Here is a 66,513-nt window from a genome sequence, read left to right as displayed (position 1 = left end):
GAGTCTGTCAATCGCATACATTAAGCAATACATATTGCATGAATAGTCATTATCATTTACAACACTCCCCCTTGGATATTCCATGTCAATAATGTTGCCTCTGCTATGCGCTTCTAAGTTGCCTCGTCAAAAACCTTACCAAGTAATAAAAACCCTATGGGAAAAAACAACCTTGGTAGAAGGGGAAAAAGAGCACAACGCGCGTGAATGTGGGGTAGTCGACATCCTTCAACACTCCCATTGTGCCGCTCAAACTTGGTGATGACGCTTTGATTGTCGCCTCGTTAAAAACTTTGCCATGTAACAAAAACTCAGTGGGACAAAAATAACCCTAGTCGAAGGACAAAAAGAGCACAACACTTCCTTCACTCTTCGAGATCGAACATGTAGACATCATGCCTCCCCCTGATGTCGACATCTCCCCCTGATTGCTACAATCATGGGAGTTCGGATAACTTTCTCAATCCAAGGCTCTTCACATGTTTCTCGAAGGTGGATTTTGGTAACGACTTAGTAAATAAGTCCGCTACATTATCCTGAGATTGAATTTGATTCACTTCAATCTTTAGATGTGATCAATGTTGTTGGTAATTGTAAAAGAACTTAGGCGATATATGTTTGGTGTTGTTGCCCTTGATGAAACCTAATTTCATTTGCTCAGTACAAGCTGCATTATCTTCATAAATGCAAGTAGGTTCATTTATGGTAGACTTCAAACCACAAGTTCCTCGAATATGTCTAATCACAGACCTTAGCCATATGCATTCTCGCACGGCTTCATGTAGAGCAATAATCTCTGCGTGATTTGAGGAAGTAGCAACAATGGTTTGTTTTGTAGACCTCCAAGATATTGCAGTGCTTCCCATGGTAAAGACATAACCTGTTTGGAAGCGACCTTTGTGAGGGTCAGAGAGATACCCTGTATCAGAAAAAGCTATCAAGACATCGTTGTCATTTTGATGGAGGGGAGGAGGAGTACGACGCCGGCCACCATGGATAGTGGCGTCGACGGCTACATTACGGAAATTGGCGTTTTTCCTTATGAGGTCCGATCCCAAATTCCCGTCATTTCTTTTCTCTTTGTAGGGTTAGAACAAGCCCATATCTATTGTACATTTTAAGTAACGAAAGATTGCTTTTATACTAGTCCAATGGCATTGCGCTGGCACGGGGCTATATCTAGCCAACAAGTTCATAACAATTGAGATGTCTAGTCTTTTATTGTGCTAAGTACAATAATGTGCCTATTGTACATAAGTAAGCACTTCTACTATTAACACGTCTTCATCATCATCCCTGGGACGAAACGGATCTCTTTTAGGGCCAAGACTACGGACGACCATGGGAGTGCATTTTTGACTTTATCAAAATGCCAAGCATTTATTGACACGATATACAAGTTCTTAATCTAGACAAAATCATGTTCTCCCAAGGTCCTTCATCTCAAACTCGGATTTCAGGTGTTCAACGGTTTCCCTTAACTCTTAAGGTTTCCAATTATGTTTATCAACATAAACCGCGACAATTGCAAATCCGGAACTTGTCATGGAAACGTGTGGGCATAGTTTATCATATCCCTTCCCAATCAAGTAGTCACTTTAGTAAGCGTTTCAACCTCGTTGCAAACGCGCTCCGTGATCTAAAGCCACTTGACTTGGGTAAATGAAGTTCACAAGAACCTTCATTATATTCTGTATCTAGATTCCCATAAAGATACGTAGTGACCACATTCGTAAGCTGCATGTTCAGTTATTTGGAAACTACCAAACTGACAAGGTAGTGGAGTGCAATGACATCCATTACGAGAGAATATGTCTTCTCGTAGTAGATTCCAGGGCCTTTTGTGAGAAGCCTTGCTCCATAAGGCGAGATTATCATCTCTTTTTCGCATCACGCTATCTAACGAAGACCTATTAATGTCAACAGGTTTTATGTTAGAAGGTGTTGGCATCTCAGGCCCGAAATCCTTCCTCTTCGTTAGTGAATCCAATTCAACCTGGATCACATCTTTCCATTTAGGCCAATTTTCTCTACGTTGGCATTCTTCAACGGAGTAAGGTTCAATTTCATTGGTCTCAAAAATTCCACGTCCTCATGTACACTAGTGTAATTCGTAGAGATCTCTATATTCTTAGGAATTGGTTCTAACATTGAGGCGTCCCCCAACGATGTCTCTTGGACATAACCACAATCCAAAATATTCTCATGAGACGGATTTTGAGTATCAATGATCAATGGATCAAGTTGTGCCAAACTCGCTCTCTTCTTTGGGCGAGAATCCATCGAACCTATGGGTCTCCTACACTCTCTAGCGGAACCCATGGCCTATGATGCCATTATGCCATCTTGTGGCATCACCATACCACCATCCATTGTGGTGGTGCCGTACCCATCTTCTCTGGGTGGCACCATGTCCTCTTGTGGGGACATCAATCCTTGCAGGCATGTTTGCAGCAGGTATATGTGATCTCATCACTTTTAGGGGATCAAGATGAGACATAGCAGGGACAGACCACGACAATTCCTGTCGTTTCTGTTGAACGTTGACGTTCTAATCTCCCCCCAACGATGGGAAGACTGTCTCATCAAAGTGATAATCCGCAAATCCAGCGAAAAAAAAAAAAAAGATCGCCTGTCAAGGGTTCTATAAAGCCGACTTATAGTTGGAGACTCATGTCCAACACAAATATATATATATATATATGCATTTGTTGCAATGACTCATGTTGATGCGATGTGGCGGCGCAATTGGCACATAAACCGCACACTTAAATATGCATAAGTACGAGATATTAGACTCGAACCCAGTCACTAGCTGTAACGCAAATAAAAGTTGAGTGGCTACTATGAGTCGTAGACAAATTAGCATAGTTGCATGCGATATTGCATAACCCAAGCGGAAATATTGGTGCGCATTACCAAAGTCCGAGCTACCATCGTAGTCTTTTAATGGTGGCTTTTCCACTAGACCAATTGGGTGTGTACATGGGAATATGATACTTGATAAATGATATGCAATAGTCATCAAAAATTTTCGATGTAAACTCTCTAGCATTATCAAGTCAAATTGACTGAAGGGGATGATCTGGGTAGTGAGCCCGTAGCCATATGTTATGTGCTAGGAGTGTAGTATAAGCAGCATTACGAGTGGATAATGGCACAACACGTGACCAGCGTATTTGCGTATCAACCAACACCATAAAACTTCTATACGGTCCGCAAGTTGGTTGATCCAATCCACAGAATTCCCTTAGATTCTTTGTAAGAATGAAATTATTTCCTTAGTGTCCTTTGCATAGGATGGTCTCGATCCTAATTTTGCTAAAGAGAAGGCTTTGCAAAACGAAAGATGGGTTTTAGAAGCAACCAAATAAGAATTTGGTTGAGCCACGAAGTCACAATTGACTTTATAAGTAGAAAAATGAGTCAAAGAGGAGTCCATGGCGCCAAAGCCATGTTGTTGCCTTAGGGGGTAGACGACACCTGCCCTAAGTGGTCAGTCATGCACAGTCTTGGCGCAGTGAGGTATATGTGCTTCTCCTCGAACAGATTTTTGGTTCTTACTTCTCTTCGTTTTGAAGAATGGATGTCCCTGTGAAGTCTTTAATAGACGGATCATCATATCACGACTTGGGTGTCCCAAATGGTCATGTCAAAGCCTATATGTGTCAGAATCCCATAAATCATTTCTCACGACATGGTTGGATTTAATGACTCGAATAGTGGTTGCATACAACCCACTAGAGCGACACATAAGTTTCTAATACTCGTTTATGCCCGTAGTCATTAGAGGTGATGCAAATGAACTCTTGTCCATTCTCACAATGTGTTTCCATATGAAAACCATTGGCTCTTATATCTTTGAAATAAAGTTCGAATTAAGGTATGTCCAAGTCATTAAGTAAAAAATTCGACACTTTATTAATAGCCAATGATTACATCAAAGTTTCTTAACCAAAGTCTAATCCAAAAATAAAAGTCAAACTTAGACAGATTGTAGTCACTCAATCCGTTTGGTAACTCCAATCAAATATGACTAGGGAAGTAGAGAGAGATGTCGGTGGAGCGAGGCTCTCTTAAGTACCACTAATCTCAATTACTTTCCTAGACATCATACTTCATTGGATGCGCCACTTGAGAAAGAGTTAATACAAAATTATCATTTATTAATTAAGGCATAATTGCCATTACATAATTCTTGAAAAAAATAAAAGACTATTTAATCAAAATCTACAGCATCAACAAGGTTGTTTTCCTCGCCACATTTGAAGTCTGTAATGATGAGATTGACGTCATTGTCATTTCCATCATCTCCTTCAGCTGCGAGATGAGCCTCATGCTCTCTCATATCTTTATACACTTGTATTATGCAGCTTTGTTTTTCCACTCGCATTCTAGTGCTTAAACCAATGCTTTAAAGATCCACATCTATAGCATTACCTCACCCATTAATTGAGATGTACCTTGTGCATTTGGACATCCTCCATGGACATTGGTGGCGACACCACCACTACCGGTGGCACCTATTTTGCCTCTCCCACGTTGACCAATGTTGCCACGTGTCCGCTTATCAATCTCGTGGTTTTCCTCCCTTTGTAGGGCGGTTGTATGAACCCACACGTCCATTTCATTGGCCCCTAACTTTTTAGGGTTCCGCTCCTTGCGCCCTTCTTTAGGTGCGCTATTATAATTCTCCTCGTGAACGCTCTTAGTTCCAACAAGCATTTGAATTATAGCTTTTCACGAGTATCTTGTTAGCTTTCTCAGTAACTGACATAAGTTGATGAAACCTCGTAATCCATCTAGCATTGCACACAAGCCTATTGCTTGACAATTATTAACGCTGAGACGGGGAAGGTTGAGAGCATTTTTCTCAATTAATCTTTAGTCTGTGAGATCTTCTCAACAGAATCTCATTAGTAGTGAGGTGATTCTTGATGTCATTCACCCATCGGTGATAACAAATGTCATTTGAATCTGGTTTAGTGAAGTCGAGTTTTTGCACGTTTGCATTCGACATTCAAAGACAAAGGAGAATAGATTAGTTTCAGAGTAAAAATTTCCACGACAACTAATATAAGATTTCCGAGCCTTAATGCTACCAAGAAATCGATTTCCAAGAATATTTGGATTAGACCGAACAATGATGTTTAATATGGTCACAATTTGATGCTTGCAGACGCTCTTAGTTCATATGAATACTCTTAGTTCGTTAAGCGTGAATTCTCATAATTCCGCTTTATTAAATACTCAAAATCCTGTTCATATATTCCAAAATTGTGCAAAAAATAAAAGGAATTTAAAATACAACAAAGTAGCAACCTTAATTACAAAACTTACGTGTTGAAATTCGGAGCAGATTTTCTTTTGAATAGCTTTCACTTTGATTGTTGTGCCGGTCTCAAAATAACTCTGATAAGGCTGAAATTCGGAGGTTAGATGGAAGAGACAGAGATGAATAACTCTGATGAAGAAATAATTTTGATCTGAGGTTCCGAACTAGATGTTTCGTAGCCTGCAAGCAGATGGACGTGCACAGGAAAGGAGAAGGATGCAGTCGATGTGCGTTGGTGCTGCAGGGGCAGCAGGGATGCGTGTGCAGGGGCACGTAGGTACTGCAGGGGCAGGTGCGCAGGTGAGGCTAGCGTGGGCTAGGAGCTGCGGCAGGTTTTGAAGAATTTTCTGGTTTGTTTTTTTCTCTTGTGGTTAGGGCTCGTGCTGATAACGTGTTGTAGAGAATTGGAAAAATTGTATTGTATTGTATTCATCTCACCATGAGGTTTATATAGGGTTACATCATGTATACAAAAGGCAATACATAATAGATATACTAATTAATCGCACATTACAAGTATGTCAATCGCATACATTACGAGTCTGTCAATCGCACATTACAAGTATGTCAATCGCACACATTACGAGTCTGTCAATCGCACATTACAAGTATGTCAATCGCACACATTACGAGTCTGTCAATCGCATACATTAAGCAATATCTCTTGTATGAATAGTCATTATCATTTACAACATGATCAACATTTTCTAAATTGGCATCACAAATAGGGCAGTTTCTATTACTAAAGTTGCTTGTGAAGATATTATCCCTAGTAGATAAACTATTTTTGATTAGCTGGAACAACAAGAATAGCATTGACTACTTCAGCAGGGAGAACTAATGAGAGCTTGGGGACATTCTAGTGTCCATTAGAAAAATAGTCAGCTACTAACTCCTGAGCAGTGACAAGATGCCTCTGGTTCTCAAGAAGAAAATTAATTAGAGGGAAAGGATAGACCCAATTAAAGAGCCATAAATTAATCAATTTTCCATCCCCAACAATCTAACGTAAACTAGAAGCAAGTAGGTCTCCAACATCTAGGATACCTTTCCAGGCCCATGAAGAAGAAGATTTCTTAGGGACAGTCCACAAAGAGTAATGTTTTAGATACTTGGCTTTGACCAGCTGAACCCACCAGTTATTTATTTAGATCAGTAAGAAGCCTCCAGCCTAACTTAGCTAGTGCAGCTTGATTGAAATGGTAAACCTAAGCCACCCTTTTCTTTTAGGGTACAAACAGCTGACCCATGCAACAGGGGAGTTAGTGCAGCTACCCTAGAAAAACTTTCGGCATTCAGCATCAAGTTCTCAAATAATTTTATGAGGACGCTTGAAACAGAAAAGGATATGATTTGGGAGGCTAGAGATATTAACCTTGAGTAAAGTAAGGTTACATCCTCTTGGGAGTATGTTACCTTCCCACCCAGCAAGCTTTTTCTACATATCCTACTTTATTTCATTTTTCATTTTCGCTATAACACTTTGACCTCAAGTAATTGCTGAAAACTCCTAAAGATCATAATTGTGAACTTATTCTAGAGTTTGCAAAATGAGCCTAGGTGCTTAATAAAGTATCGGTTTAAAAAGTAAAAACAGCTCTGATTTTGAGAAATAGATAACCAATGTTAATGGTGCGGTTTTCGGTCAATACCAAAAACACGAATCCATGAACCACCCAGTCCACCTCAAGTAAAAGTTTTCTGTTCAAAAGCCCAATAGCAAAGCCCACCCCACTAACCCATAAATGTTCATAACCCATTGCTGCTGCCCTTCTTCTTCGAACCCGCGAAACCCACCGTCTCACTCTCAAAGTTTCCCGTTAACACTTGCCGGCGGAGACCGTCACAGTCGGTTGCCCTGACCACGTTGTCCTCGCCGACCTTCCGGTGGCCAAGGGCATTGGGTCAGCCACCGCAGCATCGCTTGTCAAGACAATCGGTCGCCGATCCCGTCCTCAGCTCGGTGAACGTGTTCGCTGTGATTTCCTGATTGCTATCTAAGGAAGACTCGTATGTGAAATTGAGCTTTATTTCTTTGGTCTAAAATTGAATGTGTTTGGTCTAAAATTACACTCTTAATTTTGGGCTTCCAACTGTGGCTAAGAAATTTGTAGTGCTCAATTTGATGATACTTATGTGAGAATTAATAGGAAAGAACAAAGTTTTGAGTTTGTGAAACAGTTGATAATACTTTGCTTTTTTGTATAGGTTCGGGATTGTCTCACGACCAAATTAAGCTCTTACATTCCTTAAACTCCATGTAGTATGGTTCTATGTTATGACGAGATGGGGAATAAGAAAGATGACTTAGGGGTGGGCGATTGTTAGCGTGAGTCGTGACCGTAGTTAGTGAGCTGCTGCAAATCAGGACTACTGTGACAAAAACAGACAAGATCTTCAGTGTTCATACATGTATCTGCATTGTTTGACTTGGTGTATTTAGTTTTCATACTTAGCTTTTGGTGTTATATATATTAATATATATTCTCCGGTTTGGAGAAGAAGATGGATAGATGAAAATTCCCAAAACCTTCTCCTTCTTTCTGACTGCGATATCGATTTGCAAAGAGGAAAGCAGTTCAATGTTTGCAAATCCAATTGAAATTGTAATGCGACAATCACAATCACGATGAAACTTGCTAGGCATATCCATCTTTTATTACTGATTTAGAGACCAATGTCTATCTGATTTAGATATCAATTTGCTGTCTTTATATTTGGATCAAGTGAAGCTTGCAAAAATCCAAAAGGCAAATTACTTTGTTTGCTTGGGACAGCAATAGGGAATGAATCATAGTAGTTATAATATTTTTTTTTTCAATATAATTAGGATAGACATGGTAGGGCATTTATACTGAGTATTGCGTCTTGCTTTTCTGGTTTTTCACTTTTTTTTCTCAACTGCCATGTAGCTTTTGGTTTCTGGCTTCTCTTCTTTTTACTGAGACCTATCTTCACTTTTTTTCAGCTACTTCGTATATGTAATTTTGCTAACGGAGTCTTCGGTAACTCATTTCATATAAAAATATTTTGTAGACAATGTCTATTGGAAGCATGTTGTGCACCACATCGAAGCATGTAAGGTTGTACTGCATGGACAAGTTAATGTTATCTTAAATGTAAGTTTAAACAAATACTGTACGTGGATATGCAAATAGGAAAACACAAATTCTTCAAATTTTTCAAGAGGAAAACACAAATTCTTCTTCTATTTTTATTTTTATCTTATAAACTGAGATTAAGTTTATAAAAATTAGGAAATAAATGCTTTACTACATATTTAGCTTTACCAATGTGTACTTTCAAGAGGAAACTTAAGCTAAATGCTTTTCAGATTCATTTTCAGCTTCTCCTGTAATTCTCCTGTAATTCTGATTCTCTGTCTCTCTCTCTTTTTTTTTCTCTTTTTTTTTTTCATGTTAGTAGGTTATTGTTTGGAACATGGAAACACTACAGACCGAAAGCACACTGGAAGATCACATGATGATTGTTACTGATGTTTGATTTAGAACAAATCTCCTGAACAGAATATGGACAAGTATGATGGTAGAGTTTCTATGAGTGCAGAGTCGATGAGTAGAATAGAGGCATTGTTTGAAGCTGAACTTGAGAGGTTGGGGCTAAACAGGAGTACTTCTACGTTGGAGAGAAGATTAACTGATCTTGATGAGGTACAAAGTCTATGCTTATCTTTGCAATTTTAAGTTTAAGCCGCACAAGTTTATCTTTTGTGTACTGAAATTTTTTGAGTGAATCCAATTATTGGAAAAGATACGAAATTTCATTTGTGGTTTGATCCCACCAAAATTTATGTGATGCTTCATTTCACTATAACCACTTGTTTATAATGCATGCAATTGTACACATATATAACTTCAATTGATGGTGTCTTATTGTCCTCACTATCTCAGATTCCTAGTCTAAACCAATTCTTGCGGGCTATTTGTCATGCACACCTTCGGTCAGAAACCATGTTGCTTCTTCACCATCAAAGTTTTGATTTCTCTCAGTTTTGACAGCCATAACATCAGCAACTAGAACTTACCCGCCAAATGGTCACAAAACATTACTAGACACTTCTGTTATTTGTATATAGAGAACAGCTTTGGTTGGAGTATCATACATGAAGATGTGTACATACATGAAACAGCTTCAATTATATATTTTGTCCAGTAACGTTTGTTGGAACTCGGAAAAAAGCAAAAAAACAACCTGCAGCATCCGGCGGGCTTCTGCCTAGTGTTTAATAAATTAGTAAAATGTAGATCGATGCACGGTTATCTTCAGTGTAGATGTGACCAGGAGACTAGACCATTTCTAAGTTCTCTCGTGGTGAGGAGATACAAACAAAATACGAAGCTAGTGGGTGATCTTCCCAAGAAAATTCATATAACAGCCAAAAAAAAAAGGCATGATTAAGACAAATAACAGCTAAATTCAAGCAAAAGCATGATTGCATTAGATTAAGACTTTTAAGAGCATCGTAGATATAAAATACATATAACAGCTGAAGCATCTATGTATCCACAATTCCACAACAACTCTGAGAGATGCCTTTGCCTCTGATTCGAACCATCTCTTAATCAACGACAAACAAAGAAAAATAAAATAGCTGTCGAGAGCGGTAGTTGAAGTCTATTCTCAATATATATTTCATAAACGATCGTCCAACGACCTGGTAAATTCCCATCTCTCTTTTGATTCATCCCTCTCCTAGTTTCTTCAACTAGCATTTGTCTCAACTTTTTGACTCTCTTGAGTAGAGATCGATGGCTGAATTTCTCACTTTCGGTGCTCAAGAATTGCTGAAGAAAGTGGCTTCAATGGCCGCTCAAGAGTTCGATCTTGTATGGGGATTCAATGGAGAAATAACAAAGCTGCGTGAGTCTGTGCTTATGCTTGAGGCTGTACTACAAGATGCCGAACATCCGCAACAAGATCAGGGAGAGGCTGTGAAGCTTTGGATGAAGAAGCTTGAAGACATAGCTCAACATGCAGACGATGTGTTGGATGATTATGGATATGAGCTTCTCCGGCGTAAGGTGCAATTGCGAAACCAGATGAAGAAAAAGGTGCAAGATTTTTTTTCCCTCTCCAATCCCATTATATTTCGTGTTAAAATGGCACATAAAATTAAGAAAATCAACACATCTTTGGATGAGTTGAATAAGAAGGCAAGTGCTATTGGCTTAGTTGCTAGACGATCGTTAGATGCAACAACTTCTCATGGTATAAGCATTGATAGGGAAACCTACTCTCTCTTAAAAGAAGATGAAAACAATATCATTGGAAGGGACAATGTTGTGGCGGATATAGTTCAAGCCCTGACCAAATCAAACCACAATCTGGAAAGTGATCTCCCAGTTTTGGCCATTGTGGGTATGGGAGGGCTTGGAAAGACGACTTTGGCTAAATCAATATATCATGAATCTGAGATAAGTAAGCACTTTGAGAAAAAGATGTGGATATGTGTATCTACCCATTTTGAAGTCAATTCAATTCTGAGAGGGATCCTGGAATATCTTAAACCAGAAAATGCTGCAGTGAAAGCTATAGATGCAATATGTAATATTCTCCAAGAAGAGTTGAAAGGAAAGAGATACCTTCTTATACTTGATGATGTATGGAATGAAGATGCTGAAAAATGGAATGATTTGAAGAATTGTTTGCTAAGAATTACCGATGCCCAAGGAAGTAGCATTGTTGTCACTACTCGCAGTGACAAAGTTGCAAAAACGGTGGAGACCCTTCCTAGGTGTGATTTGAGAAAACTATCAGATGATGATTGTTGGCTTATATTGAAGAATAAAGCAGTTCCATTCGGAAGTGTTCCTATACTTGAAGATCAAGAGACAATTGGAAGGGAGATTGCCAAAAAGTGTGGAGGTGTACCATTAGTGGCAAAGGTATGTTATATTATACATTTGAAGTTTTACCGTGCTCTCTTTTTACTTTGATTAAATAACAAAACTTTCTATTCCAAATATTGTTGATGTAGGGAAAATTAAACAAATAATAGTGAGCAGTTAATATTCAATTGAAGATGCTATAGTATTATTATGTTGAAATCTAATTCCATTGCCAATTTAATTGTAGGTATTGGGAAACATTATGTGCTCTAAATCGAGCAATGAATGGATTTCAATTATGGAAAATAAAATATGGGATTTACCGGAAGATGAAGAAGACAGAATCATGTCGATTTTAAAGTTGAGTTTTGATGAATTGAAACCTTCAACATTGAAACAATGTTTTGCATACTGTTCAATGTTTGTCAAAGACTCTAGAATGAAAAAGGATGACTTGGTCCAACTTTGGATGGCTCAAGGATGGCTTCACCCCACCAAAAGTAATATGGAGATGGAGGATAGAGGGAACAAATATTTCAACATTTTATCAGAAAAATCCCTTTTTGAAGACGTTAGAACGTATCGTGATGGTAGTGTAAGATGCAAGATGCACGATCTTGTGCATGACCTTGCAGGACAAGTGTCAAACATGGCAAACTGCCGCTCACTATTTTCCAAGGGCGAAGCACTTGGGAAGACCTTGCCTAACTTTAGATCTTTACGTGTGTTAAGTTTATACAACGCAGACATTGACAAGTTGCCGAGTTCAATTGGAAAGTTGACACACTTGAGGTATCTGAATGTTATGAAAACAAGAGTGAAGGCATTTCCAAAATCTATTGGTCAACTTTATTACCTTCAAACGTTTAAAATGCCTTATCATGTTGAAGAGTTCCCAAAGATGATTGCTGATATGATCAACTTGAGACATGTTTATTTTGGTAAACATGCAAAAGTTCCTGTTGGGATATTGGGAAGATTGACAAATCTCAGATCATTACCTTTTCTGAAGGTGGGTAAGGAAACTGGGCCTAGGATTGAGGAACTGGGTGGGTTAAACCATTTGAGAGACACCTTATCCATCTATAATCTGGAGCATGTAAGAGATGAAGAAGAAGCAGTGAATGCAAAGTTAGTTGATAAGAAACGTATACGCAAGTTAACTCTCGACTGGAAGCTTAGTAGACCAAGCAACAATGTTGACGATGAGGATGTTGTACTTGAAGGCCTGCGACCACATTGTAATTTGGAAATTTTGAAGATTCAGGGGTTCATGGGTGTTAAGTTTCCATCATGGTTTTTGGATGCCAACAACTTGAAAGAACTTGAATTAGTAGGCTGCAACAAATGCGAAGGAGTTCCAATACTGGGCCATCTCCCAAATCTCATACATGTTAAGATGAGGAACATGCAGAACTTAAGGTGCTTGGGGTCTGAGTTTTATGGTTACGATCAGATTTCAAGTGCAACAACAAGTGACTGGAGGAAGACTTTGTTTCCTGCTTTGAGATCATTACATATTGAGAATGTCGAGAATCTAATAGATTGGATGGAAGCAGGGGAAGTGATGCTGACAGCAGAAAAATTAAGGGTGTTTCCTTACCTTGAGAAGTTGACCCTGAAGCAGTGTAGGCAATTGAGAAGTGCTCCCAGTCATTTTCCATCTCTCAAGAAGTTGGTGATACGAGGAATGGAAAGTGGCATGCCTATGGCAAGTATTTTAAGCAATAAACTGACTACTCTAACTTATCTCAGAGTATATGATGTCGAGGGACTTACTGGTCTTCCAGAAGGGACTTTAAGAAACAACAAGAATCTTGAATATTTGTATATACACGACTGTCCGGAGTTAAGTTGCATTGCTCCCCATGGATTTGACTGCTGCACATCTCTTCAGGAACTTGAAATTTGGAAGTGTCCTAAGTTAAGGTATTTATCTGATGGGCTACTCCCACTCTCTCTCAAGGAGTTGGACATACAAGATTGCTCAAGTCTAGAGTCCATTCCAATCATCCCTGAGCAAGGCAGTCTCCCATCTCTGCGCAAATTGTCTATATCCAAGTGTTCTCAATTATCCAGTTTACCTGATGGGCTACAATACTGCACATCTCTTCAACAACTGGACATAAAGAGCTGCCCAAAGGTAACGTCCATTCCAGCCCAATATTGCACATCTCTTCAAGAACTGAAAATATCGGGTTGCCCAGAGATAACGTCCATTCCAATTCCATCTGAGGGCCTCCCGTCCCTTGGTCGACTGGCGCTTTCTCGATGTCCTGAATTATCAAGCCTACCGAGTGGACTAGGCTGCTGCACCTCTCTTGTTGATTTGTTGATAACAAAGTGCCCTAAGGTAACATCCATTCCAATTGGCACTCTCAGTACAACCCTCCGAGACTTGTGTGTAGATAATCCAGAGTCTCTTCCAATTTTACACGGCGGCTTCACATCCCTCCTTGAATTGGAAATTGTGGGATGTCAAAGTACACAAATTGATCTGCAATTTTGTGCCTTTCTTCAAAACCTCGTCTCTCTTGAGGTGTTGAGAATAACAGAGTGTCCTAATCTAGAGAGTGTTCTGAGTTTAGACAAGCTCACATTCCTCCGCAGATTGGAGATTGTTCGATGTTCCAAATTAACATGTCTACCCAGTGGGTTAGCAATGACATCCCCACACGTATTTACCCATCTCAAGTCCATGGCTATTGGTCAGTTTTGGAACGAGCTGGATTCATTCCCGGCTCTTCAGGTTCTACCACAACTTGAAAGATTGACGATCTGCGGGTGGCCGAAGCTCAAGTCTCTGCCTAAACAAATTCAACACTTGACGTCTTTGACCCGTTTGTGGATACGTTGCTTTGAGGGAGTGGAGGCTATTCCAGAATGGTTGGGAAACCTTGCATCACTTCACACCTTACAAATTTGGAGTTGCAAGAATCTGATGTATCTACCTTCTGTCCAAGCTATGCAATGCCTCACCAAATTAGATTCACTGCATATCTCCAATTGTCCCCTTTTGAGCGAAAGATGCATCGCGGAGAGAGGCCCAGAGTGGCCTAAGATTTCTCATATTCCAGCAATCAATGGTAACTCTTTCCTCTACCTCTTTTCTGAATCGGTCGATATTCATATCACTTTAATTATATTAGTTGTTTGAAAACAATTACAGTTATTGTTTTGTATGCCTCATTTTGCTGATATAAACCCGTGACAAGAAACTATTGCAAGTGGCCTAGTGGTTCTTACCTAGTTGGGTGTGCTCCCCAACCTAGGTTCGAACCCCGAAGCTGTCAAAGTGGTCAGGCACTGTGCTGCAATATATGCACAATTGGAGCATTTCACATGCGCCGAAGGGGTTTATCTTGAGCCTATGAAGCTTTGGGTTCCCCTTGACAAAGTCAAAAAAAAAAAAAAAAACCTGTGACGAAAACTTTTTGGCTCTTCCTTCTCACTCTCGAGCCCGATGGAGAAAGAACAATACTTTTTTTAAAAAACAAGTTTTGTTCCATCTGCTTGAGCTTGAAGAACTCTGCTCATTTTACAATATTTGCAGGAAGGAAAAAAGCTGAAGTACGAACTTTGCCATAGCAAATAGCTAACGTTAATGCTTGAATATTGGGTTTTTAAGTTTGTTGAAGCTACATTGTTAAAGAACTCTTACTGCAAATCATACGAGTCTAGTCAGACACTGCTAAAGCTACTGCTTTTCTTTTCTAAGCATTGCAGTAAGCACTTAGATTTGTTTCTATCATTGGCCAAACTTCTTTTTATTGAATTTTGATGCTATGTGACACACCAGCTGCAAGATAAATATGTACCTATGGATATGAGTCCAGTTGCAGAAGATTACTTATGTTCTAGCTCTAAGGATTCGGGGCAAGCATTCCTCGTTTCCTGAACTTTTGCGTTGAAACAAGGCAAGCTTTCACATTTTCTTTTCTTATGTTCTTTCCCTAGTCTCTGCTCTATATTTTCCTCATTTTGTTCGTCGCTTATTTGTTTGTGCAGGGGCATCTTTCACTGCAATATCATACTATTTTCCTGTGGTCTGTAGGAAAATCCAGGACTGGATTCTATCATGGTGTCAAGCCAACAGGTTCCCTTTCAGAAAACGAAGCTTTTAGTTTGTGAGTTTGAAGTGGCCTTCAAAGTGCTACATGAAAAGGATAACCTTGTGAGTCATCATTACGTTTTTGTTATCCTTGTCCGGATAGGAATTATGTACTACATATGTAATCCAACTCTTCCTTATCCTTTTGCAGCAAATTAAGAGAAAATGTGTACTACAAAGCAGTATTGTGGATTTTAGTCATGTGCTCTTGTTGTACTCCAAAGCAACTCATAGCCATCAAATCCGACTTCTTCGGATAGTAATACTGGGTGATGTCTGATGGATGATATAGCATAGCTGAAACAAGCTCAAATTCGTGAGGTTAAGGCCAATCTTGAATTGATTTTTGAAGGCAGTTCAAGCTCATGTTCAAGCATGAAGATCTTTGCCTTCATGTTGATTCTGTCTGAATGAAGTAGTCATTTTACAAACTTTTGCATGTCAGGTAGAGCATATGTAGAGGTGCTCTGAAATCCTCTTGTTCTAGGTTGGTGAAACTGATCAACAGATGGTTCTTGAAAGAATAGATGGCTAGGCTAGATCTGTGTTGTGCCAAACTATTGTACAATGTAAATTCTTGATATTGAAATCAATTGTAGATTGCTATAAGACGATGTCCTGAACTCTAAATGAGCTGGCTGAACACGTATATCTAGTGAACTATTGGATGAGATTAATTATAATGAGTTGGCATTAACTTATTGGTATCTAATACTAGTGTATGAATCGTATGCTTGACAGAATAAGACCTTATATGTGGGCAATGACTTTATTGGAGATGTTATGTTAACAAAGAAAAATCTTGCTGCATTAACTACAGGTGAGTAGGCTAAGCATGGTTGTGGATGCTAATGGATTTACAGTTTATTTCTGCTAGTTTTGGGAAAGAAGAAAGTTGTCCTGTGAACTATACTAGTGGTGGCTTATCATTGATTTGGCTGCAAGTTGAATTTTTTCCCCTTTATTTCCAAGATGGAAAGATAGGTACGTGGTAATATTTGCACTTATACTATGTTCTTTGTTGTTTGACTTTATGTAAGTGTGTACTTTTCTTATGAACAGGTGCTCTAGCGATCTGAGTGGTAAATCCAACTGATCTTGTAAAGTTGACTTCAAGCTGAGGGAAAACTACCACTAGGAGCACCAAGGCCCTGTTCTGGCGCACTAAATGCGTATTCCACCATTTTGAGGCAAGTTGTGCATTGATACTGGATTTTTTTTTCCCCTTAAAAAAAATTTCAGCGAGCACCATTGAATTGTTCTTTTTCTAACTTTTTAACACGGGTACTTTGCAAAAAAAATCAGGACGTAGTTGGGATCTCTGGACTGGAATTGGACCTAACATTGCATGTAATGCAATCATTAATGCTGCTGAACTAGCCAGTTATGATCAAGTGAAGCTGGTAAACTAGTCACGAATGGTCATCATTCCCTTTTCAAGTGAAACTCTTATTACTTATTTTTAATGTGTAAAATTTCTATGCAGACACTCTTGAAAATTCCCGGGTTTAAGGACATTGTTGTCACTCATCTTTTTGCTAGTCTAGGGCAGGTTGGTTTGCCGTCCGCAGTGGTTCACCAGTTGATGTGGTAATCTATCTATAATATCTATTCATATGTGAAATTTTTCAGACTAGTCTTTAGTTAAGTAGTCCTGGTTTCTAGTGCATAGCTGTCATTGCTCTTAATAACTTGGGATAACGGCACAGGTCTGTTAGCAGAAAACATCCCTCATATTTGTAATGCTGATGAAGGTTGCACTTGGTTAATAATTTTACCAATTCTTTTGATGATCTCAACTTTTACTTTTATGTGACTTCATGTCACACTCTTGTTCAAGCTCTGATTATTAAAAGTAGTTAACTAGTCTCTGATCTGTAAGGTAAAATTGGATGACCAATATATCTTGACTCGGTAAGTATGGAGTAAATCATATGGTTGCCTGATTTCCTGTACTGGTTAATTTGAACCTATTTTAGATGCATACAACCTCAGTTAACTTTTTTTTCGTGCTCTTCGTCATTTCTAAGGTTAAGTAAAAAATGATGGGAGATTCTTCTGCTTACAAATGCACGATCGATTGCTTCATTAAAACTTAGAAGAATGATGTATGAATGATTCCTTCCCGTACCTTTCAGCATATTCTTCATTTCCTAATATATTTATAAAGTTCAGGAGTTGTCAAAATCAAATATTTATGTGTCCTTATGAGTGAGATGTTGAATTGAAAGCTTTTACATTATAATTGTTATCCAAATAGAATATGCAGGTGATTTAGTTTCCATGTCATTAGTATATATGCCATTGTATGTATGTTATGAGAGAAAAAGAAAGAAAAAAAAAATCATGTTTCTGCCTCTCAAAAGAGAGCTTTCTCCTCCACTTCCTTTCTACGCTGGTGGAGGCTGTGTACTTTCGATCTGGAAGGATGGCTTTGCCTCCTTCTATGGTCCAAACTGTGGTGGTGGAGACGGGCTCCTCCGTTGAAATCTGCCTAAATCTCTCTCTCAAGCTTCTGATGGCGGAAGTGAGGGTGATCTGGTGTTTGATCGGATCTACAGTGGTGTGCTCGTGGGTGAAACGAACGGTGGCGCTTGGAGAGCTGATGGATCTGATCGGATCTGGAATTTGGCTTACAAGAGGCTGAGTTTTCCGACTGATGGTAGCGCTTTCTGGCATGGCTGGGATCGATAGTTTTTGTTGGAGGACAATGGGATCAGTTGTGCTCTCGATTCTTCTTTGCCGGCAAAGGTGGATGACGGGCTGGCATTGGGCGTCGAGTATGGTGGTGGGATTCGTCATCTTCTGCTCAAATGGGATCCGTTTCTGTCCAAGTTTCTTGCTAGTATGGGTGGTGGTCTTTAGGAGGAGGCTATCAGTGATGGTGGTAGTGCAGGGGTCAAACTCCGGTGAGTGGTGTATGACGGCGGCGGCTTGACTGCAGTCTCATCTAGGGTTTGCCCTAGGTGTTTTATTTGGGCCTGGTGTTGGACCGCTAAGGTTCTGTTTTGGGCCAGAGCAGTTGTTTTGTCTTTAAATTTTAATTTAGTTTTGGGCGCCCTTCATTTGTTTGTGAATGATGGGCCTATTTTTTTCTTGCATTGAGCGGGAGAGATCGCAAAGAAAAGAGAGACCTCGTCGTCCCCATTGGGGTTTTTTAATCTTCTTCAGGGCTCTTCTTTTCTTTGTTTTGGGCTTAATCCTAAAAGGTGGGTGTGCTATGAGATTATTAGTTTGTTTGCTCTTTTAGTTAGGGGTGGCTTTGTAGTAGTTTCTACAGAACGGTTCTTTCTGTCGACCTCATAGGGGTGGATCGTTTTTGTACTGTTTGCTGAAATACATAATGGGATGACCTCCTTTACTAAAAAAATGTATATTATGAGAGAGTAGGTTTCTACCTTCCAATAATAAGAATATTGTTATTTACAATTTGTTGTTTCGCAGGGACCTTTGGCCTTTTATAAGGGCTTCATCCCAAATTTTGGACGGCTAGGATCTTGGAATGTGATCATGTTTCTAACCCTTGAGCAGGTACAAGTTTCGACGCTGGAAAATGATTTGTGGCCGAGAAATTTTAAATACACACCCCTAATCACTCAATACACATCCCTATTATTTTATATTTCAAATTAAATTTTGTAGGTAGGTTAAATGACAAAAACAAACATCTATGCATTTTAGAAGAAAAAAATAGTCATATTTTCCTTATATTATTCTATTTAAATATTTATGTATAAATAGTTAGATAAACACAAAAAATTTCTATACATGGCCTCCCAATTTAATACAAGAATAAAGTTAGAAACTATCTAATTTAATTTTTCCTTAAATAAATTGTAATTAAATGAGGTTAGAAACCATAATATTTAGAATTTCAAAATCAATGGCAATAAATATTTTTAAAACATATCACTTTACTCCCATTTTTTAGTTAATTTTCTTTTTTGTTCTAAGAGTTATGATTAATCAATTTATTTTCTAATATATAACATCACATGTGAAAAAACTTTATAACTGTTAATTTGTTTGATCTCTCTAATGACAACTTTTTAGTTCCACTACTGTGGAGAAAGTGAGAAACTACTGATATAGTTTTGGTTGAATGTTCAACTCATAATTTTATACTTGATTAACATGGTGTTTGGTGGATGTGAGCTCAAATAACACAAAACCTATTTATATGCATCTATTTAAAGGGAACAATAATAAATCTTTATGGATTTCTCAATAACAAACACAAGTAATCAATATTGTCATTTACAAAACGTCAATATAATAGAATATACTAATCGTATTAAATAGTAATCCTAATATAGTAAAAAAGTAGGATATTTCATGATTTTTTAGATTAAGGATATTTTAGGTACTTTGGGTTGTGTATTTAGTAAAATATTGGAATGAGAAATTAAATGGGTGGTGTATTAAGTATGGAATGTGTATTGAGTAATTAGGGGTGTGTATTTAAAACTTCTCTTTGTGGCCTCAATGAGGCCTAAGATTTGTGGCATCAATTCTAGGTGTCATGCCATGTCACTTACAGACATCACCTATTTGCCAAATCATGCCATGTAATTCTTAAGTAAAAAGACTATCTTATCCTTCCAAAATCTAATGGCTCTAAATTATTTTGGTTTTCATCTAAAAATAAAATATATTATTTTGGTTTTTTTCTCTTTTTCTTTTTTTGTTATATATATAATTATATATATATATATATATAATTCGTCAAAAAAAATTTATATACAGATATGTGTTTGTGTGTATAAATATATATATATATATATATATATATATTAATGTCATAATTCTAACCCACAAAATTTAAAAAAAAACGTCAAATTTAAAATTGATTCCACAAAAATGGAAAAAAAACATATTAATATCTTAATTATAACCCATCAAATTTGGTAAATTGAAGTAATATTCAACTCTTTTAATAAATGAATTTAATAAAATTAATGGAAGATTAGTTTATCTTACACTAACAAGTTAATTAGAAAAGTGAAAAATTAAATTGGATCCACAAAAATGGAAAGAAAATGTATTGAAATCGTAATTAAAACCTATGAAATCTGGTAATTGAAGAGGTAAGAAAATATCATTAATAAATTGAATTGATAAAATTCTAGATTCCATCATTTCAAAATTTCTCGATAATTTAATATTGTCTCATCCAAAAGCAACATTAGAAAGTGTTCCTTAAAGGTCAAGTGAGACTTCATTAATACAACTGTTCGTTTATTTTTACATGAAAAAATAATTATAATGTTATTAATATTATGTAGAAATTCAATGAACAATAGATGTATAACACAACAATAATCAAAGAAAAAGTGCAATTAAGGAAGGTGTAAAATAGAAGGCATCGTCCACATTAACATTAAAGTCAGCTAACATGTCTTACACAAACAAATAAGTAATAAGTAGCTAATAATGAGCCAGTAAAGTTTACTGGGGACTTTTCCCTAATGACATATTTACACTGAAATAAAAATCATCATCCACACTGAAATTTAAAGTCAGCTAACATGTCTTACAGTAACAAATAAGTACTTAGTAGTCAATGATGAGCTAGTAGAGTTCACTGGAGACCTTTACCTAATGACAAGTTCACACTTAAATAGAAGTCATCATCTACTGAAACTGAAAGAGCTAACATGTCTTGCACGAACAAGTAAGTATTAAGTAACCAATGATGAGCTAGTAAAGTTTACTGAGGATCTTTTCCTAATAGCATAATTACTCTAAAATAGAAGTCATCATCCACATTGTCTTACAGTAGTAAGAAATAAGTACTAAGTAGCCAATAATGAGCTAGTAAAGTTCACTGGGGACCTTTTCCTAATTACATAATTACACTAAAATAGAAGTCATCATCCACACTGAAATTTAAAGTTGGCTAGCATGTCTTACAAGAACAATAAGTACTAAGTAGCTAATAATGAGCCAGTAAAGTTTACTAGAGACCCTTCCCGAATGGCATATTCATACTAAAATAGAAGCCATCATCCATTGAAACTTAAAATAAGCTAGTGTGTCTTGCACGAACAAGTAAGTACTAAGTAGCCACTAGTAAAGTTCAACGGGGAATATTTCCCTAATAACATATTCACACTAAAATTCAAGCCATGTATCATTCACATTGAAATTGAAAGTCAGCTAAGTACTAACATGTCTTATACGAACAAAAAAGTACTAAGTAGCTAATAATGAACAAGTAGAGTTCACTGGGAACTTTTTTCTAAGGACATATTTACACTAAAATAGAAGCTATCATTCACATTTAAAAATCATTATTGTCTATTGAAAAATTTGGGATCAACAAAACAAATATACTTTCAAAAATTAATTTCCTCATGTGCAATATATTGTATTCCATATTAAGCAATTTCTTTTCAGATATCAACTTCCCAATCAATTTAGATATCTAGGTTTTTAATCACCAGATTTTTTGAGTTAAAATTACGATTTAAATACATTTTATTTCCATTTTTGTGAATCCAATTTAATTTTTGACTTTTCAAATTAACTTATTAATGTAAGGTAACTAATCTTCCATTAATTTTATTAAATTTATTTATTAAAAGATTTAAATATTACTTTAATTTACCAGATTTCATGGATTATAATTACGATATTAATATATATATATATATATATTGTTTATACCTACACTAGCAAGCTAGTTCTCTACATCACCAAGCATAATTAACACCCTCTTTGGGACACCCACAAGCCATGGGGAGGCCCAACCGCTACTTGCATCTTGTAGCCCTATGTTCAAGCTACGCTACGGTATCCGGAAGTCGCAAATCCGTCACCGGGAAGCCACCTTTCCGGCCTTGCCAACATACCCTCACAAATAGGCTTTCTAGACTAGAATAGTAGTTTTGCATCCCACATCTAAGAAAATGTAAAGGAGATGGCTTCCTTCACCTATAAAAGGAATGCCTCCTCCCACATAAGCACAATTCCAATCCAACTCCATTACACACTTTGTAATCCCCTTGGAGGGCCGCAAGGCTCAACACACTAGTACAACATTCAAGTGGACGTAGTCTCCCGCTAAGGCGGAGGCGAACCACTATACATCTCGTGTCACTCTCTCTCTCTCTAAAGCTAACTAGAGATCCCACGGATCACGAACGTTAACATTGGCGCCGTCTGTGGGAAGCCAACACAAAGGCTTCGTCACCTACCACGAACTTTGACCCGAAAATGTCGATTCGACACTCATTCAACATCAAATTGTGGTCGGTCAACGCCCGGCGGAGTTGGTCAACGCCCAACGTAGCTTGGTCAACGCCCGGCGGGGTCGGTCAACGCCCATCAAGGCTTAGTCAACGCTGACCATATTGGTCAACGCTGAACCTCCAAAACAAAAAAAAATTGGTGTGCCTATTTACTGTGGACACCCAGAAATTCACTACGGGCACCCAACTCTTCGTCACCATCAGCTCTCTGTCAGCAACCTTCATCACCGCCGAGCTCCACAATATCAGAAGGTCTTGCACTGCCAACCTTCATCATCGGCACTTCGTCAAGGACTCAAGAGACCATCTTCTGCTAGCAGAGTACCGCCAGCAACAGCGGCTTCACCGGAGAAATTTTCGCTGGGCAAACTCCGCCGAGCTTATCCTCTGAGTTTCACCGCTTGGGGTAGACACCGCCAGGCCTGGAAACTCCGCCAAGTCCGGCAACAGCTTCCGCCAGGAAATCCTCCTCTAAGCATAGCTAGCGGCATATTCTTCCGCTACTCTCCGACTGCAGCAGCTTTCTCCCGCTAAGCTCCATTAGCGGCAACAAATCGCTGGAACCAGCAGCAGCCTCCCTAGCACTCCCACTAGCAACCTCCGCCGGAAAATCTTCCGCCACATTGCACAACCCAGCGGTGACCCACCGCCAGACTGCTCCGCCGGACTTCTTAGCTGGACGGGTTCTCCTCAGCTGGACGAGCTTCTTCCAGCGAACTTCGACCTCCGCTGAGCCCAGCGGCCAATCCCCGCCAGCCCAGCGCAGGCCATGTCTTCTGCTAGCTTCCATCGGCGGAAACTCCAGCTGCCATCAGCGGCAAAATTCCTCCGCTAAACTCCTTCAGCGGCACCACACCGCCGACCATCCATCAGCGCCCCACCAGCCAAGAGCACCGCTCCACCGCACTTCTCCGCTGGCCAAGGCTCCGCCGAGCTTCACCACCGGCCATGCTCTGGTATCCATCGCTGAGATTCTCGCATGGACTTTCCCGTGGAAATTCAACAATGGGCTCCACCGCTAGGCAGTTTCCACCAAGATTTACTGCTGAGAATCATCGCTGGCCATCTCCCGCTAGCAAGTCCCAGAGGCAAAACTTTGGAGGCAAACTTCAGCATCAACAACTTTCTTCGCCAACCACCTCCGCTTGCCAAATACTCCGCTCCGCCAGTCCGCCGGTATGATGCTCCGCTCCGCCGGTGGGGTGCTCCGTTCTGCATGTGGGACGCTCCGCTCCGCCGGTAGGATGCTCCGCGCCGCTAACCGGCGAAGACCTCAGATGAGCTTTCACCGCTGAGTTTCTCCTCAGCTGGGCATCAGCACAGACCTCCACTTCGCCGAACTTCTCTTCCGCTGAGATACTCCACCGCTGGCTGAGGCCCGCTCCGCCGAACTTCTCATCTCCGCTGGCCGAGCTCCACTCCACTGCGCGAACTTCTGCTACCCATCCCAAGTGCAAACAGATGTGGACAAAGGTCCCAGCAGCCAACCAAGATGATGCTTGACAAGTAAAACTCGAAACTTGACTCAACCTCCATCAACGCATCAGAGTTGGCCGCTTGACTCCTGTCAGCCCATTAGCTCTCAGCTGATTAAACTCTATGACAACGCTCCAGCCACCCAGATGAGTTTTTTTTTCTTTAAATCATTCTCTGGTTGACTATAATATACACACGCTGCGTTATATCCTATAGCTTGTCCTTACTTGCCTATAATTACACGGCAGTTACAAGCCCACGATAGCATGCAATTATAGAGACGTGTGCGTGTTTCCATTGTGATCAATTAAAGCATGGTCGTGCGTGCAGATTGCCATGCTTTCACCTTATGCTTGTGTCGGCCACATGCACAGCTTGTTAATTGGATATTCATAATTATGCTACATGTGTCCATGTAATATGATGGCATGCTGGTGCTTTGACTAAATTCCTTATCTCCAAGATTATATGCATGGTTGACTTCAACTATATGCCCCCGGATCTGGCTATACATCTTGGTACATGGCATCTTCAATAGAAATATTAGTTTGGCTACCTTCATGTCCAATTAAAAATTATATAGAGTTTGCATGCTCCCTGAAAATTTGACATTCAAAATGGATATATATACATGTTATTTGTCATCAACCACCACACTTGCTTATATACTTTGCTTACAATTTTGTCAAAGTCCATATGCAAATCATCGTTGTTGATTTCACAAATCTACATACTAATCACCTATTTTGTTTCAAGGAGATATAATCACCGATCACATTTCCAATTAGCGAAATCATCACCTTTCGACTAAGGTACTTTGTCGGAACAATGGAGCGTCATTCTTGGATAACTCCGCTAGCCTCCAAATCAGCATAAGATAAGTAACTATGTCTTATCTTTTCCGCTCTTGCGATTAGAGCTATTGCCATGTCTATACATGTCTCCATGACCATTAAGCATGCCTACAAAATATTATTAGCAACTTTACTACAAGTACATGCTACACACATACATGCTTAAATTCACTTTCATGTGACATTCATCTAGAACCTTGTGACACTTATAGCTCAATTAAACATGCTCGGATAAACGCTTGCGAAACGGTTACGACTCGCTTGGGTATCAAAGCATGGCCGCGACTCGCTTGGGCTACGCCCCGCACGCTCATACAGCGCCTACACCCAACTTGCTCGAACACCTAACTCGCTCCGCTTATCCAACATGCTTTAGTTACGCTCTCGGTTCACAATGCTTCATACATGTGGTCTAGCCTCCGGGCACCACACTTTTTCATGTTTTCTTACATATGGTCTAGCCTCCGGGCTCCAGGAGTCTATGGTCTACGACCTACCGCCATGCGGTAGAGCGACGCCCCATTATCTCATGCACTTCATACATTAGTGCACCTCCGATGTAACTACATATACGAATTTTTTGTGATACAGGATAGCGAGTCCCTTCTTGCTTGCGGAGCTCGGGGACTTGTAGGGGCCGTACGCCTCTCGGATATTACTTATGCTTGATGACTTCATGGTTTGAACTCCCCAACCAAGAAGCTACTCTTACTCGGGGACTTCGGGGACTTGTTTATACCTACACTAGCAAGCTAGTTCTCTACATCACCAAGCATAATTAACACCCTCTTTGGGACACCCACAAGCCATGGGGAGGCCCAACCGCTACTTGCATCTTGTAGCCCTATGTTCAAGCTACGCTACGGTATCCGGAAGTCGCAAATCCGTCACCGGGAAGCCACCTTTCCGGCCTTGCCAACATACCCTCACAAATAGGCTTTCTAGACTAGAATAGTAGTTTTGCATCCCACATCTAAGAAAATGTAAAGGAGATGGCTTCCTTCACCTATAAAAGGAATGCCTCCTCCCACATAAGCACAATTCCAATCCAACTCCATTACACACTTTGTAATCCCCTTGGAGGGCCGCAAGGCTCAACACACTAGTACAACATTCAAGTGGACGTAGTCTCCCGCTAAGGCGGAGGCGAACCACTATACATCTCGTGTCACTCTCTCTCTCTCTAAAGCTAACTAGAGATCCCACGGATCACGAACGTTAACATATATATATATTTCATTCTCCATCGAAAATATTGAATTTTTTTGGACGAATTATATATATATATAACTTTGTTTTTAACAAATTATATATACATACATATATATATACACACACACACACCCATACTTTTTTTGAATATGTATAATGAAAAAAAATCCAAAATAATGAAAAAGAAAGAAAGGAAAAAAAACCAAACAATATTTTTTTTAGAAGAAAGTCAAAATAATTTAGAGCCGTTATATATTCAACAACATATATATATATATATTATTTTATTTTTTTGACGAATTATAGATAAATATATATATATATTCACAAAAATATATAAATATAATTTTTTTAGAAGAATTATATATATATATATATATTTATATATATAATAAAGGGTGGTTCTAGTTGGACCTCCAAATTTGATATTTGGACCTCCAATTTTTTTCAATTATTAATAGATTTTGTCAAGTCATATGAAAAGACAAATAAGGACAAAGAGAGAAAAATGGAAAAAAAAAATTAATTGAATGTTATTTAGGGACCTCCCTAAATAACATTCAATTAAATTTTTTTTCTTCAGAATTTCCTTATATTGTCATATTGTTTTATAATTTACCTAAAATAATTATGTAAAAATAATAATTTCTATACATGACCCATCATTCAATACAAAAATAAATTCAAAACAATCTGATTTGGAATTTCCATAAACTAAATTAATTGAATATTATGATATAGTTATTACTCGATCTTCGAACCCAAAACCCTTGAATTTTTTTTTTTTATAGCAAATTCAAAGGGATTCCAGCAACATATCAAGATCGATAACCAACCCTTTGATTAATTTTGGTAGAGAATAGACTTACTCATAAGAGAGCAATATCATGTGATTTTGATTCATTCTTCTTCTCGTGGTTGAAGATAGAGATAATATGTAGAGTAACTGATTATTGTATCTCATGTTCAAGGGTGTTTTGGTAAAAATAAGGAGGTCTACTTAGCTTATCAAGTATTCTAAAAAGTAAACTAGAGGTGTACTAAATATGGGAGGTCCAAATAGCAAATTTACAGGTCCAACTAGAACCACCCTATAATAAAAAAAGAAAAAGAAAAAGAAATAAAATAATGTATCTTTTCTAAAAGAAAGCTAAAATAATTTAGAGCCATTAGATTTTAAAAGGATAAGATAGTCTTTTTATTCAAGAATGACATGACATGATTTGACAAATTAGTGAGCTGTATAAGTGACATGGCTTGACACCTAGGATTGAGGCCACAAATCTTAGGCCACATTGAGGCCCTATATCATTGCCCTTTCGACGCCTTCCTTGTTTATATTCTTAAGCCTTTTGAGCGTCTGGTTTGTGCGCTGGTTTTCAATTTACACGTCAGTAGCAGTCCGAACTACAGCCTAGAAATATGTGATGGGAATCAGAACATCTATATAAATAATTAGCCACTTCTGATGAAATCATTATTGAAACTTATATGTGAAACTGTTTTTTTCTTCTTTCTAGAAACCTGGACAATTTTCCTTCTGTAGATTGCTTTCTTGTCTCTCAAATTAAGCTGAATTGCTTTTCTCATCTCTTATTCTTCTGGCAGGCTAAGAAGTTTGTGAAAAGTATAGAGTCAAGATGAGAAGTGAAGCCAAGATAGTGGATCTAGATTGCAGGGGTAGCATCTAGAGCACGCAGTAGTTGTTTTAGAGAATAATAAGGCCCTCATCAAACCTTCTTCTCCCATACTTTTGCTAGCTGAGGAGAAGAATCATCTAAAGGAAAACTGCTTATTGGAAACTCAGAAGTTTAGAAATAATTAGCATTTGTTTTCTGGATTACACATATCTTTCCTTTGTCATCATATTGATGAATTGTACGTGATTATAAAATTTGTCTATCAAGGCTCTAATTGCTTTGTTTGCAAAGCCAAATGCTATCTCTTTGTAGTCACCAATGAACTTATTGAGGATGGCATGCGGACATATCCTTGTTGGGTTTTCTTTTCCAGTATAGGATTCGTTAGTTTATGAAAACGACGGTAAAACATGAATGATGATGCATATTCATAGAACAATGTGTCACGCCCCTGATTTTACACACATGAAAATCGATATATATAACCCCATAATTATATATGCGTGAACGTCCTGTCATCAATACAAAGTACCTGAAATCTTTTTCCCTTAAACTTACACACATATTGATGCCCTGAACCCTCAAAGTTAATATACACTCGCTCCAAAGAGTTATATATTACACAAGCTTACGAATTAAACTGTCAACAACAAGATAAACGTAAATGCTCCTCAGAGCTCACTACAACGGAAGTCTCTATGACGGTAAGGTCACAAAATTGACTTACTACCGTTAAGCTGCAAGCACGCTACCTCAGCATCAGCCACGATCAACCTGACCTGCAGAAATAACCCTTACACCGTTGGAATGGTGTACCGGGTTGCCACACAACAAACCCGGTAAGCTTTTGCAAGCCCGTATGAGTAACTCAAAACAACTCACACAATATCACGGGATAAAAGCCCGCACAACTAACGCCAAACACGAGGAAAACCCATCAACTCGTAAAAAGGGACACACACCATGTTTTCCCAAAATAGCACGTTCTTTTCCCAAAAGAAACAATAAAGGTCACACAGTGACCAAATCATATAAATTGAAACTCTGACAATTAAATATGATAAACAAGTCCTCCCAGGACATTTAAAAGAAAGAATCCCCGAAACTCCCTTTTAAAACACGTACTCATGAGCATCAGATAGCTCCTCGCTACCCCCCATGATGTACTAACAAAAAATCAGTCTAACCTAGACACACATCACATCAACACATATTCACAACGAAGCCACTAATACATGAATACATATGTATATATATATATATATCCCATAATATATATATGTACACACATAATCATTCAATCAGAAATGCCACCAATATATGAATACGTATGTGTATATATATATATCCCATAATATATATATTTACACACATAATCATTCACTCAGAATGTCACTAACACCATCTATAGTCACAGTAAATTCCATAACTCAAAGACAATATGGTAATTAGGCTCATAACACAGATAAATCTTTGGTCACCATCTGCAACCTATCACCGTCTGTGACTCTTGGTTTTCATACCCCGTCTGGTCTTAGAACCAACCGTTGGTCACCATCTGCGACCCATGCTTTTCAGACCCCATCTGGTCTCAAGTCAACGTTAAGTAAGTCACACCTGACCTAAAACGTTACAACTATCTAATTTTGGCTTTCCTTATCCCTGCTCACCATCTATGACCCTTGATACAAAGACCAATACATCTAAAATGAGTCACGCTTGACTCAAAAATGTAATATCAAGCTCAATACCTTTCAAACAATAGAAAACTTCTTTTTCTACAATATTGTTTCCTGAAAAGTCACATTCAACAATAATATGAACACCATCATGCATATTATTATTTATCACAATCATCCACAAGGATATACATATATTTCATCTAAATATATATATAGTCATTCGTTCAGGAATGCCTACCAATACCAACTATAGTTTGCAGTTAAATAATTAACACCAAAACAATAACGGTACTTCTGTTCATAAAGATCCTTGTGAGATTTACTCACCTCGAAACTCCTGCTGCGTCTTCAATACAGAACAAAGCAGCCAGTCCACAAAACAACCGTCCAAGGATACCTCGTCAAGCACCTAATCACGTACGGTTCAACTTAGCAACAATCCACAAATGATTTAAGTCCGAAACCCCTGTTCTGAACTAAATCCCCAAAGTGGCGCCAATCGAGGCAAAACCACATCCGAGACCTCCCAAAGTCTCCGGAATACGTTCACGATCGATGTGACCAAACCACAAGTCGATCGGACGCTCGAATCCTCACGGATCAAATAAATCGATCGGTATGAAACTGCAAAAATCATAACAAATCCATTCGAACTCCAAAATTTGTATATTATATATCGAAACGCTCATATCGACGAGTAGAAGACATATAATACCAGAAACAGTCCCATACGTGGCCGGAACACCGCCGGAACGCCACCACAGGTGGTGGCGCACCGCCGCCGGCCAAAACTCAATATTTCACAAAACTCCCAACATCAAAAAGCTTCATCTAAGCATGCTTGTGAATTTTCATAACTGGCTCGAAGTCAGAAAACAAGCTTAAGGGATCGAAAACTACCTCACAAGCCGTGAACAGTAATCCCAACTGAGTTGAACCGATTTCCACGTAAACCGATCAAAACAAACACCATAGATCCATCAGCAAGCCTATTCTGAACTCAACCAAGGAAACACGAAGCCACGAAGTCGCCGGAGTTGTGTTTTCCGGCTGGGTCCGAAAACACCAACCTGCACCGCCTTCTACCACTGCCACCACCGAGAATCGGCACTAGAGGACACCACAGGGAGGAGCGCACGGAGGAGTAGAGCTGATCTGGAAAGTCTCGTCGCCGGAGATGGCCGGAGCTCGCCAGAAAAGCCGGGTCGGATCACCGGGTTCGGGTCGGGTCGAGCACGGGTGATGAGAGAGAACGGAGCGTTTCTGGTTTCCGGAAAAGGAAATGCAAAAATGGAAAATAGTAAGTTTCCGAAAATGGAAACTCCTATTTATAGAACTTTCCCAAAACATCAAACGCTCATAACTTTCTCATACGAACTCCGATTTCCGTATTCCACATGTCCACGAACTCGTATCGACGCGCTCTACAACTTTCGTGAAGGAAGTTTTTGGAGAATCCTAACGTATCAAAAGTCAACCTTGAACCCACCCTAAAGTCACACTTTCCGAATAGAAATTCGTCCGAAACACTTCCGCTCCATCCACGAGCCACGAAACCGTCCAATATACATAAAATTAATTCTGAAAAATCCTCGGAAAATAAATACGAATTTCTGGGGCATCACACAATGAGATAATGGTTCTTCAATATGTAAATAACTTTCCTGGGTGGATCTTGAATCTAACATATAGAAAGAAGAAATTTGGTTCATTCAAGTGTATGAATGTTCCATGTGCTTCTGGTTCCTTAAGGTGCTTAGATAGTTGCCACCAGAAATTTTAAGTCTATTAAGTTTCTTCGTGAAAAAAGACTAGTCTGTTTATTCATCTTCTACCATTTCATTGCCTCACTTGCTATCTCTCTGTTTTCTAGATCAAAAGGTTTAAAATCTCCGACTCTATTCTGCAGTACATAACAAGGACCTTTACTACTAAATCATCTACCAGACACCTCTAATAACTTTGTTACGTGACCTAGTCCCACTTCTTCCAAACATAGACTTCCAAGTTCTGCCAAGTGCCAAGCAAAGTCAACCTTGGTGTACAAGCCCTTAGCAACTGGAGCATCTATTGGCCAAAAAACAGCTAGAGATGTCCACAACCACTGTTAGACATATATCAAGAGTGCATCTCTTATCCAAAAGCAGCTAGGGAATCTATCCACAACCAAAACCAATCTAGAGATGGAGGATAGAGGTAATGAATATTTTGACATCTTATTAGAAAAGTCATTTTTTTCAAGATGTTAGAAAGACTTCTACAGTAATATTACCACATGCAAGATGCACGAGCATGATCTTGCGGAGCGAGTATCAAACATGACAAACTTGCGCTTACTATTTTCTAAGAGAGAAGCACTTGAGAGCATTTTGCCTAGCTTTAGATCTTTACGTGTGTTAGATATATTTATACAAGCCAAACATTGACAAGTTGCCGAGTTCAATTGAAAAGTTGACACACATGGGTATATGAATGTTATGTGAAGAAATGTCAAAGAATTTCCAAATTCTATTAGTCAGCTTTATTGCCTTGAGACATTTAAAATGCCTTATCATGTTGAAGAGTTCCCAAAGATGATTGCTGATATGATCAACTTGAGACATGTTTATTTTGGTAAATTGCGAAAGTTCCGGTTGGGATATTTGGAAGATTGACGTACTAATGTCATATCATTACCTTTTCTGAAGGTGAGTAAGGAGACTGGACCTAGAATTGCGGAACTGGGTGGGTTAAACCATTTGAGAGACGCCTTATCTATCTATAATTTGAAGCATGTAAGAGATGTAGAAGAAGCAAGGACCCTTACATATGTCAATGAAAATCAAACCCATGACCTTTACAATGTTGGAATTATAAAGGTCACAACTTACTGACAATGACGACAATGAGGATGATGTACTTGAAGGCTTATGACCACATCGTAATTTGAAAATTTTGAAGATTCAGGGGCTCATGGAAACCCATCAAGGTCATTGCTTGCCAGCAACTTGAAAGAAATTGAATAATTAGCAGGGTGCAATAGATGCGAATAAGTCCTAATACTTGGCCATCTGCTTAATCTTATACATGTTAAGATGGAAGTCCCAATACTTGGCCATCTGCTTAATCTCTTATGCGCTATGAGCTCCCCAAGATTGAGTTTCATGGCCATGATCAAATTTCCGGTGTAACAACAAGTGACAGAGAAAGACTTAAATGACCCGCTATTTCATATGGATTTCAAGTCTTATCCAAATTTACAGCCCTCACCGGGTAGAGCAAGTTCACTAGTTGGGTCACTAGGTCACCAGGGCAGGAAACTATTCACTGCCACTGGATCTTTGCTTCCACCCGTTGGGTCAGAGTCACCAGTCAGTTACTGTTCATCAAATATATATATATATATATATATATTTTTTTTTTGGAAAAGTGAGAAATGTATGATGTAAATAAATAGTATTGATGAAAAATTTGGAAATGGAACCAAATAAAATTTTATGGGTAGACAAATTATATGTCCACCGACACTTTTTTTTTTTTTAACTCCACCAACACTTTTATTACATGCACACGACCGACTAAGTTTTTGAAAAGTGTGAAAAAATTTAAAACTCCACCGACAGTTTTATCATATGCACACCATCGACACGATTTTTGAAAAGAGTGAAAATATGAAAACTCCACCGACAGTTTTATCACATGTACACCACCGACAATTTTTTTGAAAAGAGTGAAAATCTGAAAACTCCACCGACAGTTTTATCACATGTACACCACCGACAATTTTTTTGAAATGAGTGAGTGATAACCCACCGACACTTTTATCTGTATAAAAAATTTCAATAAATAGACATGATGTTTTCACTACACACACACACCATCCGAGCTTAACAAACCTTCACCCTTTTCATATCTCTAGCATTACATATTACCTCAATTTCCCTTGTTTCAATGAATAGCTTGTGGGATCAAATTCGACGGTCTCAGGATGAAGATGATGAAGAGATGATGGCCATTAACGCCATTGTCATCGCTGCAGTCGCAGAAGAATCTGGAAACCAACACCGAGGGCGCGGTTCTCATCCGGGTCGTGCACCAAATGAGGAAAGACTTAGAGAAGAAAGGGGAAAAAACATGATGGCCGATTACTTTGTCGACCGGCCAGTGTTCAAAGATTGGGAGTTCCAAACACGTTACAGGATGAGTCTCAATCTCTTCAAGCGTATATCTACTGACCTTTGCCAGTATGATCGTTACTTTGTTAAAAAGTCAGATGCTACTGGTAAAGTCGGACTGCTTCCGGAGCAGAAGATGACAGCTGCCTTGCGAATGCTTGCTTACGGTGCGGGGGCAGATCAATGTGCTGAGTATTGTCGGATGGCGAAATCCACCGCCGTCGCAGCCCTTCAGCGATTTACACGAGAAATTGTTGATCTTTACTCAGCAGAATACCTCCGCGCTCCTACTGCTGTCGACCTTTGACGACTTCTTGCCAAAGCTGAGAGGAGAGGTTTTCCAGGAATGATTGGGAGCATCGACTGTATGCATTGGCAATGGAAGAATTGCCCGACGGGTTGGGCAGGAGAATATAGTGGCAGAAAACAGATCCCCACTATCATCCTGGAAGTAATCGCATCTTATGACACCTGGATTTGGCACGCATTCTTTGGAATGCCCGAGGCATGCAACGATCTCAACGTCTTGACAAAGTCTCCGTTGTTTGATGAGCTTACCGTCGATAGAGCACCTCAGATCCAATTCCAAGTTAATAACAAATTTCACAGTTTATGGTACTATCTCGCTGACGGTATTTATCCTCAATAGGCGACTTTCTAGAAAACAGTTCGAAATCCTACAAGCCCAAGGAAATCGAGTTTGCAAAGGCTCAAGAGGGGTATAGGAAGAATGTAGAAATATGTTTTGGTATATTACAGTCACGCTTGGGTATTGTTAGAGGAGCTGCTCATGGGTGGCATAAAAAGGACATCCAATACATCATGTTAACTTGTATTATATTACATAACATGATTGTCGAGGATGAACGACCTGAAGATAGCGATGATGAGTTGGAGTCGGATGATGAAGAAGATAACAATATGAGGCCCAGGATTGCTGAGGTATGGGAGGGACCAACTGGTAGAGACTTTGATCATGTTGGTAGAGATAGTCATAATATCAACGGATTCATGGACCGCTACCAAGAAATTAGATCTGAGCACAATCACTCCAACCTTCAAGAAGACCTCATTCAACACTTTTGGGAATTTCAAGGCAACAGATGTATCTAGATCTGCTATTTGTGTGTGTTTTCATTTAGTTTTTCTGTTTTTAATTATGTTTGTGTGGTTTTCATTTAGCTTTTATGTTTTTAATTATGTTTGTGTGCTTTTCATTCGTAAGGGTATTATTCAAATAAATTTTCATTTCATCAATCTAATATTACATAAGTGAAAAACCAAGTATTGGAATCATAACAATACAATTATTTAAAATATATAACTTGACAATTTTCCTAATCCTCATCTCCATTAGGAATCCAATTTGTGTTTGAGGGGTCATCCATATGGTTGGGGTTAGTGGATTCACTCGAAGAGAAAGGTGGGGAAGAGACTCCACCTGTGAATGGTGGTTGTGGATAGCCACAGGTGAATGGTGGTTGTGGGAAGCCACCGGTGAATGTTGGTTATGGAAAACCACCGGGGAAACGAGATTGTGGATAATACCCATTGGGGAATGGTGGTTGTGGATAGCCACCGGAGAAAGGAGGTGGTGGATAATATTTGTCGGTGAATGGTGGTTGTGGGAAGTTAGATTCACGGGTTGCATCTTCATCTTTTAGTTAGCGTCATCTTACTTGTGTCCATCTCCATAATACGCTCTTCACTCTCTTGATTTTTGAATTCCCTCTATTGAATATCCAATTGCAAGCGTATATAATCTCGTTGTTGTTGGTCATGGAGATGTCGAGCATATTCCTCATCACGTTTCTCCTTGGCAGACAACGTTGTTGTTTGGTTGGGTGCTATAGTCTCCACAGCGGCTGTCAGAGGACTAGAATCATTAAATGCTTTCTTTCCTTTCTAAATAGCTTCTTTGGTAGCCTTCTTTCCTTGAGGCCTCACCGAAGGATTGAGAGTTGCATCGGCATTTACCTCATCTGCATCTATGTCCAACTGGACATGAGAATCAGGAACGGATTGTTGTGTGTGCATCCGTTCAGTTGCTCCCCTGGAGGTTCCTCCAGCCGAAGAGGAATGGTTTGGAACGTCACCAAATTATTGAAACCACTTAACAATCTCGTAACATTCTAAACTAATGAAATCACATTTTTTTGGTTTTCCTTTCGATTTTGTTATCGCAGCTCTCCACAAATCTTGTGCTTGACGTCGCTATGTTAATTTAAACAAAAAAATATAAATCTATTAGTACAAATATAAACGAGGTACAATGTATCAACTAATTAAATCCACCTACATCACCTACTAACTTTAAGTATAAGGTGAGTATAATGTATAATTAAAATAAATTTAAGTCTAAAGTATGATTATGAAGTACTAATTTGAAGTATAATAATAAACTAAATTTTAATATATCAACTAATAATTTAAAGTATAATTATCAACAAAATATTTCAACTAATAATTTAAAGTAAGATGTATCAACTAATTAAATTTTAATATACATTAAAAGAATCATAAAAATTAATATTCGTGTTACACTACAAAGTCATACCTCATCAATCATATTCGCACCACTCTTGTACCAACTTTTCGCTTGCCTTAACGCACAATGCCAAGCATAAAGTTTGACTTTCAAGGTTTTCCACCTCCCTTGAAAAGCTTGCAATGATCGGACATATCCATCCCAATGTTCGGCATAGTGTTGGCGTACCTCTATCCATAGATGATTTTTTCTTCGTCCCGTACCCTTTGCCGGATCTTAACTAATTGCCCTCCAAGACTTGCACAATTGAATGTCTTCATTAGTCTGCCAACGTGTCCTGTCAATACTTGGATCTGCTACGGGTTGGACAATCGTATTGCCTCATACGCTCATATTGGAATAAAAAAATTTCGGAAGACGAAAGCTATGAGGAGAAGGAGCAAAAAATTTTGAGGAACAAAGATGATTTTTTTGGTGTGAGAAGTAAAATAGGAGGTGAGGTATTTATTGGAAATTTTGGTTATATTTTTTTTGTTACCATTGTAATCTAACGATTACTAATTAAGTTTTTTTTTTTTTACCTCTGCAAACCAGGAATTATAGGTCCATAATTATCCACCGTCCGATCCCTTCAATTATCATAAGCAACGGTCTAGATATGTGGACCGTTGCATTCAAATTCCCAATTACAACCAACGGCTACTTATCACGTCTCCAGCCGCACGCCACTACACGCCAAAAAGTTGGCTCGCACGCTCTTGCACGCTTGTCGGCGCTACATGACAAGCGGCTCCTAGCTCCAGCTTGTCGGCGAGTCTCCCCTCTCCTCTTCTTTTTGGGCTAGCATGGCATCCTGAGTCACGGCCTCAATCACCATGGTGCCCGAGATGGTGCCCTGCCCCAGATCTGGTGGAAGCATGAATAGTGAAAAAACCTTGCCCCCAAGCCTGCTTTTGACGTGGTGCGCAGTCATAAGAGAGCGAGCCCGTGTCCAGTCATAAGAGAGCCTGGTGAACTTGCTTTTAGTCAAGAAATAAATAAAAAACAAACCGACCCGAATTGAATAACCCGTTCAGCCCCTCGTCTCAGAATCTCATTCGCTTTATTTCACTTCCGTACTTCTCTCACTCCTTTTGAACTCTTGGATCGCTGAGCCTCTTCAACAAAACCCTCAGCCCCACTCGTCACCTTCACATACAACAATCTCAATCTCCCCCAAACACTCAAATTAGGGCACTGTGTTTGCAAGCTCCACATTGACGATTTCTTCGAGGTAACAATTCTCTTCTTCATGCAAAAACTGTAAATTTACATACCCATTTGGTACAATTTGAGTAAACTAGGTCTCTTTTTGGCTAATCAACTCAAATGTGTGTGTTCATCTTTGGGCAGGGCGCAGTTGAGGCGTTTCTTGTTGGAGAAGTATGAGTTTGGGGCTTACAAAGCGGAATTGCTGTGTTGGGTTGTGGAATTAAGTAGCAGAGATGATTGCAGAAAAGCCCAGTTGGATTAGGCATGAGGGTTTGCAAATTTTCTCCATTGATGTTCAGCCTGGTGGACTTAGGGTTGCCACTGGTGGGGGTGACCACAAGGTGTGACTCCTCTCATTCTTTCTGCTTTCTTTACTGGATTAGGAGTAGGAATGTGAAAGAAAATTGAATCTTTTGAGGAACACTGTAGGTTTTTGCATCGAGTGATGTATCTTTATCATCATTGTTGTTCTGTTTGCTAGGAAAATTAAAAGAAGTGATATCAGAAACCCTCTTGATACGTCGATTTAGCTTCATTTGTTTGAATCGGCAATGATATCCTCTGCCTTGTTGCTTTAGAAATATGTTGGAATTTGTATGTTTAGTTTTGTGCTTGGATTGTGAATTCTTATTTGACCAGTAGTATTATGTTGAGCATCATTGATTCTAGGGGGTGTATATATTTTCAGTTGTGTTGCGGTCAAAGCTTAAGCAGATGTTTATTGAATTGTTTTGTTTTCTAGGGGTTTTTCTTGTATTGCTTCCAGATGGCACTACTTTCGTGCATTTTTTTCTTTACGTCTTTCAAAAAGTGGCTATCGTCTAATAACTCGATACAATATATGTTTCATTATACTTGAAATATCACAAAGTAAGAGTAGACTGTTTCATTATATTTATAGGGCTTTTTCAATAACTAAATCATGTTTTTCATTTCATGCTCTCTGTACAATTTCATCATTGTACATGTTCATTGAACAGCACTCAATTTCATCGACTGGGAATGTCCTGCATTAGAAAAATTTACTTACAGTTACATGTATGGGTCACCTTTGTCACATCAATTTGTGTGGCATCATTTGCTCTACTAAAATATGGAAGCGATTTACTCATTCTTACCAATTTCAGGTGCGGGTATGGAACATGAAATCCCTGGGCAGGGATTTCTCAAATGAAGAATCAGCCCAAAGGCTACTTGCAACCCTCCGTGATCACTTCGGTTCTGTGAATTGTGTTAGGTGGGCTAAGCATGGTCGCTATCTTGCATCAGGATCTGATGATCAAGTACTTCTAATTCATGAGAGGAAGCCAGGTTCAGGAACCACTGAGTTTGGCAGTGGAGAGCCCCTGATGTCGAGAATTGGAAAGTTGCAATGACTTTGAGAGGGCATACTGCAGATGTGGTAATGATATTTCTTGCATTGTTTGGATAATTGGTGCACCCAAAATAGATTCTTTTGCTCTTTAGTTATTGAGTATGTTTCTCCTCCCAAATTTGGTTGTCCTTTTGTTTTCAAACAATGTGTGTTCTTGCCTTGCCTTTGGGATTTACCAGAAGGTTCGTATAATCTTTGGCTTTTTCTACAACTGTCCCAACCAAGGAAAAAAAAAAGGGGGGATACGGGAGATTTTTTTATATTTTTTTGAAATTCCCTTAAAATAATTCTTTGGTGGTATTGTCTAACTGCAGTGCTACTTTTCTGTGGTTAAAGTAGGTGGATCTCAATTGGTCTCCAGATGACTCGATGCTGGCCAGTGGAAGTTTAGATAACACTATACACATCTGGAATATGAGCAATGGTATTTGCACTGCTGTTCTTAGGGGCCATTCTAGCTTGGTTAAAGGAGTTACTTGGGATCCGATTGGCTCCTTCATAGCAAGTCAATCAGATGATAAGACTGTAATTATTTGGCGAACAAGTGACTGGAGTCTTGCTCACAAAACAGACGGCCACTGGGCAAAATCAGTATGTCAATTGTGGTTTCAAGTTCTGTTTTTTGCTCTATACAGTTGCTGGTTTAAATTTCTGACAATATTTGTTTCTTCAGCTTGGATCTACCTTTTTCAGGCGGCTTGGATGGTCCCCTTGTGGTCATTTCATTACTACCACTCATGGGTTCCAGAAACCAAGGCATTCAGCACCTGTTCTAGAGAGAGGGGAATGGTCTGCTACTTTTGACTTCTTAGGACATAATGCACCTGTGATTGTGGTGAAGTTTAACCACTCAATGTTTAAGAGGAATTTTTCCAATGCTCAAGAAGGGAAAGCTGCACCTGTTGGGTGGACCAATGGCACCTCAAAAATAGGTGGGAAAGAAAAAGAACTACAACCTTATAATGTTATAGCAATCGGGAGTCAGGATCGTACAATAACTGTATGGACGACTGCAAGTCCCCGCCCTCTCTTTGTAGCAAAGCATTTCTTCACTCAAAGTGTTGTGGATTTATCTTGGTAAGATTCTCATTTCCAGAGTACCTACCATTGGTCCATTAGGTTCTTTCCGTTTTATTTATTTGTTCATTATCTATTATTTTGTTGTTATCATTCTGTTCATTCCTTTCTTTAATGCTTTTCTTTTTCTGCTGGGAACAGGAGCCCCGATGGTTATTCACTTTTTGCATGTTCTTTGGATGGTTCAGTGGCTACTTTCCATTTTGAGGTGAAAGAGCTTGGCCACCGGTTAAGTGATGCTGAACTGGATGAATTAAAGAGAAGTCGTTATGGCGATGTTAGAGGTAGGCAGGTACATTTAGCTGAAAGCCCAGCACAGTTATTGCTTGAGGCAGCTTCTGCTAAGCAAGCCCCAAAGAAAAAAGTGGTTCGGGATGTTCAGCAAAGCCAGACAGTCAAACCTTCTGCGGGTGTGGTGGTTGCAACAAAAGCATCTGATGGTCACGTTGATGATAGGAAGAAGAGTGGAGGAGCTTCTGGTGATGTTTTAAATAAAGTTTCAATGCCTGCCCACATTTCTAGTCCTGTAAAGCAAAGAGAATATAGACGACCTGATGGTCGAAAGAGGATTATTCCAGAGGCAGTTGGTGTGCCTCTCCAGAAGGAAAATAATTCTGTTGGGGCTCAGTCCCAGGCACTTGACTTCCCTCTAATGCCTTCTGATCACAGAAAGAATGATAGTGGGTTAGTTGCTGATGATAGGGGGATTAAAGAAAATTCTGTCAGGGAAACACTTATGAGAGGCAATGATATAAAGGATGGACAGGGGGTCACCGCTAGAGCTATGATTACCAACAGCCTTGTTATTGAGAAGGTTCCCACCTCCACAGGTAGAGATGAAAGCATAAATATAGAACAGTCAGGAACTGTGAAGGCTTCTAATTCAATATGTGGTTCTAGTCCTATTCTTTCAATTAGGGTGTTTGATAAGAAGGAAGCGGAAGATGCTGTACCATATTGCTTGGAAGCTCGGCCTAAGGAACATGCTGCAAATGACATTATTAACGTGGGAAATTCACTGATCATAAAAGAAACCGAAATCACCTGCACAAAAGGGTTGCAAACACTTTGGTCTGATAGAATATCTGGGAAAGTCACTGTTTTAGCTGGAAATGCAAACTTTTGGGCTGTTGGATGTGAAGATGGATGCATCCAGGTAAGCATATACATCTTTCACTTGTTTACTTTCCCCCTTTTCTTTCGTTTCTGTTTTACTTTTCACCATTATATAAGTTTCCATTTCACAAGAGTTCAAAATTCTCACATCATATTTATAATATGTCCTTTGTGGTGGCACTTCGTATCATCTTATATTATCACGTTGGAGGAATGCTGCAGATTGAAATCTGAAGTGAAGCAGAATTGCTACTAATAGTACTTTACCCAATGACATCATATATTATTACATACATTTTCTTGGTAGTAGTCTTCTGATGCCAACTGGCGCTCACTAAAATCTTTGTCTGTGAATTTACACTGGAAGCCCATAAGTCTTCCATTTCTTTTGCAATATTTGATATTAAGTGGTTTTTGGTGAAGAAAGATGCTAGCTAATATGTTCAGAACTTAACATATTTTAATCTTTTACTGCTGTTACCTTTAAAAATTTGTAAAAATAAAAAGTCTATCCATTGCCTGATATGATTATCGATTATTGACATCGGTACAGACATCCGTATCAGATAACTATTCGAATAAAACATTATGTGATTTATGATTCATTATATCTTGTAATAACTTGTATACCAATATCACTTGCCTAAATTTTTGAATATGTTTGATCATATTTCTTGTTCCCCTGGGCAGGTTTACACAAAGTGTGGGAGACGCGCTATGCCGACTATGATGGTAGGATCTGCAGCAGTTTTTATAGATTGTGACGAGTGCTGGAAGTTGTTTTTGGTTACCAGAAAAGGATCCTTGTATCTATGGGATCTATTAAAGCGGAACTGTCTCCTTCATGACTCGTTGTCATCTCTGGTTGCTTTAAACCCAAATCCATCTGCAAATGATGCAGGTACCACATTGCATTTGTGTTGATATATGTACAGTTTTTTTTTTTTTTCTCTGTTCTGTAGGTGTTGACCGATGGGCATAGCCCATGTATTGTCAGCATGAGGGTTAGAACTTTAGATTTGTTTAACATTTCTGTCTCATTATCCACACTTTCCAGGCATGATCAAAGTTATATCAGCAAAGCTATCAAGATCTGGATCTCCCCTTGTTGTTCTCGCTACTCGCCATGCCTTCCTTTTTGACATGGGACTGATGTGTTGGCTTAGGGTTGCAGATGACTGCTTTTCTGGGTCAAATTTTGCAAGCTCCTGGCATTTGGGTTTGACGCAGAGCGGTGAGCTGGCTGGTTTGCAGGTTGATGTTAAGAAATATTTGGCTAGGAAGCCAGGTTGGAGCAGGTTTGTACTTAAAAATATGGAAATTTGGAGACTATAGTTACTAGTGACCTACTGACCTATAATATTTCAGTCTTAGAAGTTAGAATTGATTCCATTGCATTTCTTGTAGGGTGACTGATGATGGAGTACAGACACGTGCTCATTTGGAAGCTCAGCTGGCTTCTTTGCTGGCTTTAAAGTCCCCTAATGAATATCGCCAATGCCTTCTATCATATATACGCTTCCTTGCCAGGTGTTTATCTTTTTTCTTCCTTGTGTGCATGTATCCGTAAAATATAGCCATCATTCTATTTGCACATGCATTGTTAGTAATATTGTGAAATTCTTTATGATTGTATAAACTGTTTCCTGTGGTGTTTTTCTTTAACGTGCACTGATATGCAACGCCTCTGCTTTGTTTTTGGTGACATCATCTTTACCCTTTATTTGTTTCATCATACTCTGTGCAGCAGAAAACATAAGGTTGTGTAACAAACCTGACACCTGAAGCATGTTAAAATTGAATACTTCTAAAATGTTCTTTCAAACCTGTCACGCTCCTTCTTTTCCCCTTATGAATGATTATAGCTATCCGGGTGTCAATGTTGTCAGCAAGTGCATAATAACTTATCCCTGAACTATTTACTGGTCTAAACTATCTACTAGTTTATCTATATAACTTGATTCACTGATTTCAGAGAAGCAGACGAGTCTCGTCTACGAGAAGTCTGTGAGAGTTTCCTTGGACCTCCTACTGGAATGGTGGAAGCTACTTCTTTAGATTCAAAGAACTTGGCATGGGATCCTTTTGTGCTTGTAAGACTTTCGATACAGTTCATTAGATGTCTTTTGGTAGTTGGATATGGACCTAGAACTTTTTCAATTTTCTTCTCTCTGCATGGCCTTATTAGATGTTCTTGTGTTGAGTCAGTTTTACATTTAATTTATTTTCTTACCGATTCTTGAGGGCTTGGTGAGGGTGAAGCAGTATATCACATTATACCATGATTTTTAGCCTTGAGAATGTGGTACATGTGTTATTTATGTTTATTTGCATTGCGTTTCTGCTACTGCAGGGAATGAGGAAACATAAGCTCTTACGAGAAGATATTCTCCCGGCAATGGCTTCAAATCGAAAAGTACAGCGTTTGCTCAATGAATTCATGGATCTAATTTCTGAATATGAAAGTGCTGAAATAAATGTAGAGTCAAAAACTCAAACTTCACCAACAGCACGTCTGTCAGCAGCTGATCCAATGGAGTCTGCTCCATCCAGTAAAAATAAAATGGATTCTGTCCTTGTGGCAACTGATCAAGCAAAGCCTGTTCCCGATCCAACTGATCAAAAAGACTCCACTCAGTTAGCAACAGATAGAGAAAATTCTGCTTCAACAGCAAAAAATGAAGTTAATTCAGATCCACCAAAGCTCAATCACGTTACTCATGCCCCACAAAATGATGCAGGTTCTTGATTTTTGCATTGTCTCACCATTAAAGTAAATGCAAGAGATGAGTCATACTAACATGTAGTTACACATAGTTTTGAGTTTTGATGACGTATGTAGATCTTTGAAGTTTACTTTTCCCATGACACAACCATATCTAGATCGGAGTCCATTTTGCTACTCACCTTTCTGCCCAAGAAAAGCCAATGACAAGTATATGCTGCGGCCTCCTGTATCCGTTATTAGTGAATTTCTTGTGGTGTCCTCTCAGGTTTTGTGCGGTGAAGAATTTTGTTGATTCTATTGTGATTCTATCTTTGCATATATAGTTGTGTCAGTTGTATGTAATCAGCTTGATGGATTTTGTATCTTGTACGTTATTCAGCATAATGATAAGATAACTCCTTATTTTTGCGGTTATTCCAAGTATGCCTAGTGTGGAACTTGTTGGATGTGTACTAGCCTATAAAGCATGATTCCCGGTAGATTTGGGGCAAATGAAAGGGTTAATTATACCCTGAATCCTTAAAGCTTTTATAGGTACTCAAAGAGTCAAAAGATTAAAGTTTATAGAAGTCCGTTTTACTTTTATGTACTCTCATTTTTAATGTACTGATCCAATGTTAGAGGCTGAGGAACATGAAACCAATTGATGAAGAAGATATTCTAGTGGTTTGCTCTCTAAGATCCCTATATACTAGAGTCCTAAGTCGGTGGCCAAGTAGTGAAGATAAAATTAATATCATTCGTGAGCAACTCCAACAGCTTCCCTATAATTTCTATATTATAGGGAAGCAAAAATCAAAATCTCCATAATTTTTCTGCTCCAACTCCAACAGCTTCCCTATTTTACAGATTTCTGCATTTATTACAACAATAAAATATTCTACATTTAAAACAAATCTAAAATAACGGCTAGTTTACAACGGCTCCTTTCACCGGGTCTAAACCAATATTGAGCCATGCAGATACAAGAAGTTTGTCTTCTTCGATTGTGAAGTTGGCTTGTCTTTGTGCTTTCTTGCTGCTAGGTGCACGTGGTGTCTCTTCATAAGTGTAAACTTCATTTGTAGGAGTCTCTTCATAAGTGCAATCTTCATATGGTGAATGAGCATAAGTAGAACCATTGGACTGATACTGACTCAGTTCGTCGGGAAATCGTGTGGTTCATTAAGGTCACTGAGGGATGATTCGTTGTTAAGGAGGTTAGTGAAATTCAATGGCATCAAAGCCATCTGAAATTATTAAACAAGGCAAAGGCTGGTAATCCATCTATATGAGAAAATTACTCATAAAATTAAACAAGGCAAAGGCACACATTAAGTACAATATCAATGGTATAAGCTGTGAATATTGAAGAAAGAAAACAATGGGACCTGCAACCAGATTTGCTGCTGGTCAATGAAGAAAGAAAACAATGGGACATGCATACATGCGTAGACAACCTATTTCAAATGATCATCAACTATATGTGCATCAAGTCGATCAAAGTGAACTAAATTAATGTGTTTTTAATCCAAAAACAGTAAAGCAAGAAATTGATCAAATTATTGATGATATGCTGTAACAAGAAATTAATCCAAAAACAGTCAAGCAAGAAATTGATCAAATTATTGATGATATGCTATAAGCAAGAAATTAATCCAAAAACAATAAAGCAAGAAATTGATCAAATTATGTTCCTTGTTGTCAAAGGTACAAGCTGCGAAAAACCCATTTTCTTGATCAATGGTTAATTAAATATGACAACTTGACAACATACGGATATTTAGGATAAGTAACTTCCTGTATATGATGATGCAAGGAACTTGATATATTTCTAAAGATTTGGCTATATATGATGATGCAAGGAACTTGTAGTACGTAGTTGGTTAGAACGTTTCTTTTAGTCCAGATTTGTTTATTATTAAATAAAGAACAAGATGCATGGAATAACATACACCTTGATGCAGAAACTGTTGTATTGCGTACACAATATAATTCTATGAAGATGTAGGATCAAGAATACAACATATAGAAACTAAATGGTGGTGAATAGCTAGGAACTTAGGTTTGTATAAGCCTCAATCATAACCCCTACAGAAGTCTAGCTTAGTGCGCACCAGGAACAGGGGCAGAGCAAGCAATTCCTACTTGATATCTCCCAAGGAAAATCCTGAATTATATCTCAGATTGATGGCATACTGCATACATGTGTATGTGCATAATCTTTCGGTCTAGGATAAATAATTGTACCTACCACCACCTTTGTATACAAAACCTTTTTCCACACTTCAATTTTATAGTGTATGTTATCTACAAGGGGTTATATACAAGAGTTTCTCACTAGGAAAGAATTTGTCTACCGTTGGTCTCATATTGAATCCTCTATGACAAGAACACAACTTCTTGTTCTAAATGTGAGAGGGAAAAGGTGAAAAGGAAAAAAAAAGGGTAGAACAAAGGAAAAATATCCAGGTCCTTCAGTTCAAACCTATCTACCAAACCACTACTCAATACTATGGTACACTGTAATCAACTAACTAATGACTCCTATTATCTGTACATATTAGGTCTAACACTTGGCCTAATTGACAACCCATTGTTCCATGGTTCCAGAGGGTATGATATCAGATGATGATATTTCATATTTGTCAAAAGTAAAAAACAAAAAGTGAAAAGGAGAATGAAAACTTTTTCAGTGCCTAACTGAGACCCAGAGAGAGTCAAGCCAAGCTCACCAATTCATTCCTTCATCCCTGGACTGAACTTTACATGTGTATTGGGTCACCACTACACTAGAAATCCCCCCCCCCCCCCCCCCCCCCCCCAGGTTTTAGTTAAGAAGATACATGGAAAAGGTATTATGCTTTCTGGGCGTTGGGTTCCATTGTTTTAAAATGAGTTGTAGACTTGCAGACAAGCTTGAAAATTCATCATTCTCTTTGAGTCATTTTATCAGTAACCAAAGGGGCGTTATGCATGACATGCTTTACAACAGCAACACTTATCCAGACATCATCGAAACAACAAATTATACATAGGTGTAGTTTTTGTAAGATCAAATATGGACATAACACATATCATCATAAAGTAATTGATGATTAGCTTAATATCAATCCTAGTTTAACATGGATACAAACAGTAAATCAATACTAGTGACTTAATGAATAGTGTATCAATTCATTAAGGATAGTAATCTATTGCTTAGTCTACAAGGAAGGCTACAAGTTGTGATACATTAAGAATCTAACTAGGAAACCTAAACCGATATGGATAGCTTTAATGGGAAGCTTCTTGAGGGTTAAGTCTCTGATATATACAGATGAATTGGTCCCTGATTACTACCGACGTTTTGCATATTGTTCTGTCCATTGAGAAGCAAGTTGGTAAGTAACAGAAGGCTATATTCAGTGTTCGTGTTTGCAGTTGCATAAGATGGAATTCATGCCAGTAATTGCTGAAGGTAAGCCTTAATCCCTTTTATGATTGTGTGCATATGTTGTGAGCATGTATATGGTTATTTTACAATTGGTATCAGAGCATAGGCTCACAAGTATCAAAATCGTTTTAGGGTTTTGCAAAACAAACACAAAAAAAAAAAAAAAAAAAAAAAAAAAAAAAAAAAAAGGGGTTTTTGCTTTACGGACCAAGTCACTGATCAGGTAACTGACCATGTAACTGGTCATGTAACTGATCAAGGTAAGTTACTTAAGTCAATTGCTGCATCTGGTTAAATATTAAGTTCACGCTTCCGCTGTGATTTTTAGCAGCAAATTGGGGAAAAAGCAAAAACAGGTTTTTCTGTGAAATTGATTTCGATTCATAGCATGATAATTGTGTTTTTGATTGTGCTCAAGAACCTTAGTTGCATTCCCGGCGTGCGTTAGGTTAGAGTAGATGGTGACCGGATGAAATTTACAATTTCTTGATTGTTCCGTGGTTTCTTGGAATCAAATCAATTTTGGTTATGCTTGAATATGCATGTTGAATTGATTGATGATATGGTATTGTATCTGTGATTGTGTAAAATTGCATGAAGAACAAAAATCTCCCAGATTTTGTTTACACATTATTAAAATTGACAGATACGAGAGCTTAATTTTCTTACAAGGATGAATCTGGGTAGAATATAAAGTTAAAAGCTCATGGGTTTTGTGGTTTTCTGTTGGCATAAGTGATTATGATGCACAAAGCATTCTTCATTGATGTTGGCAGAAAACGATGATCAGGTAACTGACCAACTAGTCAGGTCACTGACCATGTAACTGGTCGGGTCACTGACCAAGTAACTGGCCAGGTCACTGACCATGTAACTGGCCAGGTCACTGACCAAGTAACTGGTCAGGTAACTAATCAAGTAACTGATCGAATAACAAAACTGAAATTGTGTTTTGTGTTTTAAAACTATGCTTCAGTTTTATCTTCCAAAGAAGTGGTCAAGTATGGTTTTAGAATACAAAACAGCAATATGCGTGCTTGATGAAAATAAATACGGATACTTAGAAATTTTTCTTCTGTCTAAAGATGTGGATAAATTTCTTTGGATAACTTGTTTTCATTGAACATGGTATATTGATAAAGAACTCCAGGATGTTATGCTTCTGCTCAAAAGTGTTGCTTAACATTATTTTTGGTTATGGACTGATATGAATGCAAGTATGGATTGTTTAGGTTTTCTGTATGTTCTTGTTTTGGTTGCTTAAAGCTAAATAAAACACAGAAAACTTAAAGTTATTTTCTTTACAAATTGAGAATTCACACGAATTTTTGTTTTGCTCCTTAGGTAACTCCTACATGAACTTGAACAGTGTCTTGATGTTAACTGGAACCAACTATAGAGCTTGGCTAGATTCTGTAGAAAACTATATGGGAATGCATGAGAACATAGACTATTGCTTCACTGAGGATAAGCCTATAGAGTTGAATGAAAAGAGCACCAAGAAAGAAACTGACCTTTACAAGAAGTGGCATAGATCCAATAGAATGGCTAAGAATCTCATTCGTACCTCTATGTCCAAGACTGTCAGGGGAAGTATAGAAGAACCTGAGCTAGCATCAGATTTTCTGGAACTCATAGGTGCTAAGTTTAAAGAAAGTGAAAAGGCAGAAGCAGCTAGACTAACCAAGGAGTTTCATGATTTGAAGTACATGGGTTCAGGGGGAGTTAGAGAACATATTATGAAGATGATCAATATAAATGGCAGACTCAGGGAGCTCTTGATGGGGGTTAGGGATGAGCAGGTAGTGCATTATGCACTTCATTCCTTGCCTAACAGTTTTAGTCATCTTAGGACCAGTTACAACTCTCAAAAGGGAAACTGGACTTTAGATGAACTTATATCCATCTGTGTTGATGAGGAAGCTAGGATCAAGGAAGAAAAAGAACCTGCTACAGCCATAAATCTCATAGAGAAGCCTAAGAAGAAAAAGCCCCAGAATAAGCTCAAGCCTACCAAAGCCATAACTAAGAGTTCAACAGCTGCAGTGGCCAAGGAAAACAGGCCATTTAGGTTCAAGTGCTACTTTTGCAAAAGAGTAGGACACATGAAAAAGGACTGCACTGGCTATAAAAATTGGTTAGCCAAAAAGGGTAAGATTTTTTCTAATACAGTTTTTTCTTTAGAAATTAATCTTATAAATATTGAACCACAGTCTTGGTGGATAGATTCAGGCTCACCTATTCATATTACTAATTCTTTGCAGGGATTCATAAGGAGCAGAATCCCAAAAAGTGATGAAGTGAACCTGTGTGTAGGCAATGGCATGAGAGTTGCAGTCAAGGCTATTGGAACCTTAAAGCTCGATCTAGGATTAGGAAAATTGTTAGTTTTGGATAATGTTTTTTATGTACCTTCCATGAGAAGGAATTTGGTTTCAGTTTCTCTTTTAGTAAAATCTGGTTGTAGACTTGTTATTGATAGTAATGGAATTCTTATTTCTAAAAATTCTGTTCAAATTGGTTCTGGTGTTATCTCGAATGATTATTTACAGTTAAGTTGTTCAATGGCTCAACAAGAAATTTTACTTGTTGAAGATAACACAAACAGTACTAGCACTTTAACAGGTGTTAAAAGAACCAAACTAAATGAAAAGTCTGCATTTTTATGGCATAGAAGACTCGGCCATGTTTCAAAAGAGAGACTGAAAATTTTGGTGAAAAACAACATCCTAAATGAACTTGATTTTTCTGATCTAACAGACTGTGTTGAATGCTTTAAGGGAAAAATAACTAATACTAGAAAGAAGACTGCATATAGAAGCCAAAATTTATTAGAACTCATACACACTGATATATGTGGACCATTTAGGCATCAAACTATCTGTGGGAATGTGTATTTTATCACATTCATTGATGACTTTTCTAGATACAGTTATATTTATCTACTTTCAGAAAAGGCACAAGCATTGAAAGCCTTTCAAATATTTAAGTCTGAGGTAGAAAATCAACTAGAAAAGAAAATCAAAACAGTAAGGTCAGATAGAGGGGGAGAGTTCTATGGAAAGTACACTGAATCCGGCCAACAAAAGGGTCCATTTGCCTTGTTTTTGCAAGACAATGGAATTAAAGCTCAATACACAACACCCTATAATCCACAACAGAATGGTGTTGCAGAGAGAAAGAATAGGACTCTTTTGAACATGGTTAGATGCATGATGTGTACAACTGGTTTGCCTAAATTTCTGTGGGGTGAGGCTTTAAAAACTGCAAATTATATTTGCAACAGAACACCTAGCAAAGCCATAGAAAATACTGCTTTTGAGCTTTGGTGTGGCAGGAAACCTAGTCTTCATCACTGTCATGTTTGGGGATGTCATGCAGAAGCTAGGATTTATAATCCAAGCTTGAATAAACTTGACCCCAAAACTGTTAGTTGCTATTTTGTAGGTTATCCAGATAAATCTAAAGGCTATAAGTTATATTCTGCTCATCATTCACCTAGAATTTTTGAAACACATCAAGTAAAGTTTCTAAGTGAAAAAGTTCACAATACAAACCTTGAGGATTTAACCTCAGTTTTTGAGGAAATTGTGTCAGATGAGAATTTAAGTGTAGCATTGCCTTTAGAACAAGATGTAACTGATCATGTCACTGGTCACGTAACTGACTATGTCACTGACCAAGTAACTGTCCCTGGTCGAGTAACTGGTCAAGTGACTGACCATGTCACTGACCAAGTAACTGTCCCTGGTCGAGTAACTGACCAAGTCACTGACCATGTAACTGTACCTGATCAAGTCACTGCCCATGTCACTGCCCATGTCACTGACCATGTAACTACCCAAGTAACTGTACCTGGTCAAGTCACTGCCCATGTCACTGACCAAGTAACTGACCACGTAACTGGTCAAGTAACTGAACCTCAAAATCCTCCAGTAGCTCAACCTAGAAGATCACAGAGAGCAAGAAAACCAACTTATGGGGGGGAAGAGAGTGACTACATTGTTTATCTACAAGAAGCAGAAATTGAAATGGACTGTGCAGAGGACAATGATCCAACTACATTTAATCAGGCCATTGAAAGTAGTGAATCTCATCAATGGCAGCTAGCAATGGAAGCAGAAATTAATTCCATGAGTCAAAATGCAGTTTGGGAATTAGTTGAACCTGACCCCAACCAGAAGCCTATAGGTTGTAAATGGGTTTTCAAAACCAAAAGAGATGCAAATGGCAATGTAGAGAGACATAAAGCAAGATTAGTTGCCAAGGGTTTTACACAGAAGGAGGGCATTGACTTTACTGAGACTTTTTCTCCAGTTTCTACAAAAGACTCGTTTAGGATAATCATGGCTTTAGTGGCTCATTTTGATATGGAGCTGCACCAGATGGATGTTAAAACAGCTTTCTTGAATGGCGAACTAGATGAAGTGATTTATATGAGGCAGCCAGAAGGGTTTGTACAAGCTGGAAGTGAAAACTTAGTGTGTAAGTTAAGAAAATCAATTTATGGCCTAAAACAAGCTTCTAGACAGTGGTACAAGAAATTTGATTCTGTGATTTCTACTTTTGGATTTACAGAAAATCTTGTTGATGAGTGTGTTTATTTGAAGACTGTTGGGAACAATTTTATTTTTCTGGTACTCTATGTGGATGATATACTTTTGGCTAGCAGTAACATTAAATTGCTTAAAGATACTAAGAGTTTTCTGTCAATGAATTTTGACATGAAAGACTTAGGAGAAGCATCCTATGTACTAGGTATTGAGATTAAAAGAGATAGGGCACAGAGACTACTTGGTTTGTCTCAACACAATTATATTACCAAAGTTTTAAAGAGGTTTGGTATGGAGAAGTGTGCAGCTGGAGAAGTTCCCATGTCCAAAGGAGATAAGTTAACCAAGAAGCAAAGTCCCAATAGTAATGTTGAAAAGGAAAATATGGAGTCAAAGCCTTATGCCAGACTTGTAGGAAGTCTCATGTATGCGCAAGTCTGCACTAGGCCAGACTTGTCTTTTGCAGTAGGGATTTTGTCAAGATTCCAATCTAATCCAGGCCATGAACATTGGGTAGCTGGGAAGAAAGTGTTGAGATACCTGCAGAGAACTAAAAGCCATATGCTAGTTTATAGGCAAGTGGAGGATCTGAAACTCATAGGATTCTCAGACTCGGATTTTGCAGGGAATTATCCAGACTCCAAGAAGTCGACTTGTGGATATGTGTTCATGCTTGCAGGAGGTGCTATTGCTTGGAAAACCATGAAACAAACACTTGTTTCAACTTCTACTATGCAAGCTGAATTTATTGCAGTATATGAAACTGTGTGTGAAGGACTTTGGATTAGGAATTTTCTCATGCAGACCAAAGTATTGAGTCACATTGTGGCTGGAACACTTGCGATTTATTGTGACAATGAGGCTGCAGTTTTCTTTAGCAAGAACAGTAAAAGGTCAAATAATTCCAAGCATATTGATCTAAAGTATTACAGTGTTAGAGAAAGAGTAAAGCATGGTGAAATAGCTGTTTTGAGTATTGACACAAATTCACAGCTAGCAGATCCTTTCACCAAGGCATTGTCAGTAGCAGCATTCCAGAAACATACAGCAAGCATTGGAATTTTAGCTAATTTAGATGCTTAGGTTCAGTAGAGAGTTAGTCCAGTTGGAGCATTTAAAATTCTAAGGTTTTTTGAGTTCTTGTGTTTTAGTTGTGATCTTTTATTTTGTTTATCACAACTTGTTTGTAATGACAGATTTTATTATTAATAAATTTTGAGGTATTTTCAGATTTTGGTTATTACTGCAGTTTTTGTTGAATGTTCTGAAAATTATCGATTTTGTGTTTAAAGTTATACTTGCTATCAGATGGCTTAAATCATGTGAAGCATGATGTTAAGGTTCAAGCAATATCTTTAAGCCATCAGTGTTCAGTAAATTTGCTTGAGTTTTTGGTTTTAGAAACATAAAGTAGGACCTAATATATGTTTACTTGTTGATACACATTAACATATATTGTATCACTTCTGGTTTGACATATGTGGATTGCAGGAGCTTATGTTTGTGGTTTTGAAACTCTGCATTTTTGTTAAAATGTATACTGTTTCTTGCTCTGCATAAGTAACTGTGATCTGACCATGTTGGAATGGATTTTCGATTTGAGTTTGTTATCTGGCGCGCACTTCAGTAAGTTAAGTAGGTTTTGATGTTCTCTGGTGCAAATCATCGAGCATGATATGTGTGAGTCCAAGGGGGAGATTGTAAGATCAAATATGGACATAACACATATCATCATAAAGTAATTGATGATTAGCTTAATATCAATCCTAGTTTAACATGGATACAAACAGTAAATCAATACTAGTGACTTAATGAATAGTGTATCAATTCATTAAGGATAGTAATCTATTGCTTAGTCTACAAGGAAGGCTACAAGTTGTGATACATTAAGAATCTAACTAGGAAACCTAAACCGATATGGATAGCTTTAATGGGAAGCTTCTTGAGGGTTAAGTCTCCGATATATACAGATGAATTGGTCCCTGATTACTACCGACGTTTTGCATATTGTTCTGTCCATTGAGAAGCAAGTTGGTAAGTAACAGAAGGCTATATTCAGTGTTCGTGTTTGCAGTTGCATAAGATGGAATTCATGCCAGTAATTGCTGAAGGTAAGCCTTAATCCCTTTTATGATTGTGTGCATATGTTGTGAGCATGTATATGGTTATTTTACAGTTTTATCCAGACATCCAGACTTCATAATATGAAAAACGAAAACTTGAAAATCAATTTGAAAGTTTTCACCAGGGAGATTGCCACCCCTGTAACATACACAATCAAAAATGACCACCAAAAGTGGGAGAGCATTCAAACTCCTTCAGATAATTATTACCAGAATTGGCAAAGCATTTCTAACCATTAAAGAACAATCAAGGACTCAAGAACTCAAAATTTTCAAATTCCCTAATCAAACAAAACAAACGAGCGTGGAAAAGACGAAAACAAGTACAAAATTGGAATGAATCGAACCGAACGGAGGTGGAGGAGGCGACTCACCGGCGACGCCGTCTTCTTTCTCGGTTGAGCTTCAGTCGAAGTAATTGAACCATTTGAGTCGTTGGGAGAGGGGAGCACGTGAAACATTTATGAACTTTTCTATCGCTATATTTTTAGCGTTTGCTGTAGATTTAGGGAATGTAATCTTCTCTCTCCTCAAAATCTCTATTTTAGAGGAAGGTTTAGGGAAGCTGTTGGAGTTAAAAATGACCTAATTTTCTCTAAAATAGAGAAAAATGAGGAAATGCAGAATCTGTTGGAGATGCTCGAGGATAATGATGCTTATTTATTTAATAAGTCTACAAGATTAAATTAAAGTTCAACGAGTATCCCTACTAATTTAGTCAGTTATGGTGCTCGAGGATCCTTTTTAACCAAGTGTAATAACATTTCATAACATTTCATAGTAGCCCTCTAATAAAAATTTTAGTTGCGGCCAATAAAAATTTATAGGATTTTATTAGCGGGTAATAAAAGTTTATTGGGGGGAGGAGGGACTTGGGGCACCCCCGAAGGGTTGAAGGTTTTGGGCCTGCAGCCTCCACACACCACCCCCCGGTCGGGTGGCACTTGTATCTCCCTAAAATTTGAAACTTTGATTGAGGAAGAATATGAGGAGATTACATCAATTTAAAACATTTTATTATGAGACAAAAAAAGTTTATAGTAGCCTTTTTTAGAACCTTATTAGGGGCAATAAAAGTTTGTAGGGGGAAGGGAGACTCATCTCCCTAAATTTAGAAAAATAAAACTTTGATTGAGGAAGAAGATGAGGAGATTACATCAGTTTAAAACATTTTATTAGGAGGCAATCAAAATTTGTAGGGTTTTGTTGGGGGAGGGGGGCGATAAAAGTTTATATGGCCTTAATTTGGGGGGTGGGGGGGGGGGGGCCAGAAAAGTTTATTTGGAGGAAGGGGACTAATTTATTTAAAATTAGACAAATAAAAGTTTGATTGAGGAAAAAGATAAGCATATAACATCAATTCAAAATATTTTACTAGGGGCAATAAACTAAAAGGCCCCTTACCCAATACACAAAATAAGGTCAAGGTACTCCCACTTCCTCCATCAAGATATTTGTATTCCTAATTACTCAATTTAAGAGCAAAATATCCATTTTAGGCTCTGAAAAATCAAAACTATGCATTGTCACTCAACTCTCTCTCCCCCTCTCACATTGCCGCTAAATTCTAGTGGCCGGATATTCGTCTTCGAGTTGAATTGGGATGTGATATTTGGAAGGTTTGTAGAGAATTTCAAAACGAACAAAGCTCAGTCGGTCTCCCCTTCCAATTTGGCCGGAGTTTGCCGAAATTTGATTCTTTCTTTGATTCGTTGTGTATGGTGAATAACATAGTGCAAAACATATACGGTTGGAAAGAGGGTTTGAAGACGAAGAGAATGGGACAAATTTCATGGCCAGAGGTGGTCGGCCGCGTCGGCAGCGATGCCGCAAAGTTACGGTGTCGGAAAAAAAAAAATTGGGGTTGGGTCTGATTTTTGAGTTCCTAAAATTATAAAAATGCTAGTAACTTAAATCTTTTATAAATTCTTAGTTACAACTCCGATTTTAGCTTGTTACATATCTACAAACTCAGTTTAACATCCTCTACAACTTTCGTGAAGAAAGTTTCTTCAAAATGTGAACAAAATGCCATCTTTTAGTTTAGGGGAAATGATCATTTACCAAATTTTAACTTAAAAATTGGCCACATACCCAAACACTCTAAGAGATTATTTCCTTAATATCCAATTAAGTATTTTTTAATTCATTTTTATTTATTTTTGAGATAATTTTGCCCTCTCCTTTTTTGTCACTTAGAGAAATAAGTCATTGGAGACTTTGCTCGACTCCGGTGACCGAAATCCGGCAACCGATGACCGAAATTCGGTGACCGTTCACCGGAATCCGTGAATTAAGAAATAGTTAAAGTTTGGAAGTAACACTTAAAAGAATAATATTGCTCGATGTCTTCCCAACACTTGTAATTTCGCAGTCACTAGGAAGATGATATTTTTGCTATTCATAAGACCAAACGTGACGCAAGGGCATGCGAATCTGGTGCCGACGGTCCACTCTAGTCCACACGTACGCAGTGATGATTGCTCATATATAATTATTCATAATATTGCAAAATATTGCAAAACTATATAAAGCTGAAGTTGCAGGAGAGAAATAGAGAAACAGAGAATGAGTGGAGCACAGAAGGTGGTGGTGAGCGTCACCGGAGCATCCGGTTACATTGCTTCATGGCTGGTCAAACTGTTGCTGCAACGTGGCTACACTGTCAAGGCCTCTGTTCGTGACCCAAGTCAGTCTCCCACTTCACTTCCCCACTACTTCAATTTTTTCTTTCGTTATGATACATCCCCACATCTTTGTTTGTTCTTTTCGTCTTCAGTTGTGTTCTGTTCGTCTTCAGTTGTGTTCTTATTTATTTCATTTGTTGATCAATGAGGTACTTGTGTTCCTAGGCAGGGCATATCACACTTGATTCTAGCTTTGTGATGTGTGATAATAATAAACTAATCTCTAATTTGGGTCTGCACATTTTACTACTGCCTGAATGTTTTTTGTCAAAGTTTGTAAATTTTATGAAAAACTTGATGTGGGTACTGGAAAATTAGTGTGGGTAGAGTAAAGTTTATGGTTTTGAGTGATTTGGACCTTGGTAAAGTATGATTAATAGTGGGTTTGACCTTGGTAACCTGATAAAGTGATGGGTTTGATTCAATTTACTGACTCATAGGACAAACTGATCCTCAAACAAAGTTGAGGGACGAATTATATTGTCATTTTGAAGATATGTTTGACAGTTTGAGAAGGAACAGTTTTGATGGTTTATTGATTCAACGGCTTCAATCTTTTTGTATGCTACAGATGACAAGAAGAAAACAGAACACTTGCTTGCATTGGATGGAGCCAAGGAAAGGCTTCAATTGTTCAAAGCAGACCTACTTGAAGAAGGATCTTTTGATTCCTTAGTTGATGGTAGTGTAGCTGTTTTTCATACCGCATCCCCATTTTATCACAATCCCAATGATCCACAGGTACATATAGTCTCATTCTAATTGCTTTAGTTGTTATCCACTAATTAGTATGTCTGTATGTATATGTTATTTCACAAAGCGACTCTTCTGTTGAATTCTTTCGGGAGTTGCCAGAATAAAATAAAACTTTCGTTTCAGCAAATATTTAACCTACATTGTGTTTTCTGTTGTATATCAAAGAAGTAGGGTATGTGGTATAAACTGTCCAGTTAGTTGCCATGCTTTTCTTCTGGGATGGTATCTGTCATAGATCTACTTGGATGAAATTATTATTTTTAAAGTTAGTTTATTGGTACTCATGAAAGTTTGCTGGATCCTTACTAACATCTTGTGCAATCTACAAGATTCACTTTTAAAGTTCACAATCTGTAAAAAAGTGTTTATATGGTATGACTTTGGATACATTGAGTATGGAGACCAATGCAGCAATCCCCTGTTAGATACTTTTGTTGTCAAATCGAGTTCTTTAATTTAAGGTTCTATGTTCTTTTGTCAGGTAGAACTAATTGACCCTGCCTTGAAGGGAACGCTTAATGTCCTCAGATCATGTGTTAAGGTTCCGTCTATCAAGAGGGTGGTTATAACTTCCTCTATGGCAGCAGTCGCATTCAATGGGAAACCTGTCGCTCCTGATGTAATAATTGATGAATCTTGGTTTTCAGATCCAGCTTTCTGTGAACAATCAAAGGTTTGCACGTAAATGTTTTTTTTTTTTTTTTGTGGTTGCTTCGGAGACCTATTTGTCATAACTAATAAGAAAATTATTGAATACGAGTTGAAACTCTTTGCCTTCATGGCATAAAAAATGTGTTCATTGTCTTTGCTCCGACATTGGTTTTCTTCAGGCTTGGTATATGCTTTCAAAGACATTAGCTGAGGAAGCTGCTTGGAAGTTTGCAAAAGAGAAAGGAATTGATATTGTTACAATAAATCCGGGATTGGTGATTGGCCCTCTCTTACAGCCAACTCTCAACACAAGTGTGGAGCCAATCCTGAAACTCATAAATGGTACTTGTAAGCAATATTGATAACTATTCATCATTTCAATCTTACTACATTTTTATTTTTGTTGACAAGAATTGAAGCCACTGTTGATCTCCTAGATTTTCTGCTGTGCATAAATGAGTGGACATTGTAGTCGAATCATAGTCTCCATGGCTAGAGTTCTAAAGATATATAATTGTTTTACGCACCAGTTGTCTTTTTTACTTTTTGTTGAGCAATCTTAGTATTCATGAGCACATCATTCGACTTCATTAGTGTCATTTTTATCATCAATATGCTGTTCTTATAGCTATCAATACATGCCGCTTCACATTTAGAATGTTTAATCAATTGCATTAATAAAAAGTATAGTGTTTTATATAGAGAGTCTGCTTGAAGAAAGGGGGTGGATGGTAGAGGTCATAGGAAGGTAATGTTGGAGAATTACTTTCGCGCAATATGTGATATCCCTGAATTGTCAAATGCTATGTAGCCTGGTGGCTGCGTTAAAAAGTTATAGTCAAAGTTAATTTGCACTTCAGCTTGGTATCAGTCTTAAACAACCTGCCTATTAATTTATTATTCCTGATAGATTGTTTTAATAATGCAGGGGCTGAAAAATTTCCAAACACAACTTACAGATTTGTTGATGTTAGAGATGTTGCCAATGCACATATTCTAGCTTTTGAGAATCCTTCAGCTAGTGGACGCTATTGTTTAGTTGGAAGTGTAACACACTGTTCAGAGATTGTAAAAATTCTGCGTCATATCTTCCCTGCTCTCAGTCTTCCAGAAAAGTAAGTTGCTAATATAGTCAAATTCATCACATGTTACTCCTTCATGTGTTTTAGAGGCAGTTGGATACTGCTGGTTTAATTAGTCGTTAATGGTACCTTTATGTTAGAGTTCAAGACTTCCCTCTTGCATGGTATATGCAATAGTTTCTTATCAGGATACATAATCCGGGTTACTTCTGGCAGAAGTGAGATCCTATATAATGTATATTTGGACGAGATCTGTTTTAAGCATACATTATCTCATTGATAGAGAGGGAGGGGGTCATTTGGTCAAAGTTAATCATCTAGAAATATGTTTTTGCTAATTGCCTGCCAATAGTTCTGTTTTCAGTTCTAAATCTTCACTATTGAATAGTTTGACATGAAGGAATGCTTTAGTTAAACTTTCTGATAACCTCCTTTGATAAGATTGGTATACTTTCCAATACTAAATGGTATGGAGTAGTGAGTACAGTAAGAAAATGAAACTGTATTCATATAATTTGCTTGATTGCTGAAGACAGAGTATTGGGACTTCAGAAACTCATGAGTCTCTACTTTTGGCAGGCCTGCAGATGACAAACCTTTCACACCAACTTACCAGGTATCCAAGGAAAGAGCACAAACTTTGGGTGTAAAGTATACTCCGCTAGAAGTGACTCTAAAGGATAATGTTGAAAGTTTGAAGGAGAAGAACTTCTTCTAATTATGGGACTCGTTCCCGATTCAGGAAACAGTTAAAGATTGATAGTGTATGTGTACGTCTACCTTTGAGGTTTTATTGTGAGATCATTGCCTTGTCAAACATATATCTTAAAAATGTTACTTGCTCATAAGCGTACCATAATGGTACTTTGTATCCTATGCCAAAAACTTAAACTATGAGTACTAGAAGTATGGTAAAGTTTCTCTGGAAAAAGCGCATGCTATTTTTTTGTCTCTTCACTCGACACTGCAGGGAATCCTCATTCTCTTTTACTTAATTTGAAAAAAAAGAAGAATTTAATAAAATGTAAGAAGATGGAGTAATGCTCTAAAACTAATGGAGTTGCTCGCTTGAAACAATTTGAGGGATTGTAATGGGGTTGTAAATGGACTGGATTTGGAGCAGATCAATCTAAATTCAAATATGTTTAGTAACAACAAAATTCAGCCTGACCTGATCTAATAATCTGGCGGATCATTGATAGCTCTATCCAAATCCGTATTCAGCGGATTAACGTATACTTGGTCAACTAGGTCGATCCGTTTATTATAATAAATATTATTAAATTTTAAATAATAAAATTGAATTCTTTATCATCATATCTCATAAAACTTTAATTAGACATTGAAACAAAATAAAGAGTATCACCAAATGTAGAATTAAATAAATAAAATACTCCTTAGAACAATGCACTAAGGTAACCAATATATTGTATTTGATAAAAAAAATAATATTTAATTTATAAAAACGGACTAGATTATTAATGGATTGAACCGTATCTGATTTTTAAATTAAATGGATTAACGGATATGGATAATTATTAGATCAACGGATCAAATTTTCAATCCAAACTCGTCCAATAATTACTGATTTGAACCACATCCAGATCAAAATCTAGTCCATTGACAGGTCTAACCGTAAAAGATAAGTAGTTATGCCCAGTTGTAAGTTTTATAATTTCAGACTTTGAATTTAATATATGGGGGTGAGACTATTCATCACAGTCCCTTAAAACTATTCCTTAAGCATTACCCTAAGTAAACGTCAAACCCAAACATAAAGAACATATCAAATAAATTGGTTGCAGTTTAAGGTTTTAGGGTATGGGGCTACTTGGGCCTAATTCCTAGACATTACATCCTATTCGGTTGGACTTCTTCCTGAAGCTTTTAGCCTCTCAGTTTAAAGCAAATATTGATCTATAATCTATATTTCCTTAATTATGTTGAGAGAATATAAAAAGTTACTTAGATGATGAATGTTTCTGTTATGAATGTTTCTGTTACGCGAGTAATTTTAGATACACACACACACACACCTATTTTATCAACATACACTCTAATTTCAATATCATTTGTTTTTAATTAATTGAGAAAGACAGGGAATTTTCTTGAGCCGCCAAAACCTCTCTCCTTGAGAAACCCTAAAGGTTGGTTATTTCCTAGTGCGAGTTCGTGCTCGTTCGGTGGTGCCCTTGGCGTTTGGGTTGGCATTCGGCCATGCTGACGTCTTAGAGGCTTCTGGCCGATGGGTTCACGAAGTATATTGTTCGAGGGGCTCAATGGGTGGTTGTTGGTACTCGGTGTAACCGGATGGCTCTGACATCGTTTTTTGGGGCAGCATCTCTGAGCGGCGTTCATGCGGACCAGGACCTACCGGCCTTAGTGATAGTGGCTTGGACCAACGACGGTGTGGATTCTGAATCGACGGCGGTGAGGATTGTGGGGAGCTGGATCGAGGTTGTAATGTTTCAGTGGCGGTGTGGAGTGTGAAGTTTTGGTCGTGGTGTGGTAGTGGCACATGGTGGCACTGGCTAAGCGGAGTGGGTCAGGTGAAGCTGCTGAGGCTTGTACAAACGACATGGCGTGTGGGAAATGTGGGCTTGGACCGAGCCAAGCTGGATGGGCTCTGAGTGGAACTCTTCCCTTTGAGGCTCTTGGGCTTAGTCACTTGGGCTGGGCTTCTTGCCTAGGTCATTCTTATATTTTACCTTGTCTTTTACAAAAATTTCTTTTAGGAAGCTAATGCACTTTTAAGTGCACTTTATGTACCTCTAACTCCTCTGGAGTAGTATCAAAGGAGGATTCTCGCTATGTCTGCGTAGGTACCATTGTGGGTACTACCATTATCTTTTTGTCTACTGTGGAATGGTATGTAACGGCCTATTATAGCTATGTTGCAATATGTTGACACCTAATTTGGGTTGATTCAAAAAGAAAAAAATACACTCTAATTTCTTGTAATTTTATATTCCTATTTCTCCCATCCAACTATTATTGTCTCCAACTTCCACTTCTGATCTATTCCACTGCAAGCGTGCAATGAAGATAGAGAAGGTGGAAAGAGAGATGAGCTGGACTAAGAAAGAAGATAGATCCAAATTAAGAAGAATTGAAAACCACTACAAATTTGGTTGTTTCAAACAAAAGTTGAAGATTGAAGAACAAAAAATAAATTTAGGATAGCAAATGATCATAGGCATTGTTAGGAATAAACATATAATCCTTCTGAAGCGGACTCCATTTTTCTTGGAGTCACAACCCTAGGGAACAGAGAGTTGGGTTTTTTGTTTTTGTTTTCACATGGTGGTTCTCGTCCGGCACGCCCTAGCGTCAGCGTGGGCCTTTGGCTTAGCCAGTGTGTGGGGATTGCTGCTGGACGGGTTTTGGGAGGCTCTATGGTGGTCGAGGTGGAGTGCTAGAGCAGCATGGCTATTTGTTCTAGATGGCGGCTACGACAATTCAACAGTTTCATGCTTGACAGGAAGACAGGATTGACGGCCTTCTACATCGGATCTGGACAATGACGGTTGTGGTTGGAGACGGTGCCGTTTTCTGTTCGGCGATGATGGTTATTGACTATCCCGTGGTAGCTGTTTGGGACACGTATGTAGAATCTGGCAACACCTTTTTGGTCAGTTTTATGTTTTTCTTTATCTTGGCAGTTTTTTGGTTAAGTTCAATAAGTCCCTAGTCCTTCGAGCTAGGGTTGGTCGTCATGTTCTAGTTGGTGTGCCATTATTGTGGCGTTACTCTTGAGAATTATGGTTTTAATTTCGGTGCATTCTGATTGTCAACATGAGGGTGAATTGCTTTTGCACGTGGTCTGGCGGTACTTGGACACGGTGTTGAAGAGGGTAAATTGACTTGGTTTAATGTTGGTGGCGAGGTTGGATCGTTACTCTCGGGATTGGGTATCTTTTATTGTAGCTCGTGGTTTCGGGCGTAACATAGGTTAGGGGTTGGACTCTTTTGGCTCATCGATGTTGCTATTAGCGACGAACCTGTAACTATGGATCTTTGTAGGAATGTCTTGTGTAATACCACATTCGGTCATTCCAATGGATTGTAATCTTTTCAATTATTAATTAATTTTATTTTATTATTTTTTATTTAAAAAAAAAAAAAGATATTGGAATCAACTTCTACAATATAGGAAATTAGATGCATCGGTTCTTTTTCTTTGGCCACTTAAAGATTAATATCACTTCAATCCCAAATACTAACTCAAAATCAACGTAAGAGACAGAGAAAAAAAACACATAACTAAAGCTGCACCTCAAGAATTTGCAGAAAGAGTAAATGAATATGGTAGCATCCCCGGTGATTTGACGTGGAGAGAGAGAAAAAGGGTAAATAGAAAAAAATCTGGGAAAATAGAACAAAAAAAGTTAAAGGCTGAGTATTGATAAAATATGCATGTGTATTTAAAATTACCTCTATTTTACACCTCTAAAAAATGAAATATTCATCCCCATTTTCTCAAATAAAAAAAAGGGAAAAAAATATGGATAATTTAGACTCTATCATTACTTTTTGAGGAAAACGACAGTCCAGCCAATACATTTAATCATTACTAGGATAGCGATGTCAGTCTCCACCGTCACAAGCATTCAGCTCAGTCACTCATTACCAGAGAGAACCAGAGGACGAGGATGAGCTGCGGAGAAAGCAAGGTTGTGTGTGTGACAGGAGCATCTGGGTTCATAGCATCATGGCTAGTCAAGCTCTTATTGCAACGAGGTTATACTGTCAAAGCCACTGTTCGGGACCCAAGTCAGTTCCATCACTTCTCTTTTGTTTCTTTCTTGCCGTTTTGTTTTCTACTTTTAATTCATTTAAACTTGCTCAATTCACTAGTCTTCAGATTCAATATCAGGGTTTTAATTTTCACTCTTAATTAAGCAAGTTCTGTTTTTGCATGCTCCAGATGATCAAAAGAAAACAGAGCACCTACTCTCATTTGATGGAGCAAAGGAAAGGCTTCATTTGTTCGAAGCAGACTTGTTAGAAGAAGGTTCTTTTGACCCTGTCGTTGATGGGTGTGAATGTGTTTTTCATACAGCATCCCCTGTCCTACTCTCATCTACTAATCCGCAGGTTCATCGCTTTATTTACATACAAAACGTTTACCAATTTTTCTTTGTAGCATCGTAAGCCAACAGTCTGAAATTCAGTTCTATCTGATACTCTGCCAACAGTTATTGATGCATTTGATGTTTCCTGCAAAATCTATATCAACATGCACTATAATGTTGCTAGCTCTTAATCTTTGTCAGGCAGAATTAATTGAGCCTGCTTTGAAGGGAACGCTTAATGTCCTTGGATCGTGTGTGAAGGTCCAGTCTATCAAAAGGGTGGTTATAACATCCTCTATGGCAGCAGTTAGATTTAATGGAAAACCTCTTACTGCTGATGTAATAATCGATGAATCTTGGTTTTCAGATCCTGCTTTTTGTGAAAAAGAAAAGGTTCGTGTGTAAATGGTTTTTGTGGTTGCCTGGCATACCTTGCTATAACCTAATACGAGTTCGATCTCAAAGCTTTCAAGCCATAAAAACCATGTGCATTGTATTTACTAAGAGATTTGTTTTCATCAGCTTTGGTATATGCTTTCAAAGACGTTAGCTGAGGAAGCTGCTTGGAAGTTTGCAAAAGAGAAAGGAATTGATATTATTACAATAAATCCGGGATGGGTGATCGGCCCTCCCTTACAGCCAACTCTGAACTTAACTGTGGAACTAGTTCTGAAACTCGTAAATGGTACTTTTATTGAAAATATTGCATTATTTAGATCTGAACACATGTTCTTTTTTTAATCATTTTATCTATCATGGTGAGAATTAAAATCACTGTTGATCTGCTAGAACTTCTGCATTTTGTATAACAGACGTTGCATTTGAACCCTTCCCTCCACGGCCCTATAAACATATATAATTGATCTGAATACTACTAGTCATTTTATATTGACCGAGCACATCTTGAATAATGATTATTCTTGAGCACATCCATTAGAGTGTTTTCATTAGTGTCATTTGAATAATTGTTGTATCATCAATTTGCGATAACATATATAATTGATCTGAATACTACTAGTCATTTTATATTGACCGAACACATCTTGAATAATGATTATTCTTGAGCACATTCATTAGAGTGTTTTCATTAGTGTCATTTGAATAATTGTTGTATCATCAATTTGCGATTCTTATGCTGCTTCTACGTTCACAATATAGTCATTTGCATGATTATATAGGGATATTTCTGCTGAAAAGGGGGTCGGGAGTTAGGTTGAGGTTTGTAATGTTTGAAAATTACTTTTGCGCAATATGTCATATTGCCAAATTGTCATTCCTATGTAGCCTGGTAGCTTTGTGTTATAAACTTAAGGGGAAAGTTAGTTTGCACTTCAGCTTGATATCGGTCTTAAACAATCTGCCAAAAAAATTATTGTTCCTGATAATAGTTTAATTCTTGCAGGGACCGAAAAGTTTCCCAACGACACCTACAGATTTGTTGATGTTAGAGATGTTGCTAATGCACATATTCTAGCCTTTGAAAACCCATCTGCTAGTGGACGTTATTGTTTAGTTGGAAAAGTAAAACACTGTTCAGAGGTTGTGAAAATGTTGCACGAGATCTTCCCTGCTCTCAATCTTCCAGATAAGTAAGTTGCTAATATAATCAAATTGTCACATGTCATTGGCATGAGTGAGTACCTATTAAACGTAAATTTGGACAATATCTGTTTTAAGCCTCCCTTATTTATTTATTTTTGATAGAGAGGGATAGAGTTATTTAGTCAAGTTAATATCTGTAAATAGATCTGTTCTATGTCCTCGCCTTTTCACCTTGTTGTGTTTTGAGTACTTTGTAAAAGTAAATGTTATGCTTAGTACAGTCGGATAATGTGAACATTTTCATAATTGCCCGATAGAGAATGTTGGAACTTCACAATCTAGTCTCTATTTTTGACAGATGTGAAGATGACAAGCCTTTCACACCAACTCACCAGGTATCCAAGGAAAGAACCCAAACTTTGGGTGTAAAATATACTCCGCTTGAAGTGTCTCTGAAGGATACTGTTGAAAGTTTGAAGGACAAGAACTTCTTCTAATTGAGGAACTCATTCACCAGTCAGGAAACAGTTAAAGATTGATAGCACGTGTATGTCTACCTCTGTTGTTTTATTGTTTATGAGATCTGTAGCTGGTAGTGATGGTATGCACATAAGCGTACCATAATGATGCTTTGTATCATTTGCAAAAACTTCAACTTATCAGAAAGTATATGGGAATAATGTGTTGATTATATTCATCTCTCAAGTTGCATTGTGACCTGTTGGTAAGAAAATGGTGAAGTGGGCTAAGTTTTTTTTATTCGTTTATTTTATTTTCTATATTTTAAATATTCATCTCTCAAGTAGGTTTATATGGTATTAATGAAAAGTAATCAATTCTACTCTAAATCAACTATAGCGCTTAATGTTAATTGGTATACAAAATTAATCATAATAAAGCTCATTGATACAGTTCTTGTTTGTTAGAGCACAATTTCTCCGAGGTCGGGCGGAAATCAACTGCATAATAAAAGGGATTAGGACACCGATGTAGTACTGGCTAAAGGGACTCTGACGATAAAGTCAATA

At 38.1% G+C, this 66,513-nt stretch overlaps 7 protein-coding genes, 1 long non-coding RNA gene and 1 pseudogene across 12 annotated transcripts; all 9 read left to right on the top strand.

The window, feature by feature from the left end:
* Window positions 1-7,126: 7,126 nt before the first annotated feature.
* On the top strand, window positions 7,127-9,518 carry LOC112181703. Of its 4 annotated transcripts, none has more exons than XR_005804712.1 (5): window positions 7,127-7,345; window positions 7,544-7,747; window positions 8,372-8,454; window positions 8,762-9,006; window positions 9,247-9,518. It is a non-coding gene; the product is annotated as an uncharacterized LOC112181703 (long non-coding RNA). The 4 variants fall into 4 exon arrangements; XR_005804713.1 differs by having other exon boundaries at window positions 8,304-8,454; XR_005804711.1 differs by having other exon boundaries at window positions 7,544-8,454.
* Window positions 9,519-10,006: 488 nt separating this feature from the next.
* On the top strand, window positions 10,007-11,292 carry LOC121048834 (putative disease resistance protein RGA3). The gene has a single exon (XM_024320086.2). It carries the CDS (start codon window positions 10,105-10,107, stop codon window positions 11,290-11,292), a length of 1,188 nt encoding a protein of 395 aa, XP_024175854.2. The 5' UTR covers window positions 10,007-10,104.
* Window positions 11,293-11,482: 190 nt separating this feature from the next.
* On the top strand, window positions 11,483-14,341 carry LOC112181697 (putative disease resistance protein RGA3). The gene has a single exon (XM_040518635.1). It carries the CDS (start codon window positions 11,483-11,485, stop codon window positions 14,339-14,341), a length of 2,859 nt encoding a protein of 952 aa, XP_040374569.1.
* A 1,704-nt stretch (window positions 14,342-16,045) lies between these two features.
* On the top strand, window positions 16,046-27,734 carry LOC121048954 (annotated as a pseudogene).
* Window positions 27,735-33,342: 5,608 nt separating this feature from the next.
* Window positions 33,343-33,873, top strand: LOC112198907. Its single transcript, XM_024340003.1, has one exon. The coding sequence runs from the start codon at window positions 33,343-33,345 to the stop codon at window positions 33,871-33,873; it is 531 nt and encodes a 176-aa protein (XP_024195771.1).
* Window positions 33,874-33,912: 39 nt separating this feature from the next.
* Window positions 33,913-34,679, top strand: LOC112198898. The gene is made up of 2 exons (XM_024339996.1): window positions 33,913-33,931; window positions 34,216-34,679. Exons 1-2 carry the CDS (start codon window positions 33,913-33,915, stop codon window positions 34,677-34,679), a joined length of 483 nt encoding a protein of 160 aa, XP_024195764.1.
* Window positions 34,680-37,051: 2,372 nt separating this feature from the next.
* LOC112174223 (protein HIRA-like) lies at window positions 37,052-44,015 on the top strand. Its single transcript, XM_024311964.2, is given in 12 exon segments — window positions 37,052-37,327; window positions 37,447-37,646; window positions 38,433-38,646; window positions 38,649-38,707; window positions 39,020-39,271; window positions 39,354-39,757; window positions 39,899-40,913; window positions 41,564-41,774; window positions 41,931-42,171; window positions 42,281-42,403; window positions 42,849-42,966; window positions 43,227-44,015. Coding segments are annotated over 11 exon segments (3,141 nt in total). The 5' UTR covers window positions 37,052-37,327; window positions 37,447-37,538; the 3' UTR covers window positions 43,623-44,015.
* A 12,196-nt stretch (window positions 44,016-56,211) lies between these two features.
* On the top strand, window positions 56,212-59,799 carry LOC112192030 (phenylacetaldehyde reductase). 2 transcript variants are annotated; one of them, XM_024331542.2, is made up of 6 exons: window positions 56,212-56,381; window positions 56,951-57,120; window positions 57,617-57,808; window positions 57,966-58,134; window positions 58,715-58,901; window positions 59,448-59,799. In XM_024331542.2, exons 1-6 carry the CDS (start codon window positions 56,261-56,263, stop codon window positions 59,584-59,586), a joined length of 978 nt encoding a protein of 325 aa, XP_024187310.1. In that variant the 5' UTR covers window positions 56,212-56,260; the 3' UTR covers window positions 59,587-59,799. The 2 variants fall into 2 exon arrangements, with proteins under 2 accessions (XP_024187310.1, XP_024187311.1); XM_024331543.2 differs by having other exon boundaries at window positions 56,213-56,381; window positions 57,966-58,128.
* A 3,641-nt stretch (window positions 59,800-63,440) lies between these two features.
* On the top strand, window positions 63,441-66,190 carry LOC112192079 (phenylacetaldehyde reductase). The gene is made up of 6 exons (XM_024331616.2): window positions 63,441-63,641; window positions 63,796-63,965; window positions 64,145-64,336; window positions 64,466-64,628; window positions 65,346-65,532; window positions 65,844-66,190. Exons 1-6 carry the CDS (start codon window positions 63,521-63,523, stop codon window positions 65,980-65,982), a joined length of 972 nt encoding a protein of 323 aa, XP_024187384.1. The 5' UTR covers window positions 63,441-63,520; the 3' UTR covers window positions 65,983-66,190.
* The last annotated feature ends 323 nt before the right edge of the window (window positions 66,191-66,513 follow it).

This window comes from Rosa chinensis, chromosome 1 (assembly GCF_002994745.2).
Source record: "Rosa chinensis cultivar Old Blush chromosome 1, RchiOBHm-V2, whole genome shotgun sequence".
NCBI lineage: Eukaryota > Viridiplantae > Streptophyta > Magnoliopsida > Rosales > Rosaceae > Rosa > Rosa chinensis.
This window is presented reverse-complemented; position numbering and strand designations above follow the sequence as displayed.

What these genes read in the sequence shown, in the direction of transcription:
- LOC112192030 (XM_024331542.2), top strand. Translation starts at nt 56,261, where the DNA reads ATGAGTGGAGCACAGAAGGTGGTGGTGAGCGTCACCGGAGCATCCGGT. An exon ending in ACAATCCCAATGATCCACAG is followed by an intron (nt 57,121 to 57,616) that starts GTACATATAGTC and finishes TTCTTTTGTCAG; the next exon opens with GTAGAACTAATTGACCCTGC. An exon ending in GCTCTCAGTCTTCCAGAAAA is followed by an intron (nt 58,902 to 59,447) that starts GTAAGTTGCTAA and finishes TACTTTTGGCAG; the next exon opens with GCCTGCAGATGACAAACCTT.
- LOC121048834 (XM_024320086.2), top strand. Translation starts at nt 10,105, where the DNA reads ATGGCTGAATTTCTCACTTTCGGTGCTCAAGAATTGCTGAAGAAAGTG.
- LOC112181697 (XM_040518635.1), top strand. Translation starts at nt 11,483, where the DNA reads ATGGAAAATAAAATATGGGATTTACCGGAAGATGAAGAAGACAGAATC.
- LOC112192079 (XM_024331616.2), top strand. Translation starts at nt 63,521, where the DNA reads ATGAGCTGCGGAGAAAGCAAGGTTGTGTGTGTGACAGGAGCATCTGGG. An exon ending in AGTTCTGAAACTCGTAAATG is followed by an intron (nt 64,629 to 65,345) that starts GTACTTTTATTG and finishes TAATTCTTGCAG; the next exon opens with GGACCGAAAAGTTTCCCAAC. An exon ending in GCTCTCAATCTTCCAGATAA is followed by an intron (nt 65,533 to 65,843) that starts GTAAGTTGCTAA and finishes TATTTTTGACAG; the next exon opens with ATGTGAAGATGACAAGCCTT.
- LOC112198907 (XM_024340003.1), top strand. Translation starts at nt 33,343, where the DNA reads ATGAATAGCTTGTGGGATCAAATTCGACGGTCTCAGGATGAAGATGAT.